The sequence below is a fragment of the Salmo salar genome, chromosome ssa19 (genome assembly GCF_905237065.1).
Source record: "Salmo salar chromosome ssa19, Ssal_v3.1, whole genome shotgun sequence".
NCBI lineage: Eukaryota > Metazoa > Chordata > Actinopteri > Salmoniformes > Salmonidae > Salmo > Salmo salar.
In genome coordinates, this window is record NC_059460.1 from 84093671 (window position 1) to 84165759 (window position 72089).

The 72089-nt window shown below is 44.0% G+C and overlaps 2 protein-coding genes across 3 annotated transcripts; both read right to left on the bottom strand.

Annotated features, from left to right (window-relative positions):
- Positions 1 to 11964: 11964 nt before the first annotated feature.
- LOC106579737 (ubiquitin conjugating enzyme E2 W) lies at positions 11965 to 37524 on the bottom strand. Of its 2 annotated transcripts, none has more exons than XM_045702848.1 (6): positions 37297 to 37524; positions 29182 to 29273; positions 22418 to 22520; positions 15244 to 15399; positions 13046 to 13121; positions 11965 to 12754 (listed from the first exon to the last, which is right to left on the bottom strand). In XM_045702848.1, exons 1-6 carry the CDS (start codon positions 37507 to 37509, stop codon positions 12741 to 12743), a joined length of 654 nt encoding a protein of 217 aa, XP_045558804.1. In that variant the 5' UTR covers positions 37510 to 37524; the 3' UTR covers positions 11965 to 12740. The 2 variants fall into 2 exon arrangements, with proteins under 2 accessions (XP_045558804.1, XP_014015377.2); XM_014159902.2 differs by lacking the exon at positions 37297 to 37524 and adding an exon at positions 33560 to 33620.
- An 11393-nt stretch (positions 37525 to 48917) lies between these two features.
- Positions 48918 to 50560, bottom strand: eloc (elongin C). Its single transcript, XM_014159901.2, has 4 exons — positions 50332 to 50560; positions 49907 to 49938; positions 49627 to 49770; positions 48918 to 49432 (listed from the first exon to the last, which is right to left on the bottom strand). The coding sequence occupies exons 1-4, from the start codon at positions 50463 to 50465 to the stop codon at positions 49242 to 49244; spliced, it is 501 nt and encodes a 166-aa protein (XP_014015376.1). The 5' UTR covers positions 50466 to 50560; the 3' UTR covers positions 48918 to 49241.
- Between the last annotated feature and the right edge of the window lie 21529 nt (positions 50561 to 72089).

The following is a 72089-nucleotide window of genomic DNA, read 5'->3' on the forward strand; positions in this document are numbered from 1 at the left end:
CCGGTGATGTCTGGTGAGGACTTTCCTTACATCAGGCCTACAAGCCCTCAGTCCAGCCTCTCTCAGCCTATTGCGAACAGTCTGAGCACTGATGGAGGGATTGTGCGTTTCTGGTGTAACTCGGGCAGTTGTTGTTGCCATCCTGTACCTGTCCCGCAGGTGTGATGTTCGGATGTACCGATCCTGTGCAGGTGTTGTTACATGTGGTCTGCCACTGCCAGGACGATCAGCTGTCTGTCCTGTCTCCCTGTAGCGCTGTCTTAGGCGTCTCACAGTACGGACATTGCAATATATTGCCCTGGCCACATCCGCGGTCCTCAAGCCTCCTTGCAGCATGCCTAAGGCACGTTCACGCAGATGAGCAGGGACCCCGGGCATCTTTCTTTTGGTGTTTTACAGAGTCAGTAGAAAGGCCTCTTTAGTGTCCTAAGTTTTCATAACTGTGACCTTAATTGCCTACCGTCAGTAAGCTGTTAGTGTCTTAACGACCGTTCCACAGGTGCATGTTCATTAATTGTTTATGGTTCATTGAACAAGCATGCGAAACAGTGTTTAAACCCTTTACAATGAAGATCTGTGAAGTTATTTGGATTTTTACAAATTATCTTTGAAAGACAGGGTCCTGAAAAAGGGAAATTTCTTTTTTTGCTGAGTTGTATGTATATATATATATATATATCTCAACACACTAAACGTTTTTGTTTAAGTGTGTTGATTTCCCGTTATTAAGATGGGAGAGGTAGAGGTTTCCTGATGTTTAATCTGTCACCATCTGTTGGTAGGGGTTCAGCCAGAATTCATTTAATCTGTCACCATCTGTTGGTAGGGGTTCAGCCAGAATTCATTTAATCTGTCACCATCTGTTGGTAGGGGTTCAGCCAGAATTCATTTAATCTGTCACCATCTGTTGGTAGGGGTTCAGCCAGAATTCATTTAATCTGTCACCATCTGTTGGTAGAGGTTCAGCCAGAATTCATTTAATCTGTCACCATCTGTTTGGTAGAGGTTCAGCCAGAATTCATTTAATCTGTCACCATCTGTTGGTAGAGGTTCAGCCAGAATTCATTTAATCTGTCACCATCTGTTGGGTAGGGGTTCAGCCAGAATTCATTTAATCTGTCACCATCTGTTGGTAGGGGTTCAGCCAGAATTCATTTAATCTGTCACCATCTGTTGGGTAGGGGTTCAGCCAGAATTCATTTAATCTGTCACCATCTGTTGGTAGGGGTTCAGCCAGAATTCATTTAATCTGTCACCATCTGTTGGGTAGAGGTTCAGCCAGAATTCATTTAATCTGTCACCATCTGTTGGTAGGGGTTCAGCCAGAATTCATTTAATCTGTCACCATCTGTTGGTAGGGGTTCAGCCAGAATTCATTTAATCTGTCACCATCTGTTGGTAGGGGTTCAGCCAGAATTCATTTAATCTGTCACCATCTGTTGGGTAGAGGTTCAGCCAGAATTCATTTAATCTGTCACCATCTGTTGGTAGGGGTTCAGCCAGAATTCATTTAATCTGTCACCATCTGTTGCTAGGGGTTCAGCCAGAATTCATTTAATCTGTCACCATCTGTTGGGTAGAGGTTCAGCCAGAATTCATTTAATCTGTCACCATCTGTTGCTAGGGGTTCAGCCAGAATTCATTTAATCTGTCACCATCTGTTGCTAGGGGTTCAGCCAGAATTCATTTAATCTGTCACCATCTGTTGGGTAGGGGTTCAGCCAGAATTCATTTAATCTGTCACCATCTGTTGGGTAGAGGTTCAGCCAGAATTCATTTAATCTGTCACCATCTGTTGGGTAGGGGTTCAGCCAGAATTCATTTAATCTGTCACCATCTGTTGGGTAGAGGTTCAGCCAGAATTCATTTAATCTGTCACCATCTGTTGGGTAGGGGTTCAGCCAGAATTCATTTAATCTGTCACCATCTGTTGGGTAGAGGTTCAGCCAGAATTCATTTAATCTGTCACCATCTGTTGGGTAGGGGTTCAGCCAGAATTCATTTAATCTGTCACCATCTGTTGGGTAGGGGTTCAGCCAGAATTCATTTAATCTGTCACCATCTGTTGGGTAGGGGTTCAGCCAGAATTCATTTAATCTGTCACCATCTGTTGGGTAGGGGTTCAGCCAGAATTCATTTAATCTGTCACCATCTGTTGGGTAGAGGTTCAGCCAGAATTCATTTAATCTGTCACCATCTGTTGGTAGGGGTTCAGCCAGAATTCATTTAATCTGTCACCATCTGTTGGTAGGGGTTCAGCCAGAATTCATTTAATCTGTCACCATCTGTTGGGTAGAGGTTCAGCCAGAATTCATTTAATCTGTCACCATCTGTTGGGTAGGGGTTCAGCCAGAATTCATTTAATCTGTCACCATCTGTTGGGTAGAGGTTCAGCCAGAATTCATTTAATCTGTCACCATCTGTTGGGTAGGGGTTCAGCCAGAATTCATTTAATCTGTCACCATCTGTTGGGTAGGGGTTCAGCCAGAATTCATTTAATCTGTCACCATCTGTTTGGTAGGGGTTCAGCCAGAATTCATTTAATCTGTCACCATCTGTTGGGTAGGGGTTCAGCCAAAATTCCTGTTGCTTCTACACCTAAACTGAAGGGTTTTGGGGAGTTTTGATAATAGTTTACCCATGGAAACACCCAAGGATGTGAATGAAAGAGGTTTGCCAAATACAGGGAGTGGAAGGTCTCCATGGATTTCATAGCAGACATAGTACAGCAGATTGGTCATTCCATTGGGGAGAACATTGCCTCCTGTTTGGAATCAAAGGCAATTGTTGGACATGTTGGGGACAATGTTATGTGGAATGCATGCAGCTCTAGGGGTATGGATGTGTCGGGCCTGAACCTGAAGTCTGATATCAGCCGGTGTACATTAGGGGGGAATGGCTTTGACAGTGCATGAGTGGGAGAATATGGTTTACATGCGTAAGAGGGGCGTATCTGTGATGGACCAAGCAGATGAGGTTATGGGTAGGCTTATGGGAAGGGCCCGCGATGTTCTTAAAGTGGGCACACGTAGAAATCCCTCCGTTGATTTATCTAAATTAGGCCCAAGTCCCATCTTTGACATACTGAAACAAACATTTTAGTGACACTGCTTTCTCAAGCATGCCCCTCGCTGACTTTTATACCACATTACCTCTGACTGATGAACAACCATTCGACTATTGGCTCAGACTAAAACATGGCGGTTACTGAACATTGTCTAAAAAGAGACGGGGGGGGGTGTTGAAGATCTCTCTCTCTCTCTCTCTCTCTCTCTCTCTCTCTCTCGAACAGTCGCTTATCTTTAAAGTGCAAGCCGTTACAGCAGTGGATCGCTACAGATGTTCATGATTGGACGAATACAGGAGGCGGAGGAGGTATTCTCACCCCGGGCCAATCGCAACAATGAAACAGGAAGTTGGTGTTGTCATGCCACTCACCATGCCTGCTGTGAGGCTCCACGTGGAAATCACCTAATGCGGTGTCTTCTCCAGCACAGACTACTTTAGGGCTCAGCTGAGCCGATGGGACGTATCCTTGCACTGCTGGAGCAGAGGGCATAACAGTCTAACCGTCAGTTCCATAAAGGGAAGAATAGGAGCTAAAATGGGCCATCCCTGTTGGCTCAGTTGGTAGAGCATGGTGTTTGCAACGCCAAGGTTGTGGGTTCGATTCCCACGGGGGGGGGGCCAGTACAAAAAATATATATATTTAAAAATAAAAAAAATGCATGAAATGAAAATGAAATGTATGTATTCACTACTGTAAGTCACTCTGGATAAGAGCGTCTGCTAAATGACTAAAATGTAAATTTAAAGTGTGTGGGGAGGCTGGACATGATACTTACTTTCACTGCAGGGCCAATCACCTCTGCTTTTTTCCTTTGTCATGTAGCTGGCCACGCATGTTCTCAGTGCCCCAAGGCCGATGCTCTGAGCACAGCTGGTGGAGTCCCTACAGTAATCACTGCTCAGCTCCCGGGAAAACTACTAGGCCTGCATGTAGAAGGGGAGAGTGTTGGGCCTTTTTTGTAGAGTCCCCATCGGTGAGAGCTGTTGATTCTGGAGTCTGTATATAAAAGCGTTTGTAACGAAATGGTGCAGAACACACAGAGACTTTCCCCGTATGATGATTTATTCAATGCCAAGGTGTTAACAGGAGGAGAAGTGGAAGTGAGAGCTATGCTTGACAGTGGGTCCATGGATTTTACCTTGAGCTCTAGGGTCTTACCTGAACTGTTGCATGCAGGAAGGAGTGTTGAAAAATCCATCATTGAGTCCTACAGGAGGTAGTCTTGGTTGGTTGAAGACGAGGCCTTTGGGAGTATGTGAGCTGGAGATGGAGGTGTACGGCTGTAGAGTTGCCGTGACTACACTGGTGGTCGAGGGTCAGAGTGATGGACCTCATCTTGGGCAGCAATCTCCTAAAGCACTTGATTCGACACCTGAAGAATAATGGAGATCTCTGGAAGAGGGTTTATACTCCTGTGTGTGACGGGGGTGAGGAGAGAGAGCTAAAATCAACAGGATGGCTAATGTGGAGAGATGGAGAGACAGTGAAATACCCGATAAAGTTGGAACTGTGAGACTGAAAGGGGCTGTGACTCTAGAGCCTATGCAGGAGCACTTAGTCTGGGGCAGACTACGAAACACTCCAAATCTATTAGCAGGCAGTGCTGTTCTCATTGAGCCCAGCAGTTCAAGGTCAACACCAAGGTCAATCCTGGTAGGGAGGACAGTAGCTCTATTGTGAAGGGATGGGTCTCCCTAGAGAGTGATAAACCCTTATCAGAAGACGGTGACATTGAGACGAAACGTCACTCTAGCCGATGTCTTTCCTTGCACGGCTCTAGAGGACTTTGACTGTTCGTGTGCGAATGATGATTCATCAGCAGCAAGTGCAGAGAACGGCTGATATACTCACTGACTGCCAAGATGACTCGACACTGACTGATGACGGTTCAAGCCAACTTCACGATACTGACGGACCTGACAGTTCAAGCAGTCCTGAGGTCTTACGTGACTTAGGTTTGACTGATATTGACGTCGACTCCTGTCAAGTGTCTCTTGCTGGTAAGAAGAAACTCATCCAGCTCATAGCTGAATACCAGTCCATCCCCCCCCCAGGCACAAGTTGGATTGTGGAAAAGCTACCGGATGTCTTCATCGCATTCAACTGAGTGATGAGAAACCCTTTCAGATGCCCTACCGATGCCTTTCACCAAATTATTATGAGAAGCTCAAGCAAGCGTTGAATGAGATGGAAGAACGTGAAATTATAAAGGAAGTCTAATAGTGAGTTCGCCTCACCCCTTGTCCTTAACTGGAAGAAGTCTGGAGACCTCGCACCATCAAAGACGCCCACTCACTCTCTCACCAGGCTGACGCGCTGGCTGCTTTAGGTGGAAATGTCTTTTTCCTCGACAATGGACCTTACACCTCTGGGTTCTACAATGTGGAAGTGCATGAGGAAGACCGGAGATTCACAGCTTTTACGTCGCCATTTGGATTGTACGAATACAACCGTATGCCACAGGGGTTATGTAATAGTCCTACAACCTTTTATGAGGATGATGCTAAACATCTTTGGGGATCAGAACTTTCTTAGCCTGCTGTGTTACCTTGACGACGTCTTGGTCTATGCGCCCACTGAAGATCTGGCTATACAGCGTCTGGAAATGTTTGAGCGAGTGTCTCCAGGCTCACTTCCATGCTTTATCAAGACATGGAAGTTTGCAGCTGTTCTTCATTCACACAGGTGCTGGGTGGGTGTGGTGTGCTCACATGCACTGCTGTTGCCACAGCTTCCGCAGGCTGTTATGCCATCAGAGCAGACCGATGTCGATGTTCTACCACACGACCTACTGATGAGCAGAGTAAACTTCTTTGTGGAGAGGGGGAGAAGACCATCCCGGAGAGAGCGTGCCCACGAGAATATTGAGGTTTTGTGTCTTCTCAGAAGTTGGGACAAGTTGACCATGAGGAAGAAGGTATCGTGTTTCGAAGAATGTGGTTACCAAAAGAGAAAAACGTGTCTGTATGTCGTTCCAGCCTCCATGAAAGCAATGGTGTTGAAGGGTGTCCATGATGAAGCTGGCCATCGGGACCATCGGAGAACAGTCTACCTGACGAGACAGAGGTTCTTCTGGCATGGCCTGGAGAGGGAGGTTAAAGGAATATGTGAAGTGCTGCAGGAGATGCGTCGTGAGCAAAACTTCTGATCCGGAAGCAAGAGCTCCTCTTGAGAGCATAATAAACAACCGAGCCTCTCGAACTAGTGTGCAGAAGATTCTACAAACAAGTCCCTGGATGTGCTCGTTGTTACTGACCACTTTACCGAATTGGCTCATGCCTCGTTGTGTCCGAACCAGTCTGCTAACTCTGTAGCTCATCACACCACGCCATACCATCCAATGGAGAACGGGTCCTGCGAAAGATTGAATAGGACTTTGGGAAACACGATCCGGGCCCTGCCGACGAGAGCAAAGCACAGATGGCATCAGGCGCTGAAGTCTCTCACGTTTTACGTACAATTCACGAGACCACAGGCGTTTACCCCTTTCCTGCTAATGTTTGGGAGGGCGCCAAGACTGCCTGTCTGACATAGTCTTTGGCTCTGTCATAGAGAACCCAGAAGTTGTCGACTACGACCAGTTTGTTCAGTCTTTGAGGAGAGATCTGAAAGAAGCCATGAATACAGCACAGGCATCTGCAGCGAAGCAGTTGAAGAGGCATGCTGACCTTTATGACAGAAGAGTCAGAGGAGCACCAATGGAGATTGGGGATCAAGTTTTGCTGGCTAACAAAGGGGGAGCGAGGAAAGCGGAAGCTCGCTGACCGTTGGGAGGATACGGTCTACCTTGTCACTGGATTGAATGCTGACAGTCACACTTTTAAGATTCAGAACAGCTCCACTGGACAGGAGAAGACGGTACATCGCAACCTGATAATGCCAGTCAACTTTCTTCCTCTTCCCCATGCTGCTGTTGATGATGGAACAGACATGTCTGGATTAACAGAGTCTGAGGGCATGAATGACGGCCTTGTGGTCTCAGCTGCCACAGACACTGCAGTGGATGATGCTGCAGAGTACAGAACAAAAGTGTGGGTGTCGGAGTTGCCTTCTGAAGGAACAGGTGACACAAGCCTGGAGGGTGATGTGCGATCTTTGGATGCTCAGGATATTCCACCTTTGGAATCTGTAGAAGATGTACTGCAGCTGGAAGGTCTGCCTGGATCAGAAGGTCTTCAAGAATCTGACCGAGACCGTAACAGTGTAGTGAGTGAGCTAATTGACCAGTCTGCTTACGATATCCGTCCTGACCTACCAAACTCGGACCATTCCTCACCTGATCAGTTACGCACCGACTGTGTTGACAGACCCACTATCGCAACAGTACACAACACTGTCACTCCTTATGCAGTTGAAGGTATTTTTGGGGTCGTATTAGGTCAAGGGCAGGAAGACTATTTAAACCAGTGTCAAGACTGATTGAGTTTATGACTCGGCAGAAAATGAGCTCATAAAAAGGTTAATATGTGAATAGAGAGAGTCAATGGTATTGACATGTTTAGTTTGTTCATCATCGTGACCATGATCACAGGATGGTAATGTGACGGATATGATAAAGTCTCTTATGGTAGTTTATTTTATTACTTGGGATGGTTTTTAAAGTCGCTGAGTGTACTTAACATGTAAACAGGCATGTTTACCTATGAAGGCTAAGGGGAAAAATCGATCAACTACTTTTCACTCTAATTCTCGTGGAGAATTATCTAATAACTGGAATATTTACTGACTGTTTTAAAACTAAGGGTCTGCATACTTGACATAAACAAATTAACCTTTCAGTTTTCTCTATTTGTTAGTCTAAAAAATATATAGTTTTTTTCCTCTGGATTATTCTGTACATATGTTGAGTGTCTCTGTAGCTGGTAATTGTGCACAGTAGAGTTTTGTGTTTGTATTATTTTATGTTTGCAAGTGGAATTCAGTAGGGGGGGGGAGTGTAACAGCCACGCAAACCAGCCAATAAGGTGCCCTGTTGAGTAGGTGAAGGCAAGACCAAACTAAAACACGGCTTCCTATTGGCTGGTTTGCGTGGCTTGTTTATGAAGGAGGATGTTTCAGTTAGAATTGTCCCAGTGAACAAGCACCAAACCAGTGTGTGTGAGTGCAGAGTTGGATGGTGAGCTGTGCATTGTATGACGTGCAATTTGATGCTGTTTTTATCCGAATAAATCTCCATGACTGGTGGTACAAGTTGGAGTTCGTGTTGATGATTGATTGTACACACGGGCAAAATCCTAGAGGTAAACCTGGTACAGTCTGCTTTCCACCAGACACTGGGATTAATTCACCTTTCAGTAGGACAATAACCTAAAACACAAGGTCCACATCTACACTGGAGTTGCTTACCAAGACGGCGTTGAATGTTCCTTAGTGGTCTAGTTACAGTTCTGACTTAAAAATCGGCTTTACAATCTATTGTTAAGACTTGACAAATGCTCTCTAGCAATGGTCAACAACCAACTTGAGAGCTTGAAGATTTAAAAAATAATAATAATTAGCAAATATTGTACAATCCAGGTGTGCAAAGCTCTTAAGAGACTTACCCAGAAAGACTCACAGCTGTAATCACTGCCAAAGGTGATTCTAACATGTATTTGGGGGGGGGGGTTGAATACTCTAAGTAAAGATATTATTTGTATTTATTTACAATTTTTTTCATTGTTCTTCCTCTTTGACAGAGTATTTTGTTTGTTGACCAAAAAAAATTACAATTAAACTCATTTTAATTCCACTGTGGAAAAACAAATAGGGGTGTGAATACTTGAAGGCTCTGTATTAAACTGTAAAGGTCTATGATAGTAGCTCACAAATATGTCCAGCATGGCTACCACAGCATTCTGTGCCATTATAACAAAAGTTTGTCTCGCCTTATTCCCTAATGGAATCAAATCAGATCAGCAAAGTGTGTGAGACAAGAATGAATAAAAAAAATTGTTTTAAAAAAAGTCAACTTCTGCTTTTTATTATTGATTATTAAAATGAGCAGGCTCCTCTGACATGGAGCTTGTACATCTCAAAATATATTACAAATATAATAATATTACCATCCCCATGGTGTTGACCAATCACAACAATCTGCAGGCCAAGAATCCAAACCACATTAAAAAGGAAAAAAATATATATATATATATATAACTAAATAAAAATCAGGAAAATAAAAGTAGAACAGAGACATATCCAAATCCTGTTGACAGATCCACTCCTGGTTTTAACATGTCTGCTGGGTGTGTGAATGAAGGCTTTTTTTGTCCCTGCACAAAATGTCATAATGGTGACAGACGGTGGCTTACTTTCCCCAAATGGAACCCTATTCCCTATATAGTGCACTACTTTTGACCAGGGCCCATACTCTGGTCTAAAGTAGTGCACTATGAAAGGAATGATAAGGTTTTGTCAAAACACCAGGATAGCAGATAACCCTTTTTACAGTGGCATACAAAAATCATTGGTTAAATAGATAAACTCCTCTATATAGTCATATATACGGTTCCTTGACACCAGTGTGCCACGGTCATATCTATAACAAAAACATTCACTGAGTCAAGAGGTTTCATATTGTGACAAAAGGAGAAGAGAACCAGATACAATACAAACAATAAACAACGACGGGAATAATTATTTCTGAATGGATGATGTCGACAGGACATAACTATAGGGATGAAGTGAGAGCTGCTGCATGCAACACACTGGCTGGGAGCGTCCCAAAATGGGTCCCTATTATTCTCTTTATAGTGCACTACTTTTGACCCCCCCGTACATAGGGCCTCTGGTCAAAAGTAGTGCTCTATATAGGGAATAGGATGCAACCCTACAGCCTCTTAGTCACAGTTGAGAGCTGATGATTCAATCCCATTGTAAGGTGTCGATACAGAAATAACAAGTTTAAAATTTACAGAGTTAATTTCGTGCCATTAATATCAAGCAAAACTTCTGAAGTCGAGAACAAAATGGAAAGCAAAAGAAACCCAAAAAGTATTGGAGTGCAATATATCTATATATAGCAAGGAAATTATTTTGAAATACGTGAACAAATGAATAAAAAAAAAAAATTGTTGTTTTCAGTGAAACACTTTCAATGATAACTTTATTGTGTTCAAACGCCTCCCTCGTTGCCTGCTGCCCCCTACTAACCCTCCATCAACACTTCCAGCCGGTCTCCCATCCAGGGACTAACCAGGACCGACCCTGCTTAGCTTCACAGGAAAACATGCAGGGTGCTATGTTGCTGGAATGAAGGTGCAAAAACTTGCACAATTTTTTTTTTAAATACAGGCAAAGGAGGAGGCGTTTAATCACAATAGTTATAATTGAAAATTGCTCCACAAAGAAAATTATAATTCTGAATTAATTTGTTCACACATTTCAAAGATTTCCTTGCAATATATATATATATATATATTTTTTTTTTTCTCTCAATACTTTTGGGTTTGTTCTTTTTTGCAAAACTAAGAGACATTTGTTTTAGACTTCATTAGTTTCGCTTGATATTTTTTTAAAAATGGCACAAAAAGTCCATAACAACTCAGCAAGCATCCCAACCTCGTCAGAGCAACAGTAGTTGTGTTGTTGTTAAACTAAGTAGCTGTACACATCCTACTGACCAGAAACATCGCAGAGAAACTCAAAGTAATAAAAACACTCCTATTAAAATCGCTCTAATTAGTTTAAAAAATATATATATATATGAACGCACTCATTTCTAACTTCTGTAATAACCGTCATTTCTAAAAAAAAAAAAAAAATGTTTTAAGACTTATATAGAATAGTTTCATACGCTGTAATTTCACAACATAAGTCCTTTTTTTGGGGGGTTGAAAATATAGTTAAATGCAAAATATCTGGACAGGATATTTTCCCCCCCCCCAAGGTGAGCTAGTATTGAAAGAAAAAAAGTACCTGAGCCAATCTCTGACCAGGGAATCAGTCTAGCCTAGTCATTAACAACAGGAAACTATTCCTTTCATTGTTACTACCACTCTGGGATGTTAAAATAAAGATGTTCATTAAATACACAACTGCCCCTTTAAATAATTATTATTATTATTTTTTTTTTAAAAGTGTCAGCTAGCTGAAAAACAAGACAAACATCGTAAAAAATCAGATAATGTTTTTAGGAGATTAAAGCATTCATCTCATCAATAACAAACCAAAACCAACGTATCATACAAATGGATCACAACAACAGATAAGACACCTCTGGGATTTACACGGAGGTGATGTTCTCACACACACCGCTGGGATTTACACGGAGGGGATGTTTTCACACACCGCTGGGCTTTACCGAATGGACTAGCAAACACCATTATATGAGTTCAGCCCATATTATTCTAGAGAGGTACGTAACAGTCTCGGTGAATTAAAGAGTTGTAACCATCGTTCTTGTCTCAACCTGGTCACTACCAACATTCTAGCCAACACACAGACCAGACAAATTCACAACTTCTGAAATCAAGTCTGTCCTTGGAAGATGGAAGGCGGAGAGGAAGTACTGCTCTTGATTAAAAGTAAAGCAGTTTAAAACCCTATTATTATCCCCTGAAAACAGGAAGTGGTGATGTTTTTGGTTTTACAGTAGAATGCATGTCTGGAATAACTAACATTGAGTTAGTTGTACCTCTAGATTTTTTCACAGTGCATTTAATTTCAGTAAAAACAAAACTATTTTAGTGTTTTGGGGTTAAGACGCTCAGATCCACTTCCTGGTATAAGATGCTCAGATCCACTTCCTGGTATAAGACGCTCAGATCCACTTCCTGGTATAAGACGCTCAGATCCACTTCCTGGTATAAGACGCTCAGATCCACTTCCTGGTATAAGACGCTCAGATCCACTTCCTGGTATAAGACGCTCAGATCCACTTCCTGGTATAAGACGCTCAGATCCACTTCCTGGTATAAGACGCTCAGATCCACTTCCTGGTATAAGACGCTCAGATCCACTTCCTGGTATAAGACGCTCAGATCCACTTCCTGGTATAAGATGCTCAGATCCACTTCCTGGTATAAGATGCTCAGATCCACTTCCTGGTATAAGATGCTCAGATCCACTTCCTGGTATAAGATGCTCAGATCCACTTCCTGGTATAAGATGATCAGATCCACTTCCTGGTATAAGATGCTCAGATCCACTTCCTGGTATAAGATGCTCAGATCCACTTCCTGGTATAAGATGCTCAGATCCACTTCCTGGTATAAGATGCTCAGATCCACTTCCTGGTATAACCAATTGAAGTCTCTTTGTATGCCCAAGTATGCATCCACCGTTGTTATTGTTATTATTATTGTTATTATTATTATTATTATTATTATTATTATTATTACACAACACATGATGACAACCTTTTAAACGTACTCAAACAAAACACAAAAGGAAACAAGAATCATCTTAAAACAATAATCTCACTACCAAACCATTTCTTTTGCTGGCTGCGTAACGACCTTTTCTTCCCCAAAACAATCCATTGTTGGGACACACATTACGTTCCTTTATTTTCTCATTTTGTATATTACAACCGGCTAAAACATGCACCCAACTGCCCTCTGGGAAACGCAGTTCATAAAATAGTCTCCAGCGCATCACGGTGTCCATTGTTCCAGTCAAAAAGGTCAGAGTTCAGTGACTATGATTCAAAAGTGCTTTATGTGGGACAGTAGGACTGTTAGAAAGTTAATTAGCATGTATCATCTGGGAAAGAAAAACACAAGCGCGTACGTGAGCGTATAGACACACACACACACACAATTTCACTATTAATACACTGACGTGATTATATGAATGTTAACGTCCATAAATACTGATTCTTCCTAATCTAACGTGTAGTCAAGTGTTGGATTTCTGTACATGTCCCATTAACTAGAGCGGATAACCATTCTAGTAGGTAAACATAAAATCTGTGTGAGGGTGGAATGGTTTAACCCTTGACGTATTAACATTGTTGTCATCTAATACCTGGCTACAGAGGACGTAACTACTCACCGTGATACCACCATTTTGTCTTCTTTGGGTTTTTGTTACACGTTTTCACGTAAAAGGAGTTGTCGGGGGGCCGTCTCTGCGGAGAGACACAAACGGCATCGTCAGAGAAGCGCTGGTATAAACATGGCGTGTAAAGGCAACATCATTCAGAGAGTAAGGTGAAGTCTAGACAGCCATTTAGGTCGAGGTTCAATAGTGCCGAGAGCTTTATTCTGATTCCCCCTCTACCTCACGTGTCAAACTCATCCCAGAGGGCTGTGTGTCTGCAGGTTTTTTTCCTCATCCCTTGTACATGATTGATGAACTAAAAGGTCATTGAGTAGTTAGGACCTCCCCTTCGCCTGGTTCTAAAGGTCATTGAGTAGTTAGGACCTCCCCTTCGCCTGGTTCTAAAGGTCATTGAGTAGTTAGGACCTCCCCTTCGCCTGGTTCTTAAGGTCTTAATAAACCACAGATTGAAAGGAGGAATCTAAAACCAGCAGACACTGGGTCCTCCATGGCGTGACAGCCCCTTCTGTATTAGAGTGTCAATGTTTAAAATGGTGTCTACTGAACAAAAATATATAAAACGCAACAATTACAAAGATTTGACTGAGTTACAGTTCACATAAGGAAATCAGTCAATTGAAATAAATTCATTAGGTCCTCATCTATGGATTTTCACATGACTGGGAATACAGATATACATCTGTTGGTCTGTCACAGACACCGTCAAAAAAGGAAAGTAGGGGCGTGGATCAGAAAACCAGTCAGTATCTGGGTGTGACCACCATTTGCCTCATGCAGCGCGACACATCTCCTTCACATAGAGCTGATCAGGCTGTTGATTGTGACCTGTGGAATGTTGTCCCACACCTCTTCAATGGCTGTGGGAAGTTTCTGGATATTGGCGGGGAACTGGAACACGCTGTCGTACACGACGATCCAGAGCATCCCAAACATGCTCAATGGGTGACTTGTCTGGTGAATAGGCAGGCCATGGAAGAATTGTGACATTTTCAGCTTCCAGGAATTGTGTACAGATCCTTGTTGACATGGGGCCGTGTATTATCATGCTGTAACATGAGGTGATGGCGGCGGGTGAATGACACGACAACGGGCCTCAGGATCTCATCACGGTATCTCTGTGCATTCAAATTTACATCGATAAAATGCAATTGTGTTTGTTGTCCATAGCTTATGCCTGCCCCATACCATAACCCCACCTCCACCATGGGGCCCTAGACCATAACCCCACCTCCACCATGGGGCCCATACCATAACCCCACCTCCACCATGGGGCCCATACCATAACCCCACCTCCACCATGGGGCCCATACCATAACCCCACCTCCACCATGGGGCCCATACCATAACCCCACCTCCACCATGGGGCCCAAACCATAACCCCACCTCACTGGGGCCCAAACCATAACCCCACCTCCACCATGGGGCCCATACCATAACCCCACCTCCACCATGGGGCCCATACCATAACCCCACCTCCACCATGGGGCCCATACCATAACCCCACCTCCACCATGGGGCCCATACCATAACCCCACCTCCACCATGGGGCCCAAACCATAACCCCACCTCCACCATGGGGCCCATACCATAACCCCACCTCCACCATGGGGCCCATACCATAACCCCACCTCCACCATGGGGCCCATACCATAACCCCAACGCCACCATGGGGCACTCTGTTAATATGTTTACGTCAGGTTTGCGGTTGTGAGGCCGTTTGGACGTACTGCCACAACCTCTAAAACGATGTTGGAGGCGGCTTATGGTAGAGAAATTAACATTCAATTCTCTGGCAACAGCTCTGGTGGACAGTCCTGCAGTAAGCATGCCAATTGCACACTCCCTGAAAACTTGAAGCATCTGTAGCATTGTGTTGTAACAAAATTGTACATTTTAGAGTGGCCTTTTATTGTCCACAAGGTGCACCTGTGTAACGATCATGCTCACTAACAGCGATGTAAACTAATTTGTGCAAGAACATTTGAAAGAAATAAGCTTTTTGTTCGTATGGAACATTTCTCAGTTCTTTTATTTCAGCTCATGAAACATGTGACCAACACTTTACATGTTGTGTTTATATTTTTGTTCAGTATATAATGAACCCTGTAAACAGTAACATTATGCCAGGCTTTTATCATTTTATATACACGATTCGGCGTTCCCCAAAGGGTCTGTCGTCGCCCCCTTACCTTTTCTTTGCAGCTGGACAGCATGCTGATAATGCTGAGACAGACTGACTGCACTGAGAGGGCTGGCGACCAGTCTTCTGTTAGTATGGACAGACAGATGTGACCGTTGCTATAAACGTGAGGGTGGACAGGTATATTCTCTCCCATGAACATTACCTGAAATGGAAAGCCAAACACGTGATCAGACACATTTCTCAATAATTACTTCCATCTAATCAATTTTCCTCGTTTGAGTTCCGTCTACTATATACAGGGCATTTGGGAAAGTATTCAGACCCCTTGACTTTTTCCACATTTTGTTACGTTAAAACCTTATTCTAAAATGGATTAAATAAATAAAAATCCTCATCAACCTACACACACACACACACAATACCCCATAATGCAAATCTTTTTCATTGAACAGAGAAAAGTACAGAGAGATCCTTGATGAAAACCTGCTCCAGAGCGCTCAGGACCTCAGACTGGGGCGAAGGTTCACCTTCCAACAGGACAACGACCCTAAGCACACAGCCAAGACAACCCAGGAGTGGCTTCGGGACAAGTCTCTGAATGTCCTTGAGTGGCCCAGCCAGACATGAACCCGATCTAACATCTCTGGAGAGACCTGAAAATATCTGTGCAGCGACGCTTCCCATCCAACCTGACAGAGCTTGAGAGGATCTGCAGAGAAGAATGGGAGAAACTCCCCAAATACTGGTGTTGCCAAGCTTGTAGCGTCATACCCAAGAAGACTCAAGGCTGTAATCACTGCCAAAGGTGCTACAACAAAGTACTGAGTAAAGGGTCTGAAAATTATGTAAATGTGATATTTTCGGGTTTTTTTTATATTTTAATACATTTGCAAAAATTTCTAAAAACCTGTTTTTGCTTTGTCATTATGGGGTATTGTATGTAGATCGATGAGGGGAAAATAACCATTTAATCCATTTTAGAATAAGGCTGTAACGTAACAAAATGTGTAAAAAGTCAAGGGGTCTAAATACTTTCTGAACGCTCTGTATCTGGCTTACGGTCTGTTAAAGGGGATCTCCGTCACTTTTCAACCTCATATTCATTATCTCCAGCCAACATGCCAGTGTCTAAAAATGTGAAAACAGTTTCTTCTTCTGTGGTTAAAAAGATTAGGTCATAAAAAAATGTTTCTCTGTTACAGAGTAGGATTAAAAGAAATTTAAAAAAATATAAATAAAAATAAAAACAGCAATTTTCCAAACCTTGAACGACTTTCTAGCCAGAGGGAGGGGATTTTCTTGTTCCCCACGTCACGTTTTTTCTTTTGATGATGTCATTGGGTAGAACTTTATATGAAATGTGCAACTGTCACATATGTAGACACTGGCATTGTTCTAGAGATAATGGAAAAATAGGTTGGAAAGTGGTGGAATTGCCCTTTAAAATTTGGACTCCGATTAGGTTAAAATACAATTTTCCTGCGTTTTACATGCGAGGTGGCAGATTAGGAGAGGGGTGCCAGGAAGGGGGGGAGAAAGGGGAGAGGAGGAGCAGGAGGAAGAGGGGAGAAAGGGAGCAGGAGGAAGAGGGGAGAAAGGGAGCAGGAGGAAGAGGGGAGAAAGGGAGCAGGAGGAAGAGGGGAGAAAGGGAGCAGAGGGGAAGAGCGGGGGCAGGAAGAAGAGAGGGGAAGAGGGGAAGGCATAATAGAGGGGAGGAGGAGGAGGAAGAGAGGGAGGGAGGGAGGAAGAAGAAGAGCGGGGAGGAGGAGGAAGAAGGGAGGAGGAGGAAGAAGGGAGGAGGAGGAAGAAGGGAGGAGGAGGAAGAAGAGAGTAGGCAGGTGATGGCTGTAGGGATGGGGAAAGGAAAGGGGAGGAGAGAGTGGAGAAGGGAGGGGGAAGAGAGAGGAGAGGGTAAAAGGTGAAAGGGGAGGAGAGAGTGGAGAAGAGGGAGGAGAGGAGAGAGAGAGCTGCACACTTAAACTCAGCAGCCACCAGAGAGAGAGGAGGCCTTTACAGCGATGCTGTATGTACATAGGGTGCATCAAGTACGGGATTTTTCTGACATTGAAATTGTTGGATTTTTTTTAAATTCATTTTTGAGATGGAAAAACGCTTTCAGTGTAAACCTAAACGATTAAAACCAGATAAAGTATGTAGAAAAGATAACGGACCTATATCATTTTTTATAATATAATCTTTGAGAACTAACAAATCATAAAAATAAAAAAGGTAGACAGTGAGAATTGAAAATTCCAAAAACGAGTCTGACGAGCCCGACGTGAAAGATATACTGCTTTCTCGGGAACAGAGCCCGACGTGAAAGATATACTGCTTTCTCGGGAACAGAGCCCGACGTGAAAGATATACTGCTTTCTCGGAAACAGAGCCCGACGTGAAAGATATACTGCTTTCTCGGGAACAGAGCCCGACGTGAAAGATATACTGCTTTCTCGGGAACAGAGCCCGACGTGAAAGATATACTGCTTTCTCGGGAACAGAGCCCGACGTGAAAGATATACTGCTTTCTCGGGAACAGAGCCCGGCGTGAAAGATATACTGCTTTCTCGGGAACAGAGCCCGACGTGAAAGATATACTGCTTTCTCGGGAACAGAGCCCGACGTGAAAGATATACTGCTTTCTCGGGAACAGAGCCCGACGTGAAAGATATACTGCTTTCTCGGGAACAGAGCCCGACGTGAAAGATATACTGCTTTCTCGGGAACAGAGCCCGACGTGAAAGATATACTGCTTTCTCGGGAACAGGCCCAGATCCCCGTGAAGAGGAGGCAGAGAAAAAGGGGCCAGAGGACGGGCTGCCTTCTGAGAATTCGTAGGCGATCGAAATAACCCCCCCACTTCCTTCCATTCTGCTAGCAAACGTGCAATCTTTGGAGAATAAAATCGATGACCTACGCGGAACATTATACTACCAACTGGACTATCAAAACTGTAATATCTCAAGCCACACACATACACACAGCCACACATTTAACCACACAGCCACACATTTAACCACCCCAGCCACGCATTTAACCACCCCAGCCACGCATTTAACCACCCCAGCCACACATTTAACCACCCCAGCCACACATTTAACCACCCCAGCCACACATTTAACCACCCCAGCCACACATTTAACCACCCAGTCAGCACCTAATATCTGTATTGACAATTCTTGAAAGGTTTTATAGCAACGCACATTCTCTGCCCCCCTGAGGGTATGTCTTTCTGTTTCCTGTGTTTGAGGGGAGCCAAATCCCACCCCCCTGAGGGTCTGTCTTTCTGTTTCCTGTGTTTGAGGGGAGCCAAATCCCACCCCCCTGAGGGTCTGTCTTTCTGTTTCCTGTGTTTGAGGGGAGCCAAATCCCACCCCCCTGAGGGTCTGTCTTTCTGTTTCCTGTGTTTGAGGGGTAACAAATTGCGTCACTTAAATCTCAATGGATTGATTGTTTGTATTTTACTCCTGCGTTTCTTTCACACTCTTGCTTGTGCCTGTCGATTTTTCCCCCATTAAAAGGTTACAACCAACGGAAATGTTTGTAATGACCCGTCAAACACACCCGGGTAATGTCTGAAATGGTCTCTATGGAATACGTTGTCTTTCCGTAGCATCGATAATGAACACTAAAGTTTTGTCGGGGATTTAAAACGCACCGCCTCGACACGTCACAAGAAAGATAACTATTTTGATGGGTGTTCATTTTATTGTGGAATTGAAAAAAAAAGTTCTAGTTGAAATGTTTACAAACGAAATGAAAGCAACTTCCGAAAATGAACGTGGATTATAGTGATATTATGTTTAATCTAAACAACGTAGAGTATGTGTAGAGAGGTGGAATCTACAGCCAAACTGTTGATTTATAATCTGAGTGTATCCGGCTATTGACACAGTTGTTGAATTATATGCAACAGAACGTGACAACAGCAGTAATTAATGAGGCTAGACCAGAGCCGGCGAGCGCAGGCGGTCTAGACCAGAGCCGGCGAGTGCAGGCGGTCCAGACTGAGCCGGCGAGTGCAGGCGGTCTAGACCAGAGCCGGCGAGTGCAGGCGGTCCAGACTGAGCCGGCGAGTGCAGGCGGTCTAGACCAGAGCCGGCGAGTGCAGGCGGTCCAGACTGAGCCGGCGAGTGCAGGCGGTCCAGACTGAGCCGGCGAGTGCAGGCGGTCCAGACTGAGCCGGCGAGTGCAGGCGGTCCAGACTGAGCCGGCGAGTGCAGGCGGTCCAGACTGAGCCGGCGAGTGCAGGCGGTCTAGACCAGAGCCTCGAGCTCAATAAAATGATAGAATGTTCATATTTGAAGATGGCAGAAAGGACAGTCTCTTTGCCAATGACAAGGAGAATGTTAGTTAAAAAGAGACAAGTTACTCAGACTAGAATACCTCTTGCTGTCACCATCAAGCTTGATCTTGACATCTAGCCACTTGGAGAGCAAGTTAGCCAACCAAACGCAAAGCTGGAGCTCTGAGCAGGACATCGTTTATTTGACACATCTTAAGAGTTATACTTAACTTCTAGTTAGAAGCAGTGGGGTAGCACGCATACACAAAGCCCACGGGAACCAGCAGGTTCCTGCCATTCCTGTAGGCCACAGACACCTATTATGACAAGCGTTCCTATCAGGTCTGTGTTGTGTTGCTGTGTTGTGTTACTGTGCTGGGAGTTATCTGTAGTGCTGGTAGGAGCAGCCTGACTGTTTCTAATATTCTCTCTGTACCACCAACCAACCACCTATTTATAGGCAGGGCTGCTGCTGACAAGATTGTCACCATAAACTAATCCCTTCAAACCTGGCCCATGGGCTTTAATATGCTAGCGTAAAGAGAGATAGAGACAGCTAGAGAGAGAGACAGGGAGAGAGAGACAGGGAGAGGGAGAGAGAGAGAGACAGCTAGAGAGAGATAGAGAGACAGCTAGAGAGAGAGACAGGGAGAGAGAGACAGGGAGAGAGAGAGAGACATAGATGGAGAGAGAGAGACAGCTAGAGAGAGATAGAGAGATAGAGAGAGACAGCTAGAGAGAGAGAGACAGCTAGAGAGAGAGACAGCTAGAGAGAGAGAGAGAGACAGAGATACACCCACAATAACATCAAAATTATTGTTCATCTTAACAGTTCGTCTCAAGTTACTTTGTATCAAAACCACAATTCAAGAATGAATTACTAACACGAGCCCTGCTCAATAGAGTTGGCTCTAACAGATACCTTCTCCAGCAGATACCACTACGCTACAAGCTAGCTATTGTTAGTCCTTCTAGCTAGCTAGCTAGAAGGACTAACGATAGCTAGCTAGCTAGAAGGACTAACGATAGCTAGCTAGCTAGCTAACGTTAGTCCTTCTAGCTAGCTAGCTAACGTTAGTCCTTCTAGCTAGCTTGCTAACGTTAGTCCTTCTAGCTAGCTAGCTAACGTTAGTCCTTCTAGCTAGCTAGCTAGCTAACGTTAGTCCTTCTAGCTAGCTAGCTAACGTTAGTCCTTCTAGCTAGCTAGCTAACGTTAGTCCTTCTAGCTAGCTAGCTAACGTTAGTCCTTCTAGCTAGCTAGCTAACGTTAGTCCTTCTAGCTAGCTAGCTAACGTTAGTCCTTCTAGCTAGCTAGCTAACGTTAGTCCTTCTAGCTAGCTAGCTAACGTTAGTCCTTCTAGCTAGCTAGCTAACGTTAGTCCTTCTAGCTAGCTAGCTAACGTTAGTCCTTCTAGCTAGCTAGCTAACGTTAGTCCTTCTAGCTAGCTAGCTAACGTTAGTCCTTCTAGCTAGCTAGCTAACGTTAGTCCTTCTAGCTAGCTAGCTAACGTTAGTCCTTCTAGCTAGCTAGCTAACGTTAGTACTTCTAGCTAGCTAGCTAACGCCTTGGACCCTCTCTACCTTACAGAATGATATCTACCCTCTTCATCAGACTGGAACCCTCTCTACCTTACAGAATGATATCCATCCTCTTCATCAGACCAGTAGACTGGAACCCTCTCTACCTTACAGAATGATATCTACCCTCTTCATCAGACTGGAACCCTCTCTACCTTACAGAATGATATCCATCCTCTTCATCAGACCAGTAGACTGGAACCCTCTCTACCTTACAGAATGATATCTACCCTCTTCATCAGACTGGAACCCTCTCTACCTTACAGAATGATATCTACCCTCTTCATCAGACCAGTAGACTGGAACCCTCTCTACCTTACAGAATGATATCTACCCTCTTCATTCAATCGATAAATGACCCGTTACTAAGCAACATGCCCACTCAGTGTAATCACAGAGCATGGACAGATCTTGACAGTGTCCTAGCTTGCTGATTCAATAGTTACTAAGCTATACGGTACTTTTCATCAATGAGGAGCCGCTAGGCTAGCTAGTAGCTATAGTACTCAATGAGGAGGCGCTAGGCTAGCTAGTAGCTATAGTACTCAATGAGGAGGCGCTAGGCTAGCTAGTAGCTATAGTACTCAATGAGGAGGCGCTAGACTAGCTCGTAGCATCAGTACTCAATGAGGAGGCGCTAGGCTAGCTCGTAGCACCAGTACTCAATGAGGAGGCGCTAAGCTAGCTCGTAGCACCAGTACTCATCAATGAGGAGGCGCTAAGCTAGCTCGTAGCACCAGGACTCATCAATGAGGCGCTAGGCTAGCTAGTAGCTATAGTACTCAATGAGGAGGCACTAGGCTAGCTAGTAGCTATAGTACTCAATGAGGCGGCGCTAGGCTAGCTAGTAGCTATAGTACTCAATGAGGAGGCGCTAGGCTAGCTAGTAGCTATAGTACTCAATGAGGCGGCGCTAGACTAGCTCGTAGCACCAGTACTCATCAACGAGGAGGCGCTAGGCTAGCTCGTAGCACCAGGACTCATCAATGAGGAGGCACTAGGCTAGCTCGTAGCACCAGTACTCATCAATGAGGAGGCGCTAAGCTAGCTCGTAGCACCAGTACTCATCAATGAGGAGGCACTAGGCTAGCTATCCAGCTACTAGCTACAGTACTCAATGAGGAGGCGCTAGACTAGCTCGTAGCACCAGTACTCATCAATGAGGAGGCGCTAGGCTAGCTCGTAGCACCAGGACTAATCAATGTGGAGGCGCTAAGCTAGCTCGTAGCACCAGTACTCATCAATGAGGAGGCGCTAAGCTAGCTCGTAGCACCAGGACTAATCAATGAGGAGGCGCTAGGCTAGCTATCCAGCTACTAGCTACAGTACTCAATGAAGAGGCGCTAGGCTAGCTACTTACCTGAGGTGAATCGAAAGGATACCGACCACTGAATTTGAAAAGCAACTGAAATTTCTCTCCTTCATAGAGCGTGCCCGTGGCTCCTTCCATATCTACAATCCATCTGGAAGACAAGACACAACAGATACCATATTAAATGATTATATATATTAATGTATATTTTATTCTCCAATATAAACAAACAAGTGTGTGTGTGTGTGTGTGTGTGTGTGTGTGTGTTTCATGTATGGTGTGGGTCGTAGGTCAATCAGAGATGGAGACGATGGGATTGGTCCGTGGCCTGGTCAACATGCCTGAGGATAATCCATTCACATCCAATGATAAAGGCCTTTCATGATGCGTCATTATAGAAGACCCAGTTAGACACCCGACCAGTCCAGTACAGCAGATCGTTCAGCTGACCTCTGAGGATCAGGTCATATCTGTCCCCTCCTCACCGTTTGTTGCCTCTCCCACAGGACAGAGAGAGAAGCACACACTCGGACAGAAACACGGGTTTTGAATTCCCCCAGTCCTTAGTGGTCCTCCCCAGTCAAACCAGATGATTTGTGGGACCAGGGCAGGGCACAACGCAGCAAACAGCTGCTTCCCCTCTCCCCAACTCCTGTGTGTATGTCAGTGTAAAGTCTGGATGAGTGTAAAAACACTATTTTCAGTGTGAACTCTGAATCAATACATTTTCACATTGGCATAACTTAAAAGACGACTTGGTTTCATCATAGAGCTGGGATGAAAAATTAGCCGAACATCCGTTTTTCAAAATTTGTAATAATGAATTAAGAATGAAAAGATGAAATGTCTTGAGTCAATAAGTATTCAACCCTCTTTGTTATGGCCTAAATAAAGTTCAGGAGTAAAAATGTGCTTAACAAGTCACATAATAAGTTGCATGGACTGTGGTGCAATAAGTGTTTAATAACATATTTTTTTAAGTGACTACCTCATTAGGGGAGGCAGATAGCCTAGTGGTTAGAGGGGGGAGGCAGGTAGCCTAGTGGTTAGAGGAGGAGGCAGGTAGCCTAGTGGTTAGAGGGGGGGCAGGTAGCCTAGTGGTTAGAGGGGGGAGGCAGGTAGCCTAGTGGTTAGAGGGGGGAGGCAGGTAGCCTAGTGGTTAGAGGGGGGAGGCAGGTAGCCTAGTGGTTAGAGCGTTGGGCCAGTAACCAAAAGGTTGTTAGATCGAATCCCCGAGCTGACAAGGTAAAAATCTGTCGTTCTGCCCCTGAACAAGGCTAGGCCGTCATTGTAAATACGATTTTTTTCTTAACTGACTTGCCTGGTTAAATAAAAAATAAAAATAAATCTCTTTAACCCACACATGCCAAATTATCTGTAAGGTCCCTCAGTCGAGTATTGAATTTCAAACACCGAATTAACCAAAAAGACCAGGGAGGTTTTTCGTAAAGAAGGGCACCAATTGGTAGATGGGGTAAAACTAAAATTAAAAAAAAGCGGACATTGAATATCCCTTTGAGCATGGTGAAGTTAGTCACTATAAAGATACAGGCGTCCTTCATAACTCCGTTCACAGGATGAGGAAGGAAACTGGCTCAGTGATTTCACCATGAGGCCAATGGTGACTTTTTAAAACAGTTTACAGAGTTTAATTAATGGCTGTGATAGGAGAAAACTGAGGACAGATCAACAACTTTGTAGTTACTCCACAATACTAACATAATTAACAGAGTGAAAAGTAATAAGCTTGCACAGAATGAAAATATTCCAAAACATGCATCCTGTTTCCAACAAGGCACTAAAGTAATACTGCAAAAAAATGTGGCAAAGCGATTAACTTTTTGCCCTGAATACAAAGTGCAAATCTAACACAACACATTACTGAGTACCACTTTACATATTTTCAAGCATAGTGGCGTCTGCATCATGTTATGGGTATGCTTGTAATCGCTAAGGACTGGGGAGTTTTTCAGGATAAAAAATAAATGGACCACAGGCAAAATCCTAGAGTAAACCCTGGTTGTCTGCTTTCCACCAGACACAGAGATTAATTCACCTTTCAGCAGGACAATAATCTAAAACGCGTTTCCAAGAGTCCAATGGCGGTGAGCTTTACACCACTCCAGCCGACGCTTGGCATTGCGCATGGTGATATTAGGCTTGTGTGCAGCTGCTCGGCCATGGAAACCCATTTCATGAAGCTCCCGACAAACAATTATTGTGCTGACGTTGCTTCCAGTGGCAGTTTGGAACTCGGTAGTGAGTGTTGCAACTGAGGACAGAGGATTTTTACACACAACATGCTGAAGGGGTGTCCACATACTTTTGTATATATAGTATACATTACTTAATCTGTTGTTAAATGTGTGAAATTAGTTTAGAAATAGTTTAAGTTCAGTTTTGAGGCAATTATCGAGGGGCGATTATCAACTGGGCACCGCATATTCCACTGTCGGGAGACAGACCAGAGCGGGCCCTGCTGTCGGGAGACAGACCAGAGCGGGCCCTGCTGTCGGGAGACTGACCAGAGCGGGCCCTGCTGTCGGGAGACTGACCAGAGCGGGCCCTGCTGTCGGGAGACTGACCAGAGCGGGCCCTGCTGTCGGGAGACTGACCAGAGCGGGCCCTGCTGTCGGGAGACAGATCAGAGCGGGCCCTGCTGTCGGGAGACAGATCAGAGCGGGCCCTGCTGTCGGGAGACAGATCAGAGCAGGCCCTGCACTTAGGAGTAGGGAAAATCATAAATCAATGACATGCCCTTATAAAACTGGTTATAACTCCAGTTCTCTTTGTGATATTAAGGTTTCTAACAATGCGTTATAGATTTATTTAGAAAAAGTCAAGAACGGAGGGGGGGGCTTGACAACAAAACAAAATGGCAGAGTAATAAAGAAAACAAAAATGAATGAGCAGAAAATGACTACTTAAGCATTTTCTTGTGTTAACAATATTTGATCGTTTGTATTAGTTGTTACGATATGACTGCTCTTCCATCAACAACAGATACTAAACACACACACACACACACACACACACACACGCACACGCGCTGAGACACCGAGTATGACTGGACATGGGCCTGATATATTTCACTCTCTCACATGGAATGCATTGATTTGTTTTGTTCATTGAGAAAAACACTCAAAATGTTATAATCTACGTATATCAGACAAGAATGGCTGTGGCTGTTACTACACAATCCTAAAAAGAAGGACGTCATACGGAAAACAAAACAAAAGTATGCTGCTAGCGTCTTTCAGTCAAGTCTGGGAATAAATCTAAATCTAAATCGTCATAGTAAAACATTACAACAGCCTTCCCTGTAGCTCAGTTGGTAGAGCATGGTGTTTGCAACGCCAGGGTTGTGGGTTCGATTCCCACGGGGGGCCAGCACAGAAAAAAAAAAATGTATGAAATGAAATGTATACATTCACTACTGTAAGTCGCTCTGGATAAGAGCGTCTGCTAAAATTACTAAAATGTAAAATGTAAATGTAAAAACAGAGACAGACGGACACGCGGAGTATTGCCAAGCTGAAGCTCTAATAGCAAAGCCACACCCCGGGCCGTACCGCCCTAAAACAAGGATAAGATCCAGCTCAACAGGTTCTGGCAGGTTCTCCATCCAGTGACTCATGCCATTCTTGACAGACAGAGACCTGGGGGTGTATATTCATTGTTGCAATACACATCGTAGCAAACAGTTGCAAAACTGGGGGGTTTTTTGCAATAAAAATAAGAGTTTCTATCGGACAAATTCAGGTAGGTAGGAGAGGAGAGAGAAGAGCGTGTTTCCTTATGCAAGCTGAAACTACTACTGAGCTCATTCTGCTCAGCAGCATTCAGTCTATCCACGTCTGCCATTTAACAGACTCTCTTATACAGAGATACTACAGTTAGTGAGTCATTTAGCAGACTCTGATCCAGAGATACTACAGTAGTGAGTCATTTAGCAGACTCTCTGATCCAGAGACACTACAGTAGTGAGTCATTTAGCAGACTCTCTGATCCAGAGACACTACAGTAGTGAGTCATTTAGCAGACTCTCTGATCCAGAGCCACTACAGTAGTGAGTCATTTAGCAGACTCTCTTATCCAGAGCCACTATAGTAGTGAGTCATTTAGCAGACTCTCTTATCCAGAGATACTACAGTAGTGAGTCATTTAACAGACTCTCTTATCCAGAACCACTACAGTAGTGAGTCATTTAGCAGACTCTCTGATCCAGAGACACTACAGTAGTGAGTCATTTAGCAGACTCTCTGATCCAGAGATACTACAGTAGTGAGTCATTTAGCAGACTCTCTGATCCAGAGACACTACAGTAGTGAGTCATTTAGCAGACTCTCTGATCCAGAACCACTACAGTAGTGAGTCATTTAGCAGACTCTCTGATCCAGAACCACTACAGTAATGAGTCATTTAGCAGACTCTCTGATCCAGAGATACTACAGTAGTGAGTCATTTAGCAGACTCTCTGATCCAGAGATACTACAGTAGTGAGTCATTTAGCAGACTCTCTGATCCAGAGCCACTACAGTAGTGAGTCATTTAACAGACTCTCTTATCCAGAGATACTACAGTAGTGAGTCATTTAACAGACTCTCTGATCCAGAGATACTACAGTTAGTGAGTCATTTAGCAGACTCTCTGATTCAGAGCCACTACAGTAGTGAGTCATTTAGCAGACTCTCTGATCCAGAACCACTACAGTAGTGAGTCATTTAGCAGACTCTCTTATCCAGAGATACTACAGTAGTGAGTCATTTAGCAGACTCTCTGATCCAGAGCTACTACAGTAGTGAGTCATTTAGCAGACTCTCTGATCCAGAAATACTACAGTAGTGAGTCATTTAGCAGACTCTCTGATCCAGAGCTACTACAGTAGTGAGTCATTTAACAGACTCTCTTATCCAGAGATACTACAGTAGTGAGTCATTTAACAGACTCTCTGATCCAGAACCACCACAGTATTTTCTTACAAGTCCCCCATGGCAATCGAACCCACAACTGTTCAGTTCACATCCTCATTCCTCGCTAGTTTCAGAAAAGAGGCAATTCTAACATCCCAAAACTCTGCTAGAAAATAAGTCTAAACTACATGACGAGTGATGCTAGTTAGCAACGGCGCTAATCCAATGAATCTGAGAATATTTTCCTAAACCTTCCCCGTGGAATTGTTTCTAAAACACAATAACATAACACGATAGCCACATTGGTTAGGCTACAATATTTCTCACGCTTGAATGAAATCGGGACGACTGCTATAGCCAACAGCCACAATCAAGAGTAGAGGGATGTGCCTATTCAAGCCCTTTGTGTGGCTAAAATCACTAGACCGCACGAGAAAACACTGTCACCACATGCCTGCATTACAGCGTCAAAACAATTATGCCTACCACCACTAAACTGACCACGACTAGTCACTACACCGTTACACTACCCTGTTACACTACCCTCACCACACCGTTACACCACACCGTTACACTACCCTCACCACACCGTTACACTACCCTCACCACACCGTTACACTACCCTCACTACACCGTTACACTACACTGTTACACTACCCTCACTACACTGTTACACTACCCTCACTACACCGTTACACTACCCTCACTACACCGTTACACTACACCGTTACACTACCCTCACTACACCGTTACACTACCCTCACTACACCGTTACACTACCCTCACTACACCGTTACACTACCCTCACTACACCGTTACACTACACCGTTACACTACCCTCACCACACCGTTACACTACCCTCACTACACCGTTACACTACACCGTTACACTACCCTCACTACACCGTTACACTACCCTCACCACACCGTTACACTACCCTCACCACACCGTTACACTACCCTCACCACACCGTTACACTACCCTCACTACACCGTTACACTACACTGTTACACTACCCTCACTACACTGTTACACTACCCTCACTACACCGTTACACCACACCGTTACACTACCCTCACTACACGGTTACACTACACTAATACACTACCCTCACTACACTACTCCGTTACACTACTCCGTTACACTACACCGTTACACTACACTGTTACACTACCCACACTACTCCGTCACACTACACTGTTACACTACACTGTTACACTACCCTGCCCTGACACACTACACTGTTACACTACACTGTTAATCTACTCCATCACACTACACTGTCACACTACCCTCACTACTCCGTCACACTACACTGTTACACTACCCTGACACACTACCCTGACACACTACCCTGACACACTACACTGTTACACTGTTACACTACCCACACACCACACTGTTAATCTACTCTGTCACACTACACTGTCACACACTACACTGTCACACTACACTGTTACACTACACTGTTACACTACCCCGCTATGTTGTTGTCTTAGGTCTCTCTATGTAGTGATGTGTTGTCTCTCTCGTCGTTATTGTCTGTTTTGACCTATATTGTATTTTATTTTTAATCCCAGGCCCCCCGTCCCCGCAGGAGGCCTTTTGCTTTTTAGTAGGCCGTCATTGTAAATAAGAATTTGTGCTTAACTGTCTTACCTTGTTAAATACATTTTAAAAAGCCATCTACCCACCTGTACCTGGGATTTGTGTACTGTGTAGTTTATCTTCTATACATGATGGATGGATCCATACTGACGCCCCTGAGTACTGAGCAGGTGTGTGTGTGTGTTTATCTTCTTCACAATGAAATGAGCCAGTGGGAAATGTTATAGATCTGTGCAACAAAGCATATCCACACTAGGATATAGGAGTCAGCAAGCTGATGTACAACTCACTGTGTGATGGTGTTCTGTACGCTTTTCTCATTGAGCGTCATTCCAGGGGGCGGATCATTTTGCAAAGCCATTAGTTCCTTTTGTAGCCTTTTCTGTAAGAGAAGAAGAAAAAAAACATGTTGAAGCTGTAGCTAGATTATAATATTGGGAGGTCCAATTTCAGATTTTCATGAAGAAAAAAAAAAAGACCAAAAAAAAAGAAAAAAGTTAACATGAAATGTGTAGTTAAACTGATGTAAAAAAAAACTGAAACGTGTCGTTAAACTGATGTAACCCAGACGAGATGTAACAAATCTGTAAAGAATGTCGGTGTTCATAGACAAGATACAAATCAAACCAGCTGGATGTGTCGTAATATCCTCTAGCTTGCAGAGTACTGCTTAATAAAAACCTGTCGCATGCTTCCCAGTTCATGCATATGACGATATTTTGTGGTGTTCCTGTTTTTTTTCTGTTGTGGTGTTTGTTTTTTCTTCGTTTTTTTGAAAAGGGGCATGCTTTTTTAAGATGTGAGGAACGCACTTTTAAAAGAATAACCAGGCATCCTCTACTGACGGAATGAGGTAAATATCCTTCCAGGATACCCGGGCCAGGTCGATTAGAAAAGGCCTGCTCGCTGAAGTGTTTTAGGGAGCGTTTGACAGTGATGAGGGGTGGTCGTTTGACCGCGGACCCATTACGGACGCAGGCAATGAGGCAGTGATCGCTGAGATCCGGGTTGAAGACAGCAGAGGTGTATTTAGAGGGCAGGATGATATGAGGGTGCCCATGTTTAAGGATTTAGGGTTGTACCTGGTAGGTTCCTTGATAATTTGTGTGAGATTGATGGCATCTAGCTTAGATTGTAGGATGGCCGGGATGTTAAGCATATCCCAGTTTAGGTCACCTAACAGTACAAACTCTGAAGATAAATGGGGGCAATTAATTCACATATGGTGTCCAGGGCACAGCTGGGGGCTGAGGGTGGTCTATAACAAGCGGCAACAGTGAGAGACTTATGTCTGGGAAGGTGGATTTAAAAAAATATAAGCTCAAAAACTGTTTGGACACAGACCTGGATAGTATGACAGAACTCTGCTGGCTAACTCTAGCCCCTTTGGCAGTTCTATCTTGGTGGACAATGTTGTAGTTGGTGATAGAAATTACAGAATTGTTGGTGGCCTTCCGAAGCCAGGATTCAGACACGGCTAGGATATCAGGGTTTGCGGAGTGTACTAAAGCAGTGAATAAAACAAACTTAGGGAGGAGGCTTCTGATGTTAACATGCATGAAACCAAGGCTTTTACGGTTACAGAAGTCAACAAAACGATAGCACCTGGGGAATAGGATTGGATCTGGGGGCTACAGGGCCTGGGTTAACCTCTACATCACCAGAGGAACAGAGGAGGAGTAGGATAAGGGTAAGGCTATAAGAACTGGTCGTCTAGCGCGTTGGGGACAGGGAATAAAAGGAGCAGATGTGCTGTTATAATCTCCACCCGGCACAGCCAGAAGAGGACTGGCCACCCCTCATAGCCTGGTTCCTCTCTACGTTTCTTCCTAGGTTTTTGGCCTTTCTAGGGAGTTTTTCCTAGGGAGTTTTTCCTAGCCACCGTGCTTCTTTCACATGCTTTGCTTGTTGTTTGGGGTTTTAGGCTGGGTTTCTGTACAGCACTTTGAGATATCAGCTGATGTACGAAGGGCTATATAAATAAATTTGATTTGATATTTCTGGCCGTGGTAGAATAGATTCATAATGTACAGACAAGGGTATGGTAGGATGTGAGTACAGTGGAGGTAAACCTAGGCGTTGAGTGATGAGATGTTTTGTCTCTGGAGGCCCCAGTAAAGCCAGGTGAGGTCTCCGCATGTGCGTGGGGTGGGACGAAAGAGCTATCTATCTATCTAAGGCATGTTGAGCAGGACTGAGGGCTCTACAGTGAAATAAAACATTAAGAACTAGCCAAGACATGCAGTAGACAAGGCATATTGACATTAGAGAGACAGGCATAATGCAATCACAGGTGTTGATCAGGAGAGCTAAGACAACAACGGGTAAATGACAGGACCTGAGTTCGAGGCTGGGGGCCGAGAAGTAAACAAAATGAGGTACCGTGTTATTGAAACAGTCCGGGGGGGGGGGGGACATCAGCTGTGTAGCCGAGTGATCATCGGGTTAAAAGAGCAGCAATAGGTGAGTCAGGGTGCCGTTCGTTAGTCACTGCTACGCTGGGCGAGCAGGGGACACGGCGTTCAGAAAAGCTAGCGGGCCCGGGGCTAGTGGATGGTTCTTCGGCGACATCGTAACCATAGCCTGTTGAGACCACAATCGGGCGATCACGTTGGCGGCGGGGCTCCGTGTCGGACAATAAAGGATCCAGGCCAATTGGCAAAGGAGTTGTAACCCTAGAATTAGCTGGTATATGGACCTAGCTCAAGGCTAGCTGGTGCTTGCTTCGGGACAGAGGCGTTAGCTAACAGTAGCCACTCGTTTGCAGCTAGCTAGCTGCGATAAGCTAAGGCTTCCTGGTGACCGAGAAAAAGGTGAAGACTGCTAGCCGTGGCATGGCCGATTAATTAGGGCCGATTTCAAGTTTTCATAACAATCGGTAATCCGCATTTTTGGACGCCGATTACATTGCACTCCACAAGGAGACTGCATGGCAGGCTGACCACCTGTTACGGGAGTACAGCAAGGAGCCAAGGTAAGTTGCTAGCTAGCATTAAACTTGTCTTGTAAAAAAAAAAACTATCAATCTTAACATAATCACTAATTAACTACACATGGTAGATGATATTACTAATTTAACTAGCTTGTCCTGCGTTGCAAATAATCAATGCGGTGCCTGTTAATTTATCATCGAATCACAGCCTACGTCGCCAAACGGGTGATGATTTAACAAGTGCATTTGCAAAAAGAAAAGCACTGTCGTTGCGCCAATGTACCTAACCATAAACATCAATGCCTTTCTTTAAAATCAATACGAAGTATATATTTTTAAACCTGCATATTTAGTTAAAAGAAATTAATGTTAGCAGGCAATATTAACTAGGGAAATTGTGTCACTTCTCTTGCGTTCTGTGCAAGCAGAGTCAGGGTATATGCAGCTGTTTGGGCCGCCTGGCTCGTTGCTTACTGTGTGAAGACTATTTCTTCCTAACAAAGACCGTAATTAATTTGCCAGAATTATGACATAACATTGAAGGTTGTGCAATGTAACAGTAATATTTAGACTTAGGGTTCCGTATTTCACTGAAAGATTAAACGTTTGGTTTTCGAAAATATAGTTTCCGGATTTGACCATATTAATGACCTAAGGCTCGTATTTCTGTGTGTTTATTATATTATAATGAAGTCTATGATTTGATATTTGATAGAGCAGTCTGACTGAGCGGTGGTAGGCAGCAGCAGGCTCGTAAGCATTCATTCAAACAGCACTTTGCTGCGTTTGCCAGCAGCTCTTCGCTGTGCTTGAAGCACCGCGCTGTTTATGACTTCAAGCCTATCAACTCCCGAGATTAAGCTGGCAATACTATAGTGCCTATAAGAACATCCAATAGTCAAAGGTATATGAAATACAAATGGTATAGAGAGAAATAGTCCTATAATATCTACAACCTAAAACTTCTTACCTGGGAATATTGAAGACTCATGTTAAAAGGAACCACCAGCTTTCATATGTTCTCATGTTCTGAGCAAGGAACTGAAACGTTAGCTTTTTTACGTGGCACATATTGCACTTTTACTTTCTTCTCCAACACTGTGTTTTTGCAATATTTAAACCAAATTGAACATGTTTCATTATTTATTTGAGGCTAAATTGATTTTTAAAAGACAAGACTCTCGTTAATCTAACCACACTGTCCGATTTCAAAAAGGCTTTACAACGATAGCAAAACATTAGATTATGTCAGCAGAGTACCAAGCCAGAAATAATCAGACACCCATTTTTCAAGCTAGCATATAATGTCACAAAAACCCAGAAAACAGCTAAATGCAGCACTAACCTTTGATAATCTTCATCAGATGACAACCCTAGGACATTATGTTATACAATACATGCATGTTTTGTTTAATCAAGTTCATATTTATATCAAAAACCAGCTTTTTACATTAGCATGTGACGTTCAGAACTAGCATACCCCCCGCAAACTTCCGGTGAATTTACTAAATTACTCACGATAAACGTTCACAAAAAGCATAACAATTATTTTAAGAATTATAGATACAGACCTCCTCTATGCACTCGATATGTCCGATTTTAAAATAGCTTTTTGGTGAAAGCACATTTTGCAATATTCTAAGTACATAGCCCAGGCATCACGGGCTAGCTATTTAGACACCCGGCAAGTTTAGCACTCACCAATATCAGGTTTACTATTATAAAAGTTTGATTACCTTTTGTTGTCTTCGTCAGAATGCACTCCCAGGACTGCTACTTCAATAACAAATGTTGGTTTGGTCCAAAATAATCCATCGTTATATCCGAATAGCGGCGTTTTGTTCGTGCGTCCCAGACACTATCTGAAATGGTAAATCAGGGTCGCGCCCATGGCGCAATTCGTGACAAAAGAAATCTAAATATTCCATTACCGTACTTCGAAGCATGTCAACCGCTGTTTAAAATCAATTTTTATGCCTTTTTTCTCATAAAAAAGCGATAATATTCCGACCGGGAATGTCCATTTAGTTAAACAGAGGAAAGTAAACAAAGCTTTCGGTCGACGCGGGCACGAGCCTGAGTCTCACAGTACTGTAACCAGCCACTACCCAAACGCGCTACTTTTTTTCAGCCAGAGCCTGCAAAGCCACGATTCAGCTTTTTACCGCCTTCTGAGACCCTATGGCAGCCGTAGGAAGTGTCACGGGACAGCTAAGATCCTCACTCTTCAATAAACAGAGACAAGAAGAACGACACCTTGTCAGACAGGCCACTTCTCAAATTTTTGCCTGCCAAATGAGTTCTGTTATACTCACAGACACCATTCAAACAGTTTTAGAAACTTTAAGGTGTTTTCTATCCATATGTAATAAGTATATGCATATTCTAGTTACTGGGTAGGAGTGGTAACCAGATTAAATCGGGTACGTTTTTTATCCGGCGGTGTAAATACTGCCCCCTAGCCCTAACAGGTTAAATAGCTGTAAAATAGTCATATGTTTGAGAAATTGATGTAATAGGATTTTTAAGGTATTTGAAAATCGCGCCACAGGCTTCAACTGGCTGTTACGTAGGTGGGACGAATTCGTCCCGCCTAGCCCATAGAGGTTAATTACATATTTTATTAAATTAAAATAAAAGTGTTAAATCAGTATTGTTGTAATTGTCATTATTACAAATGCATACAAAAAAGTGATATTTATTTTACTTAAAAAATAAATAAAAAATACATTTAATCGGCCGATTAATCGGTATCGGCTTTTTTTGGGTCCTTCAATAATCGGTATTGGCGTTGAAAAATCATAAATCGGGCGACCTCTAATCCATACACCAATTGGCTTAATCATTTATTTCCTAACTAACTAAATAATCACAGAAATGCATAACAAACAAACAGTAGATATTGGTTACTAACAATGATAGGGAAGATCCCCTAGTGGGCTAAACCGATATGGCGGCTTGGTATACAAAGAAAGGGGGGTTTGGACCGATAAATGAGCGGGAAAGACAAAATGGATCAGTACACACAGTGGATAATTATATTCATTGAAATGCTAATCCTTTGCACATAAACGCTCGCTCATGTGGGAATAATTGCAATCAATATAATGGATACGTCTGGTGTCCATTGTTCTTAGAGTAGATGTTTCTGCGGTTGTCGGGATTCGCATCCCAGGTTTACATAATTTCTAGCTGCAGACTAGTAATTAGTATCTAAGATTTGCTCTTATTCTGTAAGGATCTATAGTCTCAGAGTTGAACCATTTCCAGCCATGTAGCCAATGTGCCACGTAGTATGTTTTTCTAGTCTTGGTACCCCCCCACTGGGGGTTTGCTTACTCAGAAGAGGATTTCATCGGGAGGGGATTTTATTGGTAACAATAGAAAAGGGCAGTTCCATGATCATTTCTGTGCTCACAGGGGTGTGTGGCCGCTGACTAGTTAAACTTTACAGGGAATACAATTCTCTCATTCTTAAAGATTAAAATCACATTACATCATTTCAAATATATACTTTCATCTTTACTCATTCATTTATACAAAAATTAGATGCAAACCCCATAATTGAGAAATGTACACATTCAGAGATAGTTATGTGTGTTTCCTGTCCTCCATGAGGTCACCAAATGAAACACAGTCATCATACCCGTCCCCTTAAGTGTCCACGGACCCTTCCCACAAGTGGACATACAGTTTAATTCTCCCATTTTGGGGATTTAGGAGTTCAGCCAAGTGAAATCCCTTGTTCTCTCTCTGTATTCTCTCTTTCTGCATGGCCAGGGGGAGAGAGTCTCTGCCAGGAATTTACGACCTGAGATAACAGAACCTGGGTGTAGGCGAGAATGATCTACACCCAGAAAGGGCCACGTCAACACACTAGGTTCCTGCCTTTCTAGGGAGTTTTTCCTAGCCACTGTGATTCGACATCTGCATTGCTTGCTGTTTGGGGGGTTTTAGGCTGGGTTTCTGTACAGCACTTTGTGACATCGGCTGATGTAAAAAGGACTTTATAAATACATTTGATTGAAAATTGGAAGCACAGAATCGTCTAGAATGTCATTGTATGCTGTAGCGATAAGATTTCACTTCACTGGAACTAAGGGGCCCATACCATGAAAAAAAGCCCCAGACCATTATTCCTCCTCCTCCAAACTTTACAGTTGGCACTATGTAGTCGGGCAGTTGCGTTCTCCTGGCGTCCGCCAAACCCAGATTTGTCCATCGGACTGCCAGATGGTGAAGCGTGATTCAGAGAATGTGTTTCCACTGCTCCAATAGTGGTGAGCTTTACACCACTCCAGCCAAGGCTTGGCATTGCGCATGTGTGCGGCTTGTGTGCGGCTGCTCGGGCCACGGAAACCCATATCCCGAAGCTCTCAACGAACAGTTATTGTGCCGACGTTGCTTCCAGAGGCAGTTTGGAACTCGGTAGTGAGTGTTGCAACCGAGGGCAGACAATTTTTACGCGCTACGGGCTTCAGCACTCGGCGGTTCCGTTCTGTGAGCTTGTGTGGCCTACCATTTCGTGGCTGCGCCGTTGTTGCTCCTTAATGTTTCCACTTCATCAATAATAACAACACTGGGGGCAGCTCTAGCAGGACAGAAATTTGATTTACTGACTTGTTGGAAAGGTGGCATCCTATGACGGTGCCAAGTTGAAAGTCACTGAGTGCTTCAGTAAGGCCGTTCTACTGTCAATGTTTGTCTATGGAGATTGCATGGCGGTGTGCTCGATTTCATACCTGTCGGCAACGTTTGTGGCTGAAACAGCCGAATCCACTCATTTGAAAGCGTGTCCATATACTTTTGAATATAGTGTGTATGTATACGGACTTAACCTTGCGTCTGCTACTCGCATTAACTCTGTGTCTACACTAGCAGTAATATAACTAACGTTGCACAGCTATTAGCTTAGAAGTGTTACCTATCATAACAGCTAGCTAAAATTTGGACAACCAGTTGCCTGGATAAGGTTTCAAGTAGATAGGGTTTCAGAACACAGAGCTTGCTAATCCACTTCATGAATTCAGACAAGCTGACCCAGTCAGCCACCTGACATAGCGAACAACTTTAGCTAGCTAACGTTAGTATGCTAGCTAGCTGCTTATGTTACTCGCCGCCATGTCACTACACTCATAACTACCGGTAACTATGTTTGTTAGTTAAGTTTGCTAGCTAACGATTTAAAACGTGAAACTGAGAAGTCCAACGAGGAGTATCTAACTAACTACCGTTAGCTTGCTAACGTCGTTAGCAACTCTGTTCTTCCTAGCTGTTGATGATTAACTAGATGCAGGCGTTGAAACCCGAGGTTTCACGGTTAATAAAACGACAACTCGCATCTTAAAACAGACCTAATGTGAGTTATATACACATACTGATTTAAAAAAAAAAAATTTAAAAAGTGTTGAAATAACAGAGGAAAAGAGATAAACCCAATAGAAGAAGTGTTCACTGTCTGTTGAATTCCTACCTGCATCGACGCCATGATGGAAACCCCCTGCACCAGGGCAACGCGCAATGACGTCAGGATGCGTCGTGTTGACGGAAACAAAAACAAAAGTGCGCTGATTGCGGGAAGCGTTGTGAAAATGTAGTGAGACAAATTATTTTCCTCTTCCCAGTGTGTACTGTGCGCAGGGCAACAGAAAAGCGAACCAAATACTTTTTTTTGTATTGAATTCATGAGCAGCGCATTTAATCGGAAAACGTGAATTCAATTGAGATGTTACTTGTTGGACTAGAAACTGTAGTGACAAAAATAAAAGGTCAATGACCTCTAGTAGTTGCATCAAGATAAAGGGTCCTTTCAAACTGTTTCTCATATTCCACAGATTTTCCTGTAGATAATCATAACCACTTTTAGGTGTGTAAAAGTGAATAACATTGATGCTTGTATTACAGGCTGTTGAATACCAGCCCAACAACACACTCATTATCACACTGTACCTCAGTAAGCACACACTGAGATTTTTTTTTTAATTATTACAATTTCCACAACAAAAATCCGTTTTCTGGTTACATTCACACATACCAGGTATTATATTGTTTCATTCTGAACAGAATGATTTTCTGGATGAACCAGTGTGTTTAAATATTATTCCTCCTATTCATGTCCCCCGTGAGCAAAATGGATCCATGTCAGCAGTGTTATTGCAGAGCGCCTGGTAATCTGACTACCAAATGACCTTTTTAGGTCATAGACACAGCCTCTCCGCCGCTGGGAGGGAGCCAGGAGAGCTGGCCAGATGCCTGAGAGGCTTGAGTGAAATTGGTGCAGGGATAAAACACTCCCCGATCACTACAACGCCGAATAGCATATTCTTCCTCTCACATAAAAGGAATTATCATAATCCATTTGACATTTTCATTGTCATCATGATATTATTTTGGCCATTGCCTCATAAATTCAAAAAGGCACCTGGAAATGTGAGCTATCTTATTGCAGGTGCATGGTAACAATGATATAATTCACACACTGCTTCTGCTATCACTTCATTTTTTAAATGAAAACTTTAAAGGAAAATCATGTATATATATATATTTTTTTTTTTTTTGGCATTATAATGTCATAAAATGGGCCCTTACAAAATTGTGTTGAGATTTGCAGTTTTCCTATTGGTCAACAAAAAGCAGGTACTACTCTTGTTTTTGAATTGGAGGGCTGCACCCTCCCTGTTTGAGCAGCGTCCCTCAGAGGCGCAGGTCATCTTCTTCCCGAGCCTAATCAACAACAGCGGATTTCTTAGACAAGCAAAGCCTCGTGTTGGTCAGCTGTTTGTTCACCAGCAATACCAAACTGCCAGACTGCGATAAAGTGCAAATCTGAGGCCCACACCAAACCCTAACCCGCAAATATAGACAATGTTCTATAGGCTACAGGCCTATGCCTTCTTTGAGTAACCTATGTGGAGGTGTATGTCTCTGGTACTGTAATGTCTCCCTCTCCATTTGTCAAAATGTTTGCCAGTAATGAAGATACGATATGCTTGGAGTATAACTGACTCTCTTTTTCTAAAGGGGGGGGGGGGATGAGTTTCTGGAGGAGCCTGGAGGAGTCTGAGCTAGATGGGTGCACCATGGAGGATCCTGGAGGGGTTGAGCTAGATGGGTGCACCATGGAGGATCCTGGAGGGGTTGAGCTACATGGGAGCATCATGGAGGATCCTGGAGGGGTTGAGCTACATGGGAGCATCATGGAGGATCCTGGAGGGGTTGAGCTAGATGGGTGCACCATGGAGGATCCTGGAGGGGTTGAGCTACATGGGAGCATCATGGAGGATCCTGGAGGGGTTGAGCTACATGGGAGCATCATGGAGGATCCTGGAGGGGTTGAGCTAGATGGGGGTATCATGGAGGATCCTGGAGGGGTTGAGCTACATGGGAGCATCATGGAGGATCCTGGAGGGGTTGAGCTAGATGGGGGTATCATGGAGGATCCTGGAGGGGTTGAGCTAGATGGGGGTATCATGGAGGAGCCTGGGGGGGTTGAGTTAGATGGGAGTATCATGGAGGGGTTGAGCTAGATGGGGGTATCATGGAGGATCCTGGAGGGGTTGAGCTAGATGGGGGTATCATGGAGGAGCCTGGAGGGGTTGAGTTAGATGGGAGTATCATGGAGGGGTTGAGTTAGATGGGAGTATCATGGAGGGGTTGAGCTAGATGGGGGTATCATGGAGGAGCCTGGAGGGGTTGAGTTAGATGGGAGTATCATGGAGGAGTCTGGAGGAGTCTGAGTTAGATGGGAGTATCATGGAGGATCCTGGAGGGGTTGAGCTAGATGGGAGGATCCTGAAGGGGTTGAGGTAGATGGGAGTATCGTGGAGGATCCTGGAGGGGTTGAGTTAGATGGGAGGATCCTGGAGGGGTTGAGCTAGATGGGAGTATCAGGGAGGATCCTGGAGGGGTTGAGTTAGATGGGAGTACCATAGAGGCATCAGAAGGCGAAAACAGGCAACATTATAGTTTTTTCCTTTAACTATTCCCAGACATTATCACTGTATTGCCAATGTTGTACGGATCACATTCAGTAAATGAACTTTTTCTGTTATGTTCCATCACTTCTATTTAGCCTGATGTATATGAGCATCTCTGAAGAGACCATAGACATAAAATGAAGATGAGGTCATTGACCTAATGAATAGTGTGGACTATTTTTTTATTAGTGTTTGTGATGTGCTAGTGAGCTTACTTTTGTTGTTTGTATTTTCAAATGACCATTATATTACTATTCTGTCTTATTTGTGTTAGTGTAACCGATGTGAAATGGCTAGTTAGCGGTGGTGTAACCGATGTGAAATGGCTAGTTAGCGGTGGTGTAACCGATGTGAAATGGCTAGTTAGCGGTGGTGTAACCGATGTGAAATGGCTAGTTAGCGGTGGTGTAACCGATGTGAAATGGCTAGTTAGCGGTGGTGTAACCGATGTGAAATGGCTAGTTAGCGGTGGTGTAACCGATGTGAAATGGCTAGTTAGTTAGCGGTGGTGTAACCGATGTGAAATGGCTAGTTAGCGGTGGTGTAACCGATGTGAAATGGCTAGTTAGCGGTGGTGTAACCGATGTGAAATGGCTAGTTAGTTAGCGGTGGTGTAACCGATGTGAAATGGCTAGTTAGTTAGCGGTGGTGTAACCGATGTGAAATGGCTAGTTAGTTAGCGGTGGTGTAACCGATGTGAAATGGCTAGTTAGTTAGCGGTGGTGTAACCGATGTGAAATGGCTAGTTAGCGGTGGTGTAACCGATGTGAAATGGCTAGTTAGTTAGCGGTGGTGCGCGCTAATAGCGTTTCAATCGGAGATGTCACTCGCTCTGAGACCTGAAGTAGGGTTTCCCCTTGCGTTGCAAAGGGGCCGTGGCTTTTGTGGCGCGATGGGTAACGATGCTTCGTGGGGTGTCAGTTGTTGATGTGTGCAGAGGGTCCCTGGTTCAAGCCCAGGTTGGGGTGAGGAGAGGGACGGAAGCTATACTGTTACATTAGCATCGATTGGGATGATGAAATTGGTGCTGACGAAAGTGGTGTTGCTGAGACATGGAGTCCCTCAAAGGAATCACAGGTGAATGAAGATACTGATGAAGAGGAGTCTGACGAGTTTGAAGATTCTGGGGACAGCAGCTCGGACGAAGAATACATTCCTTCCCTTTCTGTGCGGTATGTTTATCATTCCATGCCTTTAGCCATGTATACATTTTGAAATGTGCATCTTATACTACAGCTGTAACGTTTTGGGCAAATTATTTATCCACATTATTTTCTATGTGTTAAAACAGAACGGTTGGATCTCTCCATCCACGGACACGCCTCCATCCACAGACACACCTCCATCCACAGACACGCCTCTATTCACAGACACGCCTCCATCCACAGACACGCCTCCATCCACAGACACGCCTCTATCCACGGACACGCCTCCATCCACAGACACGCCTCCATCCACAAACACACCCCCATCCACGGACACGCCTCCATTCACAGACACGCCTCCATCCACAGACACGCCTCTATTCACAGACACGCCTCTATTCACAGACACGCCTCCATTCACAGACACGCCTCTATTCACAGACACGCCTCCATCCACAGACACGACTCCATCCACAGACACACCTCCATCCACAGACACACCTCCATTCACAGACACACCTCCATTCACGGACACGCCTCCATCCACAGACACGCCTCTATCCACGGACACGCCTCCATCCACAGACACGCCTCCATCCACAAACACACCCCCATCCACGGACACGCCTCCATTCACAGACACGCCTCCATCCACAGACACGCCTCTATTCACAGACACGCCTCCATTCACAGACATGCCTCTATTCACAGACACGCCTCCATCCACAGACACGACTCCATCCACGGACACGCCTCCATCCACAGGCACGCCTCCATTCACAGACACGCCTCCATCCACGGACACGCCTCCATCCACGGACACGACTCCATCCACAGACACGACTCCATCCACGGACACGCCTCCATCCACAGACACACCTCCATTCACAGACACGCCTCCATCCACAGACACGCCTCCATCCACAGACACGCCTTCATCCACGGACACGCCTCCATTCACAGACACGCGTCCATCCACAGACACGCCTCCATTCACGGACACGCCTCCATCCACGGACACGCCTCCATCCACGGACACGCCTCCATCCACGGACACGCCTCCATTCACAGACACGCCTCCATCCACAGACACGACTCCATCCACAGACACGACTCCATCCACGGACACGACTCCATCCACGGACACGCCTCCATCCACAGACACGCCTCCATTCACAGACACGCCTCCATCCACAGACACGACTCCATCCACAGACACGCCTGACCCACTCTTCAAGTGATTTGCGAGGATGACATCATTGGCAAGCATGCATGCGTCTGTCACTTATGAAGACAGTTTAATACATCTGACAAACTTTCTTGTGCTGCCTGTGGATCAGTGCCCGTTTCGCAACAGGGGGGAACATGTACAGATTGCCATGTCCTTCCACCCTTTGGGGTCCAAATCAGTTTGAGAAGCACAGCAAGCATCATTGAATTTGGTGAGTTAATCCAATTCTAACGTGGCTTTGTTGTATTTCTCTACATGTAATGAAGGATGTCACAGACTTGTATCTTTGAACTTCCTGTGCTATTTAGACATTGGTTGGCATCTACTAAAGTAAGTGTGCTTGCGCAAATGTATTTGTTAAAAAAAAAAAAAGCTGTAATTTGGTAATAGTCTTTTTTTTAACATCCAGGTTCATCCTGTGGACGAAGGAGGTTGTGAACCACAGATTAAAGGTAGAAGTCATCCTGTGGACGAAGGAGGTTGTGAACCACAGATTAAAGGTAGAAGTCATCCTGGGGATGAAGGAGGTTGTTAACCACAGATTAAAGGTAGAAGTCATCCTGTGGACGAAGGAGGTTGTTAACCACAGATTAAAGGTAGAAGTCATCCTGTGGACGAAGGAGGTTGTTAACCACAGATTAAAGGTAGAAGTCATCCTGTGGACGAAGGAGGTTGTGAACCACAGATTAAAGGTAGAAGTCATCCTGTGGATGAAGGAGGTTGTGAACCACAGATTAAAGGTAGAAGTCATCCTGTGGACGAAGGAGGTTGTGAACCACAGATTAAAGGTAGAAGTCATCCTGTGGATGAAGGAGGTTGTTAACCACAGATTAAAGGTAGAAGTCATCCTGGGGATGAAGGAGGTTGTGAACCACAGATTAAAGGTAGAAGTCATCCTGTGGATGAAGGAGGTTGTTAACCACAGATTAAAGGTAGAAGTCATCCTGTGGATGAAGGAGGTTGTGAACCACAGATTAAAGGTAGAAGTCATCCTGTGGATGAAGGAGGTTGTGAACCACAGATTAAAGGTAGAAGTCATCCTGTGGACGAAGGAGGTTGTGAACCACAGATTAAAGGTAGAAGTCATCCTGTGGATGAAGGAGGTTGTTAACCACAGATTAAAGGTAGAAGTCATCCTGTGGATGAAGGAGGTTGTTAACCACAGATTAAAGGTAGAAGTCATCCTGTGGACGAAGGAGGTTGTGAACCACTTGTGGTGGTGTTGTACGAGAAGTTTATTTATTTATTGTCAGTTATATTTATCGTGTCTTATTTATTACTCTTGTATTATGTTTAGCTGTGAGCTAGCACTCGTCCCCAAATTGCTGAAATCATTTCTGCAATAGGCAAAGTGGGGAATGCAATGCATTGCGATTGTATGAGACAGGACCTGTGGAAGGGTGTAATTCACCATGTGGTGAATGAACACACATGGACACTGGGACACTGTGAACATGGCTGCCTGGGGGGAACGACCACACCAAGGAATGGATCACAAAGGGCTCTCCATCACATCAGGCTCTCACAGACATTTACATTTTAGTCATTTAGCAGACGCTCTTATCCAGAGCGACTTACAGTAGTGAATGCATACATTTCATTAAAAATAAAAAAAATATTCTCCGTACTGGTCCCCCGTTGGAATCGAACCCACAACCCTGGTGTTGCAAACACCATGCTCTACCAACTGAGACATCGTCCTCAACACAAGGTGACTGAAGGAGCTTCATAAATACCTCGACTTCAGGAGGGTTACATATTTTCTCAAGAATCCTTCCCCCATTTAGCAATTGGTTACAGATAATGGTCCATTTTACATTACTCCAGCACTGTCCTTAGGGACCACCAGAAAATGTATGAAAATATTGTTCTATTGGTCACAGAGGATTGGGGTTGGGAAACCCTACATTAGGGTTTTGTTTGACATGCAGACAGCCAAAGGAGGATTACAATTTAGTTGATTTCATGACCCTCATTATGACTTGATTTCATGACCCTCATTATGACTTGTCTGTCAACTGTGGGACCTTATATAGAGAGGTGTGTGCCTTTCCAAATAATGTCCAAATCAATAGAATTTACCACAGGTGGACTCCAATCAAGTTGTAGAAACATCTCAAAGATGATCAATGAAAACAGGATGCACCTGAGCTCAATTTAGAGTCTCATAGCAAAGGGTCTGAATACTTATGTAAATAAGCCATTTCTGGTTTTCTATATTTAATACATTTGCAAACAATTCTAAAAACCTGTTTTCGCTTTGTCATTATGGGGTATTGTGATGTCATTATGGGGTATTGTGATGTCATTATGGGGTATTGTGACGTCATTATGGGGTATTGTGTATAGGCCAGTGACATAAAAACTCAATTTAATCCATTTTAAATTCATGCTGTAACACACATTTTTTTTTGAAAAAGTCAAGGTGTGTGAATACTTTCTGAAGGCATTGTACAGTCTAAGTCCCCACTCTATTTGAAGTCGATAGGTTAGAGAAGGAAGTTTTGAACAACAGAACTTTTCAAGTCTGCCCCACACATTGGCCAAGGAGGATATTTCTAAATTCATTTCCTGAATTGCTTACATCCTCTCTCTCCTTGCCTCCTTCTCAAAACCTATTGGAGAAGAGGGTCATACGATTGAGAAGTAGGCAAGGATGTGGGATTCAAGAAACTGTGAGTAATTGAATATAAACAGGAACTTCTCCTTTCTCTAAACCAATGAGGGAAGCGACCCACAACCTTATTTGTTCTGATGTACTCAGATTACAAGATCTTTGACCTTACTAATTGTCCTTGAAAGTACATTTTTTAAATATTTTATAACACAATGAATACTTTCAAATTATGTTGGTTTATAGCTACAGAAAACTGTATAAAAAAAAAAATGCTGAACTTTGGAGTGTCTACTCACTAAAGGCTACAAAGAATACCCATGGATACATTCTGGAACTCCAAAGCAAGATTTTAAGGAAGCGGTTGGAATCTGGTGGCGGGACGCCAAGGAGAAATACCTTAAGGCCCGAAGACCCTAGAAGACTCGGACTCCTATCCCCTATTTCTCCACCAACAACCAAGGAACTTGTGCAATCACAAGTGAGAAGAGGCCTAGATAAGTATAACAAACAAAAAAACTGAAGGCAGGAATAACGCGTAGAACTCTGCATCAGACCTCAGAATGAGTAGGAGATGATTCCTATGCAGTCAATGAATAGTTTTTATCGTTACACTAAATCTCCACATTCCTTATTTTTTTATCCTCCCCCTTTCGTTGGGTGAACCTGGAGGCCACGCAGGAGCTCCAGAAACCTCCTCCAGTTCAGCAACCCTGTGGGAAACCCAGGTAACGACCCATACAAACCGTTCCACACCAAGTACATTACCACAGAATTTAAAAGAAGTGGTTACATTTAGTTTTTGCACTACATAATTCTTTGCCCCACATGGTAACAATTATATATTTTTCTGATTTATCTGTTGGAATACATTTTAGAATTGACAGTAAAGGCCATGATGGACCGAGACCCCAGCTGTTGGACCTCTCTAGATTGACAGTAAAGGCCATGATGGACCGAGACACCAGCTGTTGGACCTCTCTAGATTGACAGTAAAGGCCATGATGGACCGAGACCCCAGCTGTTGGACCTCTCTAGATTGACAGTAAAGGCCATGATGGACCGAGACCCCAGCTGTTAGATCTCTCTAGATTGACAGTAAAGGCCATGATGGACCGAGACCCCAGCTGTTAGATCTCTCTAGATTGACAGTAAAGGCCATGATGGACCGAGACCCCAGCTGTTAGACCTCTCTAGATTGACAGTAAAGGCCATGATGGACTGAGACCCCAGCTGTTAGATCTCTCTAGATTGACAGTAAAGGCCATGATGGACCGAGACCCCAGCTGTTGGACCTCTCTAGATTGACAGTAAAGGCCATGATGGACCGAGACCCCAGCTGTTAGACCTCTCTAGATTGACAGTAAAGGCCATGATGGACCGAGACCCCAGCTGTTGGACCTCTCTAGATTGACAGTAAAGGCCATGATGGACCGAGACCCCAGCTGTTAGATCTCTCTAGATTGACAGTAAAGGCCATGATGGACCGAGACCCCAGCTGTTGGACCTCTCTAGATTGACAGTAAAGGCCATGATGGACTGAGACCCCAGCTGTTAGACCTCTCTAGATTGACAGTAAAGGCCATGATGGACCGAGACCCCAGCTGTTGGACCTCTCTAGATTGACAGTAAAGGCCATGATGGACCGAGACCCCAGCTGTTAGATCTCTCTAGATTGACAGTAAAGGCCATGATGGACCGAGACCCCAGCTGTTGGACCTCTCTAAAGACCCGTCTCCTCCACTACCAAGCAACTATTGGGAGACCTCCCTCTCTGCCTGCCTGTCTGTCTGCCTCCCAGTCCCAACACCAAAAACTAATGCAGCACTTTCTCCATATACCAGGTCACACACACACACACACCACACTCTCTCTCTCACACACACACACACACACACACACACACACACACACACACACACCACACTCTCTCTCACACACACACACACACACACACACACACACACACACACACACACACACACACACACACACACACACACACACGACAGGAACGTACACATGGACAGCTTAAACTCTACGGCTGGCTGGTATAGTGAAGGAACGGGATGAAATTAGCATCGATCTAAATATCCTTATTCTATGCAGAGGGTCTACAGAGCCGGACCACGTTCTTAGCTTTACTAAACATGGCCTTACTTTTGACATTATTTCAATAAACTCCCACCGTCATCACATGATCACCCCGTTCAATTTGCCAAGCAGCTCCTCCTAAATGGCTCTTCACAAAAAGCGATTAATTTTTGGTTTAGAAGACAAAATAAGAGTGACAATGTGATTCTAGCCTATTGAAACAACACAGAGACCGTCCCCCCTCCCCCCAAAACCCCCCCTGTTGTTCCACAACTGAACATTATTGTGATTTAGATCGTGGTCGGTGGTCTTTTGAATGCAGATGTGATGACGGGGTCTTTAGAGATCTTTACACAGATTCATCTATGCTGCTACGTCTTACCGGGTCCACCTGTCAGCCATAGCTCTATTAAAAGATATTGTTGGCATCTTTACCCTCCTAATCAAATCAAAATCTTATTTGTCACATGCGCCGAATACAAGTGTAGACCTTACAGTGAAATGCTTTACTCACAATCCCATAACCAACAATGCTGTTTTAAGAAAATACCCCCCCCCCCCCCCCCCCAAAAAAAGTGAGAGATTAGAATAACAAATAATTAAAGAGCAGCAGTAAATAACAATAGAGAGGCTATATACAGGAGGTAGTGGTACAGTCAACGTGCGGGGCCACCGGTGTCGAGGTAATTGAGGTAGTATGTACATGTAGGTAGAGTTATTAAAGTGACTATGCATAGAGGGAGTCTTATAGCTTGGGGGTAGAAGCTATTTAGGAGCCTCTTGGACCTTGACTTGGCGCTCTGGTACTGCTTTTTAGGGCCTTCCTCTGACACCGCCTGGTGTAGAGGTCCTGGATGGCAGGAAGCTTGGCCCCGGTGATGTACTGGGCCGTACGCACTAGCCTCTGTAGTGCCTTGCGGTCGGGGGCCGAGCAGTTGCCCTACCAGGCAGTGATGCAACCCGTCAGGATGCTCTCGATGGTGCAGCTGTAAAACCTTTTGAGGATCTGAGGACCAATGCCAAATCTTTTTAGTTTCCTGAGGGGGAATAGGTTTTGTCATGCCCTCTTCACGACTGTCTTGGTGTGTTTGGACCATGAAGCTTTCAACCTGCTCCACTACAGCCCCGTCGATGAGAATGGGGGCGTGCTCGGTCCTCTTCTTCCTGTAGTCCACGATCATCTCCTTTGTAAACAAATCCACACGTTTTAAAACGAAAAGGAGGGAGCGTGCAATGGGGGAGTGACTCCATGATCATGTTTTATCAGACATTCATTTTGAACTAAAATGCAAAACTGATCCTAGATACCACCCTTTTCTCTCCAATTCGTAGTCACAGCCTTATCCCATCGTTGCAACTGCCGTACGGACGCGGGAGAGCCGTATGTCGAGAGCCATGCGTCCACCGAAACACGACCCTGCCAAACTGCACTGCTTCTTGACACACTGCTCGCTTAACCCGGAAGCCAGCCAAACCAATGTGTCTTGAGGAAACACAGTACTGGCAACTGAAGTCAGCGTGCATTGCGCCCAGCCCGCCACAAGGAGTCGCTAGAGCACGATGGGACAAGGACATCCCGGCCAGCCATACCCTCCTCTAACCCGGACGACGCTGGGTGAATTGCGCGCCGCCTCATGGGTCTCCCGGTCGCGGCTTGCTGTGACACAGCCTTAGACCCCTACGCCACTGGAGTCTCCCAGCTCAGCACTTCTACTCTGAGGCTTTGTGAATAGAGATTGGACATGATACTTTACTGTTTATGTCGGTTCATTCGAGTTAGCCATTAGGTCACACCTGTGAGCCTATCTCATCAGAAGCAGATAACTCCCAACTCCCTGTGGTGAAAAATCACAAAGGTTGTTGGCCCAATGGACCAAAACTGTCATCCAACACCGTTATATTAGGCAATACTGTTGTACAGCTTTAATGCCCACAGATAAATGGATGTGATGAACTCTTCCAACAGCTATTCTGTTCTAATTGAATATATACACGTGTAAATGCTTATCACACAAGGGACCCATTAAGCACCAAAACACTCACCGAACATCCTTTATTGTGGTGGGGAGGTAAGGAACGATTGTTTACCAGGGCTAGCCACATTCTGGAGCAACTGGTGCAGCCATATCTGTTTATTATATTCAAATCAAAGTCGTTACTAACCAATAAAAAGGTGGACATAAAGCAAAAAAAAAATATATATATAAATAAAAGCTTAAAAGCATACTGACAAAGTACTCATCATCATTCACGGTTTTGTTTTATATCTGAAGCAACATGGCAAACAAGTTAAATAGTTAAAACAAATATTCAAAAAAAAAAAAAAAAGTTTCAGATGCTACATTTGTTTTGAAGTTTTTAACAATCCAAGAAGTTTGCAGCCATGAGTAGTTCCAGGGCAATCTCAGGGGCGATGGGGAATTCTGGTATTTCTGTGGAACTGTTGGTATAGCGGACCTTGTAGGTGAAGTACATGCACACCTTGGACAGGACATGGGAAGGGATCTCTCTGAAGTTCACTTCGTTGGTTTCGTTCTCTGCAAACTGACCTGGGAAAAAAAAAAAAGAAGGTAAGAAACGTTATTAGTTTGATACACAGAATGAGGATTTATAGATCTGAGATGTGGTTCAGAAGTAACATTTCTGTTTATTCAAAATGATTAACCGTTGGCACTTCCTGGCTACAAACATTGAGAGCAAGTTGGGGTAAAGGATTACAACTAATATGAGGTCAAGGGATTACCTGGTCCACTCAACATGGCTTTGATGGTCCCTGAAGTCAAGGCGTGTTCCCTCTTCACTATAAACTCATGGCCATCAGAGGAGATCAGCTTCACATACATGGCATCTGGGCCTTCACAGCCACCGTAGGCCTTCTCTTCACCATCTAATGAGAGGAAGAGGAAAAGGTGAGACTGTTAAACTGCGTTTCAATTCATTGGTAATTTATACCTATTATTTGCCATTATGTTGGTGACATGCAACAAAAAATAAAATAAAAAGTAATCTTAACATTCACTCACCCATTTTGTCTTGAAATCCGAAACTCTTGTCCCTGAAACAAAACGACATCAAAATGTCTAATTTCAGGTGGCTAGCTAGCTAACTAGACACATAGTTATAGGGAACAGCGTTAAACATTATAATACATCTTTAACATGTACTTTAAAACCCTGAATCAGAGACGCGTCCATCATCACGTCTCTAACCGTACAAATAACAGCTGAAGCACCAAGCTATCGGAAGCTATTAGCTAGCTAGCTGTCTACTAAAATAGTTTGTTAGCTAGCAGCTAACCAGTCGTTGCCTTCCAGTTTTGACGAACAATCAACGTACCAAAAACAAAATCCAGTCCACTACATAATCAGATTACCAATACATCTTACAATATAGTGACATATACAACATTACTGATAGAGTGTCATAAAATGATACTTATTTTCATTACCACACAATAGTTGAATGTGGGCACTTTTTCGCTCCGGCTAGCAAGATATGTTGACACAGGAAACAGTTCCGGTAAATAGCAGTGCGCCGTTTGTAATCCCTTCCGTAGGATACCACACAGTACGTAAAAAACATTCCGCTTACATTAGTTCCTGTCTGATTTTTGTCGAGGGTTGATATAAACCTAATCTGGTGGCGAATTTATGAAATATCTTTAATAGAGATGTACATACTGTAACGACTCTGGGTTTATAAGCGTGGATATCGACTCTGCCGCTCGAACATGCTTTTGGGACACAGTCGATAAAAGCGCTGGACTTCGGGCTAGAAGGTCGAGGGTTCAAGACCTGCTCCCTCCTTGCCTGTTTCATTACAATACAAACAATCAAAAAATAAAGATTTGGGTCTCACTTTTCAACTTCATTTCAAAATACAGTGTCTTTTGCATGGTTTTGCAATGAAGAATGGGACAACACTGCCACTTTGTGGACAAAAGTAATATTTCAACACTGTAATACAACGCAGGAAACAGTATACTAGTTATTTCCTGTAGCAGTTGTATCCATATGATTAGAAGAAATGTCCTTCATTGGACCATCAATATGGTTTATCCAAGTTTGTTTCATTTCAGTACCCCTTATATGTCACAATTTAATTAAACTGTGCTGCAGTGCAGTAGTAGGATTGATACTCCTGCCGTCTATCCAGGCTGCTGCTCTACTCTGAGAGGGCTTGGTGTCCATTCCAAATGACACCCTATTCCCTACATAGGGCACTGAGCCCTATGGACCCTGGTCAAAAGTAGTGCACTGTAAAAGGAATAAGGTGTCATGTGGGACGTAGCCTTGGTCTGGCTACGCTAACATGCTAATGTAGCACTATTACTGCTGTCCAGGCCTGTCAGCCTCGGTCACGACAGGGGAAAGCAGCTGCTGGTGGACAGACACACGATCCCACAGCCCCGTACCTAACCAAATCCCCTATCGATCTAGCCCTGAGAGAGAGAGGGAGGAGAGAGAGAGAGAGAGAGAGAGAGAGAGAGAGAGAGAGAGACAGAGAGAGAGAGACAGAGAGAGAGAGACAGAGATAGAGGTGGAAGACAGAGAGGAGAGCAAATGAGAGAGAGAAGGAGATATAGAGAGAGGGGGAGAGGGAAGAGGGACGAGAAAGAGAGGAGAGAGAGAAAGAAAGAGAAAAAAACAATACATACCTCCGTCTAAACATCAGCACCACAGGTAACTTCCACTAAGCTGTGAACGATCTGAGAGACAAGGCAAGAAGGGCCTTCTACACCATCAAAAGGAACATAAAATTCGACATACCAATTAGGATCTGGCTGAAAATACTTAGTTACAGAACCCATTGCCCTTTATGGTTGTGAGGTCTGGGGTCCGCTCACCAACCAAGAATTCACAAAATGGGACATACACCAAATTGGACAACACAATTATACCCATCCAAATCAGGAGAAAACAAAAAGACAATTACTTGACACATTGTAAAGAATTAACAAAAAACTGAGCAAACTAGAATGCCATTTGGCCCTAAACAGAGAGTACACAGTGGCAGAATACCTGACCACTGTGACTGACCCAAACTTAAGGAAAGCTTTGACTATGTACAGATTCGGTGAGTATAGCCTTGCTATTGAGAAAGGCCGCCGTAGTCAGACCTGGCTCAAGAGAAGACAGGCTATGTGCACACTGCCCACAAAAAGAGGTGGAAACTGAGCTGCTCTTCCTAACCTCCTGCCAAATGTATGACCATATTAGAGACATATTTCCCTCAGATTACACAGATCCACAAAGAATTCGAAAACAAATCCAATTTTGATGAACTCCCATGTCTATTGGGTGAAATACCACAGTGTGACATCACAGCAGCAAGATGTGTGACCTGTTGCCACAAGAAAAGGGAAACCAGACTGACTCTCTATTGGTTACACAGACTCTTGGCCTCCCATCCTATTCTAACCACCTCTCGCTGGCTTTGTGTTCATGTAACCTGATGAAATTGCTGTACAATATGATCTTGTTGCACATTCAGATGTCATAAATCAACACTGCAGAGCTCTCCCTGTCCTCTGCCGTGCCCTGATTGTATTACTGTTGATGATATCTGGAAATGTGCATGTACAACCTGGCCCATCTACTGTTGCTAGCACCAATTCTGACTTGTGAGCTGATATCTGTTTCACTGACTTCTGCTCTCGTAAAAGCCTGGGTTTTCTGCACGTTAACACTAGAAGCCTATTACCAAAAAAGGGATCAATTGAAAGTGTGGGTTCAAAGCTCCAATCCAGATGTGTTGGTCATTACTGAGACGTGGTTAAGGAAGAGTGTTTTGAATACTGATGTTAACCTTTCTGGTTATAACCTTTTTCATTAGAAATAAATGCTCTCATGCTATCCGGAAGGCCAAAGTTAGTTACTTTAAGGAGCAGTTCTCTCTCTGTGGGTCTAACCCCAAGAAGTTCTGGAAAATGGTTAAAGACCTGGAGAATAAACCCTCCTCCTCACAGCTGCCCATGTCCCTTAATGTTGATGATGTGGTTGTTACTGACAAGAAGCACATGGCTGAGCTCTTTAATCACCAATTCATTAAGTCAGGATTCCTATTTGACTCAGCCATGCCTCCTTGCCCGTCCAACATTTCCTCATCTCCCACCCCTTCTAATGCGACTAGCACCAATGCTCCTCCCTCTTTTTCCCCCCTGCCCCGCTACAAAGTTTCTCCGTGCAGGCAGCCACTGAGTCCGAGATGTCTTCCCTGTGGCTCAGTTGGTAGAGCATGGTGTTTGCAACGCCAGGGTTGTGGGTTCGATTCCCACGGGGGGCCAGTTAAAAAAAAAAAAAAAAAACATGAAATGAAATGTATGAAATGTATGCATTCACTACTGTAAGTCGCTCTGTATAAGAGCGTCTTCTAAATGACAAAAAAATAAAAAAAATAAAAAAATAAATACAAAATAAAAAATGCTAAAGGAGCTCCTGAAATTTGACCTCCAAAAAACATCTGTTTCAGAACCTTACTTCTTTAAGGTTGCTGCCCCTGTCATTGCCAAGCCCTATCTCTGTCCTTTTTAACCTGTCTCTCCTCTCTGGGGAGGTTCCCATTGGTTGGAAGGCAGCCACGGTGCATCCTTTATTTAAAGGGGAGATCAAGCTGATCCTAACTGTTTCTATTTTGCCTTGTTTATCAAAAGTGTTGGCAAAACTTGTCAATATTCAACTGACCGGCTTTCTTGATGTCTATAGTATTCTCTCTCTGGTCTGCAATCTGGTTTTCGCTCAGGTTTATGGATGCGTCACTGCAACCTTAATAAAAGGTCCTCAATGATGTCACCATTGCCCATGATTCTAAGTAATGTTGTGCTGCTATTTTTATTGACTTGGACAAAGCTTTTGATACGGTAGACCATTCCATTCTTGTGGGCCGGCTAAGTGTCACTGAGGGGCATTTGGCCTGGTTTCCTAACTACCTCTCTTATACTCCCAACACACTATACTAACAAAATATACTCCTAACCCATTATACTACTACCACAATATACTCCTACCACAATATACTACTAACCCATTATACTCCTACCACAATATACTCCTACCACAATATACTACTAACCCATTATACTACTAACACATTATACCTGTCACGTATTTCGTCGTGTTGAGGAAAGGAGGACCAAAATGCAGCGGGATTGTGGACACTCATGTTTATTCCTGATAAAAACAGGTAAGGTATCCACTTGAAGAAAAAACAAAACAATAAACACACCGGCACCAGTGTGGCAGGCTCAAACAAACGCAGTGCACACAACAATCTCCCACAAAAGACACATACAAACACACCCTAATATATGGGACTCTCAATCAAAGGCAAATGGACAACACCTGCCTTCAATTGAGAGTCCCAACCCCAATTGACCCCACATAGATATACAACAGCTAGATCAATCATAGACATACATAACAAGGAACAGTGCCCAAAAACTCCGGAATACACAAATCAAATCCCCTACAACAAACACACCACGCCGAATACCATAAAACGAATACCCTCTGCCACGTCCTGACCAAACTACAATACCAATTATCCCTTATACTGGCCAGGACGTGACAATACCCCTGACACACTACACTAACCCATTATACTACTAACACATTATACCCCTGACACATTATACCCCTGACACACTATACTACTAACACATTATACTACTAACACGTTATACTACTAACACATTATACCCCTGACACACTATACTACCAACACATTATACTACTAACACACTATACTAACACATTATACTAACACATTATACTACTAACACATTATACTACTAACACATTATACTACTAACACATTATACTAACACATTATGCTAACACATTATACTACTAACACATTATACTACTAACACATTATACCCCTGACACACTATACTACTAACACATTATACTACTAACACATTATACTACTACCACATTATACTAACACATTATACTACTACCACATTATACTACTAACACATTATACTAACACATTATACTACTAACCCATTATACTACTACCACATTATACTACTAACACATTATACTAACACATTATACTACTACCACATTATACTACTAACACATTATACCACTTCCACATTATACTACTACCACATTATACTACTAACACATTATACTAATATATTATACTACTAACTTATTATACTACTAACACATTATACTAACACATTATACTACTAACCCATTATACTACTAACACATTATACCCCTGACACATTATACTCCTAACACATTATACTACTACCACATTATACTAACACAATATACTACCACATTATACTAACATATTATACTACTACCACATTATACTACTACCACATTATACTACTACCATATTATACTACTAACACAATATACTAACACATTATACTACTAACACATTATACTACTAACACATTATACTGCTAACACATTATTCTACTAACACATTATACTAACACATTATACTACTAACACATTATACTACTACCACATTATACTACTAACCCATTATACTACTACCACATTATACTACTAACACATTATACTAACACATTATACTACTACCACATTATACTAACACATTATACTAACATATTATACTACTAACACATTATACTACTAACACAATATACTACCACATTATACTAACATATTATACTACTACCACATTATACTACTAACACATTATACTAACACATTATACTACTAACACATTATACTAACACATTATACTTCTAACACATTATACTACTAACCCATTATACTCCTAACACATTATACTACTACCACATTATACTACTAACACAATATACTACCACATTATACTAACATATTATACTACTACCACATTATACTACTACCACATTATACTACTAACATATTATACTACTAACACAATATACTAACACATTATACTACTACCACATTATACTACTACCACATTATACTACTACCACAATATACTACCACATTATACTAACATATTATACTACTACCACATTATACTACTACCACATTATACTACTAACATATTATACTACTAACACAATATACTAACACATTATACTACTACCACATTATACTAACACATTATACTACTACCACATTATACTAACTCATTATACTACTACCACATTATACTACCACATTATACTACTACCACATTATACTACTAACACATTATACTAACACATTATACTAACACATTATACTACTAACACATTATACTACTAACACATTATACTACTAACACATTATACTAACACATTATACTCCTAACCCATTATACTACTAACACATTATACTCCTAACACATTATACTACTACCACATTATACTAACATATTATACTACTACCACATTATACTACTACCACATTATACTACTAACATATTATACTACTAACACAATATACTAACACATTATACTACTACCACATTATACTACTACCACATTATACCACTAACACATTATACTACTAACCCATTATACTACTACCACATTATACTAACACATTATACTACTAACACATTATACTAACACATTATACTACTAACCCATTATACTACTACCACATTATACTACCACATTATACCACTACCACATTATACTACTAACACATTATACTACTAACACATTATACTACTAACACATTATACTAACACATTATACTAACATATTATACTACTAACACATTATACTACTAACACAATATACTACCACATTATACTAACATAGTATACTACTACCACATTATACTACTAACACATTATACTAACACATTATACTACTAACACATTATACTAACACATTATACTTCTAACACATTATACTACTAACACATTATACTAACACATTATACTACTAACACATTATACTAACACATTATACTTCTAACACATTATACTACTAACCCATTATACTCCTAACACATTATACTACTACCACATTATACTACTAACACAATATACTACCACATTATACTAACATATTATACTACTACCACATTATACTACTACCACATTATACTACTAACATATTATACTACTAACACAATATACTAACACATTATACTACTACCACATTATACTACAACCACATTATACTACTAACACAATATACTAACACATTATACTACTAACACATTATACTACTACCACATTATACCACTAACACATTATACTACTAACCCATTATACTACTACCACATTATACTAACACATTATACTACTAACACATTATACTAACACATTATACTACTAACCCATTATACTACTACCACATTATACTAACACATTATACCACTACCACATTATACTACTACCACATTATACTACTAACACATTATACTACTACCACATTATACTACTAACACAATATACTACCACATTATACTAACATATTATACTACTACCACATTATACTAACCCATTATACTCCTAACACATTATACTGTGAACACATTGTAGTCCCAACACTGGCATGGACAGGGACCACATGAGCCTTTGTATTCAGAAGAATCAGACAGAGAGACACTCTACTCTCGGTAATAGAGGCATGTGTTTGCTATTCAACAATACTTATTCCAAAAGCTGTGAGGAGGGAGGTGCCCCCTACAGCCGGTAGCATCCTGTTCAGACGCTGAATTTCCCTGACAGGTCTTGTTTTATACAAGAAAGGTGATGACGGCTGAAATTTGAAGATGGCGAATGGAGGGCGAGTCACCTGAGCCGTGATGTGGGCTCTGAGAGCACTGAGCATGAGAGAGAGAGAGGAGAGAATAGAGAAAGGAGAGAAGAGAGAGAAAGGAGAGAAGAGAGAGAAAGGAGAGAAGAGAGAGAAAGGAGAGAAGAGAGAGAAAGGAGAGAAGAGAGAGAGAGAGCGAGAGAGAGAGAGAGGTGTTTCTGAAACCTGGGCTGTTCGATCCACACCTACCAAGGGAACAAATTGCCGATTAAAAAGGGTTTTTTAAATGAAGAAAACATGACTTTTTCATGTCCATGTTAAGTCATCTCTGTCTGTGTGCTGATTTATCATCTGTGTTGTGTACCAGTGAGCCTATTGAAGTCATGGTATAACTGAGCTATTGTCTGTTTAAAGGGAAAGATCCTAGGGGTGTTACAGGGAATGTCTACATGGAAATCATTAACACTTTGTTAACCTGTTAGGGCTAGGGGGCAGCATTGACACGGCTGGATAAAAAACATAGCCGATTTAATCTGGTTACCACTCCTACTCAGTAACTAGAATATGCATATACTTATTACATATGGATAGAAAACACCCAAAATTTTCTAAAACTGTTTGAATGGTGTCTGTGAGTATAACAGAACTCAAATGGCAGGTCAAAACCTGAGAGATTCCTTTACAGGAAGTGGCCTGTCTGACCATTTCTGGAACTTCTTTGCCATCTCTATCATTTACTAAGGATCTCTGCTCTAACGTGACACTTCCCACGTCTTCCATAGGCTCTCATAGCCCGGGAAAAAAGAGAATGTCGTCATTCCAGCCCCAGGCTGAAACACATTATCGCCTTTCTCAAGTGGCCCATCAAGAGACACTAGCTTATGCGCGTGACCCCGACCGCCCCCGCCTTTGGGATTTTTTTCCTCTGTTTGCCGAAAAGGAGATTCCCTGTCGGAATATTATCGCTTTTCTACGAGAAAAATGACGTAAAAATTGATTTTAAACAGCGGTTGACATGCTTCGACGTACGGCAATGGAATACTTTGAATTTTATTGTCAGGAATTGCGCCAAGCGCGCGACACTTCTTTACTATTTCGGATAGTGTCTGGAACGCATACGAACAAAACGCCGCTATTCGGATATAACGATGGATTATTTTGGACCAAACCAACATTTGTTATTGAAGTAGACGTCCTGGGTGTGCATTCTGACGAAGACAACAAAAGGTAATGACATTTTTATAATAGTAAATATGATTATGGTGAGTGCTAAACTTGCCGGGTGTCTAAATAGCGAGCCCGTGATGCCTGGGCTATGTACTTAGAATATTGCAAAATGTGCTTTCACCAAAAAGCTATTTTAAAATCGGACATATCGAGTGCATAGAGGAGGTCTGTATCTATAATTCTTAAAATAATTGTTATGCTTTTTGTGAACGTTTATCGTGAGTAATTTAGTAAAATGTTAGCGAATTCCCCGTAAGTTTGCGGGGGTATGCTAGTTCTGAACGTCACATGCTAATGTAAAAAGCTGGTTTTTGATATAAATATGAACTTGATTGAACAAAACATGCATGTATTGTATAACATAATGTCCTAGGGTTGTCATCTGATGAAGATCATCAAAGGTGAGTGCTGCATTTAGCTGTCTTCTGGGTTTTGGTGACATTATATGCTGGCTTGAAAAATGGGTGTCTGATTATTTCTGGCTTGGTACTCTGCTGACATAATCTAATGTTTTGCTTTCGTTGTAAAGCCTTTTTGAAATCGGACAGTGTGGTTAGATTAACGAGAGTCTTATCTTTAAATGGCTGTAAAATAGTCATATGTTTGAGAAATTGAAGTAATAGGATTTTGAAGATTTTGAAAATCGCGCCACAGGCTGGCAGTGGATGTTACGTAGGTGGGACGAATTCGTCCCGCCGGTCCCATAGAGGTTAAGAGTAGGTTACTGTAACGATCGTCTGGAAGAGGGGACCAAGATGCAGCGTGGTAAGTGGTCATAATGATTTGTAATTATACACTTCAAAAAACAAACAGGGAAAACGAAAGCCAATAGTTCTGTCGGTGCGAACCACACAACAGAGACAACTACCCACAAAAACCCCAAAGGAAAACAGGCTGCCTAAATATGGTTCCTAATCAGAGACAACGATAGACAGCTGCCTCTGATTAGGAACCCTACTCGGCCCAAAACAAAGAAATACAAAAACCATAGAAAAAGGAACATAGAACGCCCACCCAATGTAACACCCTGGCCTAACCAAAAATAAAGAACAAATAACCCCTCTCTATGGCCAGGGCGTTACAGTACCCCCCCCCAAAGGTGCGGACTCCGGCCGCAAAATCTGACTCTGAAGGGGAGGGTCCGGGTGGGCGGGCGGCTCTGGCGGCTCCGGACAGGCGGGCGGCTCTGGCGGCTCCGGACAGGTGGGCGGGCGGCTCCGGACAGGTGGGCGGCTCTGGCGGCTCCGGACAGGTGGGCGGGCGGCTCCGGACAGGTGGGCGGCTCTGGCGGCTCCGGACAGGTGGGCGGGCGGCTCCGGACAGGCGGGCGGCTCTGGCGGCTCCGGACTGGCGGGCGGCTCTGGCGGCTCCGGACTGGCGGGCGGCTCTGGCGACTCCGGACAGGCGGGCGGCTCTGGCGGCTCCGGACAGGCGGGCGACAAATAACCCCTCTCTATGGCCAGGGCGTTACAATTACCAACACCTGCATTGACATACGTTTCAATGTAGTCATGAAATCACCATATCTTCAGGTTATTTTTAATCCCAGCTGTCCATCTCCGCAGGAGGCCGATTGCCTTTTAGTATGCCGTCACTAAATAATAATTTGTTCATAACTGACTTGCCTAGTTAAATAAAGGTTAAATAAATACAATTTAAATATATATATATAATATATATATAGTGCACTACTTTTTACCAGGGCCCACATAGGGTTAGTAGTGCACTATATAGGGAACAGGATGGTATTTGAGACAGACATTGTCTGGAGGGACGTTCAGTGGGCCAAACCTAAGATAGGAGGCGGGTGTTCATACTTCATCATCAGACACCTAGTCGTTAATCTGAGGGGAAGAGTAGCTTTATCTAAGCTGTCACTGACTGTTAAACCCTGGTCTCTGTCTGTCCCTATCTACTGTTACAGAATGGTATCTGTCTGTCCCTATCTGCTGTTACAGAATGGTCTCTGTCTGTATCTGCTGTTAGAGAATGGTCTCTGTCTGTATCTGCTGTTACAGAATGGTCTCTGTCTCTATCTGCTGTTAGAGAATGGTCTCTGTCTGTATCTGCTGTTACAGAATGGTCTCTGTCTGTATCTGCTGTTACAGAATGGTCTCTGTCTCTATCTGCTGTTACAGAATGGTCTCTGTCTCTATCTGCTGTTACAGAATGGTCTCTGTCTGTATCTACTGTTACAGAATGGTGTCTGTCTGTCTCTATCTGCTGTTACAGAATGGTCTCTGTCTGTCTCTATCTGCTGTTACAGAATGGTCTCTGTCTGTCTCTATCTGCTGTTACAGAATGGTCTCTGTCTGTCCCTATCTACTGTTACAGAATGGTCTCTATCTGCTGTTACAGAATGGTCTCTGTCTGTCTCTATCTGCTGTTACAGAATGGTCTCTGTCTGTCTCTATCTGCTGTTACAGAATGGTCTCTGTCTCTATCTGCTGTTACAGAATGGTCTCTGTCTGTCTCTATCTGCTGTTACAGAATGGTCTCTGTCTGTCCCTATCTACTGTTACAGAATGGTCTCTGTCTGTCTCTATCTGCTGTTACAGAATGGTCTCTGTCTGTCTCTATCTGCTGTTACAGAATGGTCTCTGTCTGTCTGTCTATCTGCTGTTACAGAATGGTCTCTGTCTCTATCTACTGTTACAGAATGGTCTCTGTCTGTCTGTCTCTATCTGCTGTTACAGAATGGTCTCTGTCCCTATCTGCTGTTACAGAATGGTCTCTGTCTGTCTGTCTCTATCTGCTGTTACAGAATGGTCTCTGTCTCTATCTGCTGTTACAGAATGGTCTCTGTCTCTATCTGCTGTTACAGAATGGTCTCTGTCTGTCTCTATCTGCTGTTACAGAATGGTATCTGTCTGTCTCTATCTACTGTGACAGAATGGTCTCTGTCCCTATCTGCTGTTACAGAATGGTCTCTGTCTGCTGTTAGAGAATGGTCTCTGTCTCTATCTGCTGTTACAGAATGGTCTCTGTCTGTCTCTATCTGCTGTTACAGAATGGTCTCTGTCTGTATCTGCTGTTACAGAATGGTCTCTGTCTCTATCTGCTGTTACAGAATGGTCTCTGTCTCTATCTGCTGTTACAGAATGGTCTCTGTCTCTATCTGCTGTTACAGAATGGTCTCTGTCTGTATCTGCTGTTACAGAATGGTCTCTGTCTGTCTCTATCTGCTGTTACAGAATGGTCTCTGTCTGTATCTGCTGTTACAGAATGGTCTCTGTCTCTATCTGCTGTTACAGAATGGTCTCTGTCTTTCTCTATCTGCTGTTACAGAATGGTCTCGGTCTGTCCCTATCTACTGTTACAGAATGGTATCTATCTGTCCCTATCTGCTGTTACAGAATGGTCTCTGTCTCTATCTGCTGTTACAGAATGGTCTCTGTCTGTCTCTATCTGCTGTTACAGAATGATCTCTGTCTGTCTCTATCTGCTGTTACAGAATGGTCTCTGTCTCTATCTGCTGTTACAGAATGGTCTCTGTCTCTATCTGCTGTTACAGAATGGTCTCTGTCTCTAACTGCTGTTACAGAATGGTCTCTGTCTCTAACTGCTGTTACAGAATGGTCTCTGTCTCTATCTGCTGTTACAGAATGGTCTCTGTCTGTATCTACTGTTACAGAATGGTGTCTGTCTGTCTCTATCTGCTGTTACAGAATGGTCTCTGTCTGTCTCTATCTGCTGTTACAGAATGGTCTCTGTCTGTCCCTATCTACTGTTACAGAATGGTCTCTGTCTGTCTCTATCTGCTGTTACAGAATGGTCTCTGCCTGCTGTTACAGAATGGTCTCTGTCTGTCTCTATCTGCTGTTACAGAATGGTCTCTGTCTGTCCCGATCTACTGTTACCGAATGGTCTCTGTCTGTCTCTATCTGCTGTTACAGAATGGTCTCTGTCTGTCTCTATCTGCTGTTACAGAATGATCTCTGTCTGTCTCTATCTGCTGTTACAGAATGGTCTCTGTCTGTCTGTCTATCTGCTGTTACAGAATGGTCTCTGTCTCTATCTACTGTTACAGAATGGTCTCTGTCTGTCTGTCTCTATCTGCTGTTACAGAATGGTCTCTGTCCCTATCTGCTGTTACAGAATGGTCTCTGTCTGTCTGTCTCTATCTGCTGTTACAGAATGGTCTCTGTCTCTATCTGCTGTTACAGAATGGTCTCTGTCTGTCTCTATCTGCTGTTACAGAATGGTATCTGTCTGTCTCCATCTACTGTGACAGAATGGTCTCTGTCCCTATCTGCTGTTACAGAATGGTCTCTGTCTCTATCTGCTGTTACAGAATGGTCTCTGTCTGTCTCTATCTGCTGTTACAGAATGGTCTCTGTCTGTCTCTATCTGCTGTTACAGAATGGTCTCTGTCTCTATCTGCTGTTACAGAATGGTCTCTGTCTCTATCTGCTGTTACAGAATGGTCTCTGTCTCTATCTGCTGTTACAGAATGGTCTCTGTCTGTCTCTATCTACTGTTACAGAATGGTCTCTGTCTGTCTCTATCTGCTGTTACAGAATGGTCTCTGTCTGTCTCTGCTGTTACAGAATGGTCTCTGTCTGTCTCTATCTGCTGTTACAGAATGGTCTCTGTCTGTATCTGCTGTTACAGAATGGTCTCTGTCTCTATCTGCTGTTACAGAATGGTCTCTGTCTGTCTCTATCTGCTGTTACAGAATGGTCTCTGTCTCTATCTGCTGTTACAAAATGGACTCTGTCTGTATCTGCTGTTACAGAATGGTCTCTGTCTGTCTCTATCTGCTGTTACAGAATGGTCTCTGTCTGTCTCTATCTACTGTTACAGAATGGTCTCTGTCTGTCTCTATCTACTGTTACAGAATGGTATCTGTCTGTCTCTATCTACTGTTACAGAATGGTCTCTGTCTGTCTCTATCTACTGTTACAGAATGGTCTCTGTCTCTATCTACTGTTACAGAATGGTCTCTGTCTGTCTCTATCTGCTGTTACAGAATGGTATCTGTCTCTATCTGCTGTTACAGAACGGTCTCTGTCTCTATCTGCTGTTACAGAATGGCCTCTGTCTCTATCTGCTGTTACAGAATGGTCTCTGTCTGTCTCTATCTACTGTTACAGAATGGTCTCTGTCTGTCCCTATCTACTGTTACAGAATGGTCTCTGTCTCTATCTGCTGTTACAGAATGGTATCTATCTCTATCTGCTGTTACAGAATGGTCTCTGTCTCTATCTGCTGTTACAGAATGGTCTCTGTCTGTCCCTATCTACTGTTACAGAATGGTCTCTGTCTGTATCTGCTGTTACAGAATGATCTCTGTCTGTCTCTATCTGCTGTTACAGAATGGTATCTGTCCCTATCTGCTGTTACAGAATGGTCTCTGTCTGTCTCTATCTGCTGTTACAGAATGGTCTCTGTCTGTCTCTATCTGCTGTTACAGAATGATCTCTGTCTGTCTCTATCTGCTGTTACAGAATGGTATCTGTCCCTATCTGCTGTTACAGAATGGTATCTGTCCCTATCTGCTGTTACAGAATGGTCTCTGTCTGTCTCTATCTACTGTTACAGAATGGTCTCTGTCTGTCTCTATCTGCTGTTACAGAATGGTCTCTGTCTGTCTCTATCTACTGTTACAGAATGGTCTCTGTCTGTCTCTATCTACTGTTACAGAATGGTCTCTGTCTGTCTCTATCTACTGTTACAGAATGGTCTCTGTCTGTCTCTATCTGCTGTTACAGAATGGTCTCTGTCTCTATCTGCTGTTACAGAATGGTCTCTGTCTGTCCCTATCTACTGTTACAGAATGGTCTCTGTCTGTCCCTATCTACTGTTACAGAATGGTCTCTGTCTGTCCCTATCTACTGTTACAGAATGGTATCTGTCTCTATCTGCTGTTACAGAATGGTCTCTGTCTGTCTCTATCTGCTGTTACAGAATGGTCTCTGTCTCTATCTGCTGTTACAGAATGGTCTCTGTCTCTATCTGCTGTTACAGAATGGTCTCTGTCTGTATCTGCTGTTACAGAATGATCTCTGTCTGTCTCTATCTGCTGTTACAGAATGGTCTCTGTCTGTCTCTATCTACTGTTACAGAATGGTCTCTGTCTGTCTCTATCTACTGTTACAGAATGGTCTCTGTCTGTCTCTATCTACTGTTACAGAATGGTCTCTGTCTGTCCCTATCTACTGTTACAGAATGGTATCTATCTCTATCTGCTGTTACAGAATGGTCTCTGTCTGTCTCTATCTGCTGTTACAGAATGGTCTCTGTCTGTCTCTATCTGCTGTTACAGAATGGTCTCTGCCTGCTGTTACAGAATGGTCTCTGTCTGTCTCTATCTACTGTTACAGAATGGTCTCTGTCTGTCTCTATCTACTGTTACAGAATGGTATCTGTCTGTCTCTATCTACTGTTACAGAATGGTCTCTGTCTCTATCTACTGTTACAGAATGGTCTCTGTCTGTCTCTATCTGCTGTTACAGAATGGTCTCTGTCTGTCTCTATCTACTGTTACAGAATGGTCTCTGTCTGTCCCTATCTACTGTTACAGAATGGTCTCTGTCTCTATCTGCTGTTACAGAATGGTATCTATCTCTATCTGCTGTTACAGAATGGTCTCTGTCTCTATCTGCTGTTACAGAATGGTCTCTGTCTGTCCCTATCTACTGTTACAGAATGGTCTCTGTCTGTATCTGCTGTTACAGAATGATCTCTGTCTGTCTCTATCTGCTGTTACAGAATGGTATCTGTCCCTATCTGCTGTTACAGAATGGTCTCTGTCTGTCTCTATCTGCTGTTACAGAATGGTCTCTGTCTCTATCTACTGTTACAGAATGGTCTCTGTCTGTCTCTATCTGCTGTTACAGAATGATCTCTGTCTGTCTCTATCTGCTGTTACAGAATGGTATCTGTCCCTATCTGCTGTTACAGAATGGTATCTGTCCCTATCTGCTGTTACAGAATGGTCTCTGTCTGTCTCTATCTACTGTTACAGAATGGTCTCTGTCTGTCTCTATCTGCTGTTACAGAATGGTCTCTGTCTGTCTCTATCTACTGTTACAGAATGGTCTCTGTCTGTCTCTATCTACTGTTACAGAATGGTCTCTGTCTGTCTCTATCTACTGTTACAGAATGGTCTCTGTCTGTCTCTATCTGCTGTTACAGAATGGTCTCTGTCTCTATCTGCTGTTACAGAATGGTCTCTGTCTGTCCCTATCTACTGTTACAGAATGGTCTCTGTCTGTCCCTATCTACTGTTACAGAATGGTCTCTGTCTGTCCCTATCTACTGTTACAGAATGGTATCTGTCTCTATCTGCTGTTACAGAATGGTCTCTGTCTGTCTCTATCTGCTGTTACAGAATGGTCTCTGTCTCTATCTGCTGTTACAGAATGGTCTCAGTCTGTCTCTATCTGCTGTTACAGAATGGTCTCTGTCTCTATCTGCTGTTACAGAATGGTCTCTGTCTGTATCTGCTGTTACAGAATGATCTCTGTCTGTCTCTATCTGCTGTTACAGAATGGTCTCTGTCTGTCTCTATCTACTGTTACAGAATGGTCTCTGTCTGTCTCTATCTACTGTTACAGAATGGTCTCTGTCTGTCTCTATCTACTGTTACAGAATGGTCTCTGTCTGTCCCTATCTACTGTTACAGAATGGTATCTATCTCTATCTGCTGTTACAGAATGGTCTCTGTCTGTCTCTATCTGCTGTTACAGAATGGTCTCTGTCTGTCTCTATCTGCTGTTACAGAATGGTCTCTGTCTCTATCTGCTGTTACAGAATGGTCTCTGTCTCTATCTGCTGTTACAGAATGGTCTCTGTCTCTATCTGCTGTTACAGAATGGTCTCTGTCTGTCCCTATCTACTGTTACAGAATGGTATCTGTCTCTATCTGCTGTTACAGAATGGTCTCTGTCTGTCTCTATCTGCTGTTACAGAATGGTCTCTGTCTCTATCTGCTGTTACAGAATGGTCTCTGTCTGTCTCTATCTGCTGTTACAGAATGGTCTCAGTCTGTCTCTATCTGCTGTTACAGAATGGTCTCTGTCTCTATCTGCTGTTACAGAATGGTCTCTGTCTGTATCTGCTGTTACAGAATGATCTCTGTCTGTCTCTATCTGCTGTTACAGAATGGTCTCTGTCTGTCTCTATCTACTGTTACAGAATGGTCTCTGTCTGTCCCTATCTACTGTTACAGAATGGTATCTATCTCTATCTGCTGTTACAGAATGGTCTCTGTCTGTCTCTATCTGCTGTTACAGAATGGTCTCTGTCTGTCTCTATCTGCTGTTACAGAATGGTCTCTGTCTCTATCTGCTGTTACAGAATGGTCTCTGTCTCTATCTGCTGTTACAGAATGGTCTCTGTCTCTATCTGCTGTTACAGAATGGTCTCTGTCTGTCTCTATCTGCTGTTACAGAATGGTCTCTGTCTCTATCTGCTGTTACAGAATGGTCTCTGTCTGTCTCTATGTGCTGCTGTGTGTTGAATGCCAGAAATAGTTTACACATCTACGCATGCACAGACACACGTAGAAGCATGCACGCCCTGACGGCATACACGGGACACACGGGACACACGGCATACACGGGACACACGTACGCATGCAAACACACACACACACACACACACAGACACACACACACACACACACACACACACACACACACACACACACACACACACACACACACACACACACACACACACACACATAACTCTGATGCTATCTATATGTTTGTATGATATCTGTGGTAACTTGTATCTGGACAGGGTGAACTCTGAATTACTCTCAAAGGGGTTTTATTGTCCTCCTCAGGAATTCTGTCTTGTTTACACTGGTGTCATCCCATCGTCAAACAAGCCTTTAGATGCTGCGACACTCTGTGGAGATTGGGCCTGGGAGTTTTTAGGTTATTGTAAACTTGAAAGCGTTTAATTGGGTCAAGGGTGGTTGGTTTTGGGTTGAAAGGTTATACCTTCAGATGTTGTAAATGGAAATAAATGCCTTTGTTCTCTCTCTCTCTGTCAGAGTATCCACAGAAAATGGTGCCCCTCCTCGGCCGGGCGGCGCTCGGCGGTCGTCGTCACCGGTCTACTAGCTGCCACCGATCTATATTCTGTGTTCGTTGTGTTTTGTCTGTTTATCCGCACCGGTTTCCTTTTCTGTAATTAGTAGGGGGGGTATTTAGTTTGTTCCTTTTGGTTTGTGTTTTGTGCGGGATTGTTTATTCGTCAGCGGGCAGGTCTGTGAACGTTCAGTGTTTTTGCACATTTTTCCCCAGCGGATTCTCGCTAGAGGAATGTTATATCTGCCGGGCTGCGCCCCGTGCGTATCTTTGTTTTCTCGGGGTTTACTGTGTTCCCGTGTGGTCTCTGGGCACACCCTATGCCCTTTTGTTACGCCGAGTGGGTTTTTCGGTGCAATAAATATACCGTTCTACGGCACTACTGGACTACGTCTCCTGCGTTTGACTCTGCCTTTTCCTCCTGCCTTACGGAATCGTGACAGAATCCCGCACCAATAAAAATATGGAGTCAGCAGGAGCGGAAGCACCGTCAGTGGCAGAACAGGTGTCACAGCACTCCAACCTCCTCCACCGCCTGGGCTCGGCGATGGACCAAGTGCTGGCCAGATTGGAGAACTGGGAGAGAGGGGCTTCAATCACCAGACCAGCTCCGGTTCCTCAGCCGGCGCCTCTACCAACCCCACCTGAAGCGGGCGCGAGTGGCATCCGGATTACGCCACCGAGGGAGTTTGACGGGACCGCTGCGGGATGTAAGGGGTTTCTACTACAGATTGAACTATACCTGGCGACCGTTCGCCCCTCTCCCTCCGACGAAGAAAAGGTGAGCGCCCTCGTCTCTTGTCTTATGGGTAGAGCCCTGGAATGGGCCAACACGGTTTGGGATGGCCCAGACTCGGCTCGGGGTGACTACCCGGAGTTCACCCGCCGCTTCCGGGCGGTATTCGATCATCCCCCGGAGGGCAAGGCGGCGGGTGAGCGATTGTTTCACTTAAGACAGGGGACAAGGAGCACTCAGGACTTCGCCCTGGAGTTCAGGACTCTCGCCGCGGGGTCGGGGTGGAATGAGCGGGCCCTGATGGATTCTTATCGCTGCAGTCTCCGAGAGGATGTCCGCCGGGAGCTGGCCTGCAGGGACCACGCCATCACACTGGACCAGCTGGTGGATTTATCCATCATACTGGACAACCTGCTGGCTGCCCGGGGACGTTCCAGTCGGGGCCTGTTCGTTCCACCTCCCAGCCCTCCTGCTCCACAGCCCATGGAGATAGGAGGAGCTGCATCAAGGAGGACCGGGGGGAGGGGCCTCTCCTGCACCCACTGCGGGCGCAGAGGACACACTACGGACCGGTGCTGGAGGGGTCCCCCCGGGAGTTTGGATGGCAGGCAGAGCACTACATCGACCCCCCAGGTGAGTCAGCACCAGCCACACCCAGAGCCCCCTGTTGACCATCTGTACATTTCAGTTTGTTTTCCTGAGTTTTCCCCTCACTTCCAGTATAAGGCACTAGTCGATTCAGGTGCAGCTGGGAGTTTTATGGACCGTGTGGTCGCTAAAAGGTTAGGGATTCCCCTGGTTCAGCTGGACCACCCCTTCCCTGTGCACGCCCTAGATAGTCAACCGCTAGGGTCCGGCCAAGTGGGGGAGGTTACTGTACCACTGGTTATGACGACATGGGGGGGACGTTTCCAGTGGTACTGGGAATCCCCTGGCTAGCCACTCACAACCCTCAGATTTTGTGGTGACAGAGGGCTCTTAAGGGGTGGTCGAGGGAGTGCTCAGGTAGGTGTGTAGGAGTTTCCATCGGTGCAACCACGGTGGAGAGTCCAGACTAAGTCTCTACTGTGCACATTCCCTCTGAATATGCCGATTTGGCTATCGCCTTCAGTAAGACGAAGGCGACCCAATTACCACCCCATCGACAGGGAGATTGTGCGATAAACCTCCAGGCTGACGCGGTCCTTCCTAAAAGCCACGTGTATCCTCTGTCTCAGGAGGAGACAGTGGCTATGGAAACATATGTCGCTGAGTCCTTGAGACAGGGATACATTCGGCCCTCTAAATCCCCTGTCTCCTCGAGCTTCTTTTTTGTGAAGAAGAAGGAGGGAGGTCTGCGCCGGTGCATTGACTATAGAGGTCTAAATTCGATCACAGTGGGGTTCAGTTACCCGCTACCGCTCATTGCTACGGCGGTGGAGTCATTTCACGGGGCGCGCTTCTTCACCAAACTAGATCTCAGGAGCGTGTATAACCTGGTACGTATCCGAGGGGGAGACGAGGGGAAAACCGCATTTAGTACCACATCTGGCCATTATGAGTACCTCGTCATGCAATATGGGTTAAAAAATGCTCCCGCTGTCTTCCAATCCTTTGTGGACAAGGTTCTCAGGACAGGGTGTGGTGGTGTACATCGATGACATTCTGATCTACTCCGCCACACGCGCCGCGCATGTGGCTCTGGTGCGCAAAGTGCTTGGGCGGCTTGGGCAGCTGCTGGAGCATAACCTATACGTCAAGGCTGAGAAATGTGAGTTCTCCAAACTTTCCTGGGATATCGCATTTCCACCACAGTGGTGGTGATGGAATGTGATCGCTTTACGGCCGTGCGTAATTGGCCGACCCCTACCACGGTGAAGGAGGTGCAGCGGTTCTTGGGGTTCGCCAATTATTACCGGAGGTTTATCCGGGGTTTTGGTCAGGTGGCAGCTCCCATTACCTCACTGATGAAGGGGGGTCCGGTGCGACTGCGGTGGTCGGCAGAGGCGGACAGAGCCTTCCGTCGTCTGAAGGTTCTGTTTACCGACGCTCCGGTGCTGGCACATCCGGATCCCTCTTTGCCATTCATAGTAGAGGTGGACGCGTCCGAGGCTGGGGTCGGAGCAGTGCTGTCGCAGCGCTCGGGCGCTCCTCCGAAGCTCCGCCCCTGTGCATTCTTTTCTAAGAAGCTGAGTCCGGCGGAGCGCAACGATGACGTGGGGGACAGGGAGTTGTTGGCCGTGGTCAAGGCTTTGACAGTGTGGAGACATTGGCTTGAGGGGGCACGTCACCCTTTTCTCATCTGGACCGACCACCGTAACCTGGAGTACATCCGGGCAGCGAGGAGACTTAATGTGTGGTGGGCCATGTTCTTTACGAGGTTCCAATTCACCCTTTCTTACATTCCGGGGTCTTGGAACCGGAAGGCCGACGCACTGTCACGTCTCTACGACTCTGAGGAGGTGGTCCTCAGAGGTGAACAGTTTCCGGTTTCCTGTTTCCGGTCACAACTTGCAGACTTGTTTACGCTGCTGTGCGTTTTGTTGCCGATCTTACTTTGCTACCTGACGGTTTTTTACTTTTTCATTACCGTATATATTTTTACTTTTTCCCTCACTCAACTTTTTTCATTCAAATTTTTCACCCCGGAGGTTTTATCTGGACATGGTTCGTCAGGACTTCAAACAGCCGAAGCTAAGTAACATTAACATGATGCCTTCTAATTGCAGTCGTTGTACTTATAATATACAGGAGAACGATCGCCTTACGGCAAGGATAGCTGTGCTGCAAGCCCAGCTTCAGACGCAATCGTTAGGCAAAGGTAATTTCAGTGTAGGAAAGGATGAAACAGCGTCTGTGCCACCAGTAAGTACAGATAGTAACGTTAGTATAAACCCCCTCGCACGGTCCCCGCAGCCGGACATCTTTCTCATGGCTTCTGGAGGGAAACGCTGTAGGAATGTTCAACCGGTGTCGCTTATTCAGCCGACAGAAACTTTCAAACGGTTCTCCCCATTAAGCGAGTCGGAGTCGGAGGCCGAGACTTCTCTGGTCTCTACTCCTCCCGTTGTGGGGTCTGAGACGCCGATGGCTCCCACCATTAGCTCTGACAAATTGAAAACCCTAGTCATTGGCGACTCCATTACCCGCAGTATTAGACTTAAAACTAATCATCCAGCGATCATACACTGTTTACCAGGGGGCAGGGCTACCGACGTTAAGGCTAATCTAAAGACGGTGCTGGCTAAAGCTAAAACTGGCGAGTGTAGAGAGTATAGAGATATTGTTATCCACGTCGGCACCAACGATGTTAGGATGAAACAGTCAGAGGTCACCAAGCGCAACATAGCTTCAGCGTGTAAATCAGCTATAAAGATGTGTCGGCATCGATTAATTGTCTCTGGCCCCCTCCCAGTTAGGGGGAGTGATGAGCTCTACAGCAGAGTCTCACAACTCAATCGCTGGTTGAAAACTGTTTTCTGCCCCTCCCAAAAGATAGAATTTGTAGATAATTGGCCCTCTTTCTG

What these genes read in the sequence shown, in the direction of transcription:
- LOC106579737 (XM_045702848.1), bottom strand. Translation starts at nt 37,509, where the DNA reads ATGAATTCAATACAAAAAAAAGTATTTGGTTCGCTTTTCTGTTGCCCT. An exon ending in CCATCATGGCGTCGATGCAG is followed by an intron (nt 29,274 to 37,296) that starts GTAGGAATTCAA and finishes CTTCTCTTACAG; the next exon opens with AAAAGGCTACAAAAGGAACT. An exon ending in ATCCTTTCGATTCACCTCAG is followed by an intron (nt 15,400 to 22,417) that starts GTAAGTAGCTAG and finishes TTTCCATTTCAG; the next exon opens with GTAATGTTCATGGGAGAGAA.
- eloc (XM_014159901.2), bottom strand. Translation starts at nt 50,465, where the DNA reads ATGTTTTTTACGTACTGTGTGGTATCCTACGGAAGGGATTACAAACGG. An exon ending in CCACATTCAACTATTGTGTG is followed by an intron (nt 49,939 to 50,331) that starts GTAATGAAAATA and finishes GTTTTGTTTCAG; the next exon opens with GGACAAGAGTTTCGGATTTC. An exon ending in CGGATTTCAAGACAAAATGG is followed by an intron (nt 49,771 to 49,906) that starts GTGAGTGAATGT and finishes TCCTCTCATTAG; the next exon opens with ATGGTGAAGAGAAGGCCTAC.